Source organism: Phoca vitulina, unplaced genomic scaffold (assembly GCF_004348235.1).
Source record: "Phoca vitulina isolate PV1807 unplaced genomic scaffold, GSC_HSeal_1.0 scaffold20, whole genome shotgun sequence".
Taxonomy (NCBI): Eukaryota; Metazoa; Chordata; class Mammalia; order Carnivora; family Phocidae; genus Phoca; species Phoca vitulina.
Genome location: NW_022589723.1, coordinates 726,253 through 798,341, shown reverse-complemented (window position 1 = coordinate 798,341; position 72,089 = coordinate 726,253). Strand labels below are relative to the sequence as shown.

At 42.9% G+C, this 72,089-nt stretch overlaps 1 protein-coding gene and 1 long non-coding RNA gene across 9 annotated transcripts; one reads left to right on the top strand and one right to left on the bottom strand.

The window, feature by feature from the left end:
- The first annotated feature begins 21,543 nt into the window (after positions 1-21,543).
- Positions 21,544-27,112, top strand: LOC116640781. 2 transcript variants are annotated; one of them, XR_004301071.1, is made up of 4 exons: positions 21,544-21,611; positions 21,696-21,825; positions 25,951-26,081; positions 26,460-27,112. It is a non-coding gene; the product is annotated as an uncharacterized LOC116640781 (long non-coding RNA). The 2 variants fall into 2 exon arrangements; XR_004301070.1 differs by lacking the exon at positions 21,544-21,611 and having other exon boundaries at positions 21,618-21,825.
- Positions 27,113-41,438: 14,326 nt separating this feature from the next.
- RNASE1 (ribonuclease A family member 1, pancreatic) lies at positions 41,439-48,785 on the bottom strand. 7 transcript variants are annotated; one of them, XM_032417604.1, is made up of 2 exons: positions 48,552-48,785; positions 41,439-42,155 (listed from the first exon to the last, which is right to left on the bottom strand). In XM_032417604.1, the coding sequence occupies exon 2, from the start codon at positions 42,128-42,130 to the stop codon at positions 41,675-41,677; it is 456 nt and encodes a 151-aa protein (XP_032273495.1). In that variant the 5' UTR covers positions 42,131-42,155; positions 48,552-48,785; the 3' UTR covers positions 41,439-41,674. The 7 variants fall into 7 exon arrangements, 6 of the variants coding, with proteins under 6 accessions (XP_032273495.1, XP_032273497.1, XP_032273496.1 ...); XM_032417606.1 differs by having other exon boundaries at positions 48,677-48,785; XM_032417605.1 differs by lacking the exon at positions 48,552-48,785 and adding an exon at positions 43,033-43,097.
- Positions 48,786-72,089: the final 23,304 nt, after the last annotated feature.

Sequence of the window (72,089 nt, the reverse complement as noted above, 5' to 3'; positions counted from 1 at the left end):
ACTGATAAGGACCATAACCAGAGGAGGTCTACAGGGGCCGGAGACTGATTCAACGCTGAGAGCTGACCCGGACCTTATCTCAACTGTACGGCCACAGACTGAGTTCATGTTTGATTCGTTAATTTACCACACCCTTCTGTTATCTGCTTTGTTCCGTGGCTTGTCTTCTGTCCTGCTCTGTGTGCTGTGTAAGAGGCCAACTGGAATCACATGGTGAAATGTTGTTGAGTTTGGAATCCTGAGCCTGCTTTATAATTATGATTTGACTTTGCTTTATGATTGAATAAAGCTGACATTGTGGAAAGACACAACTAATGTGAGTGCCTTCATAGACTGCTCAGGACACAATCCCTATTTGGTCTATCAGCATATGATTCCCTGTTATTCAAGAATTCTTGACTTGAGCTGGGTTTTGAGGTGCACCAGAGTTTTTGTAAATCCCAATGTGTTTCTATAAATGCCAGTATTTCTCTATTTAATCTTGATGACATATTTCCCATTCAAAGAGAGAATCAAGAGACTATATGCCAGGATGCATTGCTACTAATATGTCTTTGAAGAGAAGTTCTGGGTATAAACTGATCATTCTGACTATAAAACAGAAAAGAAAAATTTCACTCTGCCCTCTGTGAAAGGTGAAACAAAATAAAGGCACTTATGGGGTATCTGGCTGGTTCAGTTGGTAGAGCATGTGACTCTTGATCTTAGGGTCATGAGTTTGAGCCCCACATTGGGGGTAGAGTTTACTCCAAAATAAAAATAAATAAAGTCCTTATGTCAAGGGGGTTTAAGATGGAGCAGGGAGGTATTAAGGAGGTGGCCCTTATGCACACCCTCACTAGGTGGAGTCATGAATTTTGAACTGGACCCAACTAAAAGACTCTAAGGACTCTATGGAACATCTGCAACTTGCTACAGTATCTATTGGACTTTTGCATAGTGATTGCCTTATCAAGCAATTATGTTTAGCCAAGATTAGTTTTCTGGCACCAACACCAATCAAAATTCTTTGTAAACAATATATAAAAGCATTCCCTTTAGGGCGCCTGGGTGGTTTATTCAGTTAAGAGTCTGCTTTTGGATCCTGGGATGGAGCCCCAAGTCGGGCTCCCTGCTCCATGGTTTGTCTGCTTCTCCCTCTGCCCCTCTCCCCTTACTTGTGCTTGCCCACTCTTTCTCTCTCTCTGTTAAATAAATAAATAAAAGCTTAAAAAAAATTTCCCCTTTTGGGTCAGAAAACCCCTGATTTTTGCTCTCTAGTGGGACATTATTTGGCTTGTTTAATCAATTTACACCAAATTACAATTCGTGATCTCAAATAAATGCTTCTGCTTAATTATTGCCTCCTTACAATTTTTGGTGGGCACTTTCTAGGTTCTTTTATTACCTCTGTAATAAAAAGAGATTGACAAAGGAAAAACAAAAAGAAGTTCAACAGCATGTATATCTCCTATATATATGGGAAATATCCAGAAAAACTCAGTAAAACACCCCAAAATGGCTCAAGTCACCACCTTGAATACCATCTTTAGCTAAAGACAGAAGAAAGACATTGGAATGGGGCTGGGGAGGCCAATTATAGCAGGTTACCAGGAAAAGCCCAGCAAACAATGGTAGGGTTTGGGGTGCCTCGGTGGCTCAGTTAGGTGTCAGCCTAAGTCTCAGGTCATGAACCCAGAGTCCCAGGATAGAGCTCTGCATCAGGATCCCAGCTCAGAGGGGAGTCTGCTTCTCCCTCTGACCCTCCCAGCTCTCATGCTCTCATGCTCTCACTCTCTCTCTCAAACAAATAAATAACATCTTTAAAAAAAAAAAGGTAAGGTTTGTTATGCATATTTAAGTCTGTGTCTTCATTGATAAGAGGTTGTTTTTTTTTCCTTCACTGATAAGAGTTTATTGTGGACATTTCTCCAAAGAAGGCATACAAATGGCCAACAGACACATGAAAAAATGCTCCACATCACTTGGCATCAGGGAAATACAAATCTTTTTTTTTTTTTTTGAAATACAAATCAAAACCACAATGAGGTACCACCTCACACCAGTCAGAATGGCTAAAATTAACAAGTCAGGAAACAACATTGGCGAGGATGTGGAGAAAGGGGAACACTCTTACACTGTTGGTGGGAATGCAAGCTGGTGCAGCCACTCTGGAAAACAGTATGAAGGTTCCTCAAGAAGTTAAAAATAGAGCTACCCTGTGACCCAACAATTGCAGTACTGGGTATTTACCCCAAAGACACAAATGTAGTGATCTGAAGGGGCACCTGCACTCCAATGTGTATGCCAGCAATGTCCGCAATAGCCAAACTATGGAAAGAGCCCAGATGTCCATCGACAGATGAATGGGTAAAGAAGATATTATATATATATTACAGAATACTACTCAGCCTTCAGAAAGGATGAAATCTTACCATTTATGTGGACGTTGATGGAACTGGAGGGTATTGTGCTGAGCAAAATAAGTCAATCAGAGGAAGACAATTATCAAACTGTTTCACTCATATGTGGAATATAAGATATAACACAGAGGATCTTAGGGGAAGGGACGGAAAACTGAATGGGAAGAAATCAGAGAGGGACACAATGAGAGACTCTTAACTATAGGAAACAAACTGGGGGTTGCTGGAAGGAAGGTGGGGGCGGATGGGGTAACAGGGTGTCAGGCATTAAGGAGGGCACGTGATGTGATGAGTCCTGGGTGTTATTTGCAACTGATGAATTACCGAACTCTACATCTGAAACTAATGATGTGCTATATGTTGGTTAATTGAATTTAATATTAAAAAAAGAGTTTCTTGTGCTTTATAGTGTCATCTCTCTTTCTGGTACTAAGAGGGAGATACACTTAAAATAAATTACCTCTTCCTAACAATAGCTAGCCCTCTGAAAGTCCTGGAATCCCTGCCTCCAAATTCCCTAGAGACTAACAGTATTTCTAACCTCCTTCCAACTTGAAAGTATATAATAGGCCACACCTCATGACCCCAGTGTAGCTCTTTCTGCCCAAAGGTCCTGTCCCAATACTTTAATAAAACCACCTTTTTACACCAAAGACGTCTCAAGAATTCTTTCTTGGTTATTGGCTCCAAACCCCAACCAATTGCTACATCTCAAGGATTTTAAGGGAAAAAAAAGTTAAAGTGGATTCATGCCCATTAGGCCCTGGTCTCCTGAATCACCTAAAGATTCAGCTATTTTCAAAGACTGATCATTCTGTATTTTTTCATAATGTAATTATTCCAAGATTCCTTCAAAATATCTCTACTCCATTCCTACCACCGTTTAAAAAATATTCCCCCTAAGGTACCTCAAATAGTGGTATCTCAATTTGTGGTGCTTGCAACGAAAAAAAATCTTTTTTTTTTTTTTAAGATTTTTATTTACTTATCAGAGATAGAGCGAGTGAGAGAGAGAGAGAGCACAAGCAGGGGGAGGAGCAGAGGGAGAGGAAGAAGCAAACTCCCCACTGAGCAGGGAGCCCGATGTAGGACTCCATCCCAGGACCCTGGGATCATGATGTGAGCTGAAGGTGGACACTTAACCGACTGAGCCACCCAGGCACCCTCCCATCAGATTCTTATAATCAGTGCCCAAACAAGGGGTAGAGTGAACAAGGCAAAGTTAATGATTAATCATGCACAGGGCTAGAGAGGTGCATAAAACATAATTAAGCAGGGACCAAAACAGAATGTGAAGGTAAGTTCATAATATAACTAATTTAAGTACAGTGCTGCTTATGCTTTCAAAACAGGTCCAGGAACCAAGTGTCCTGCCTCATCATCAAAATTCAAAATTAAACAACAAAATTCAACTGAGCAAATTGCAAGATCTAATTCATTTTATTCAATGATTCATGAATGGGGCAGCATCCCACCTAACAGGTAGGAAGGAGCTCAGAGGAGCTGTAGAAGAGGGAAGGCTTTTATAGGCAGGGCTGTGGGGCAAGGAAATTTTAGCAAAAGAAAAAGGATTGTTTGAGGCAAGGTCACTTTCTTTTAGGGGAAAGAACAGGGGTGCTTATCACGCCATTGACCTCCTCTTCCTTTGGGTAATGGAAAGAGCCCATGTGGCAGATTATCTCCTTGGTGCTGACCAGAAATTTCCTGACTGATGAGTTGAGATGACATTTCCTGGAAGGTTGAAAGTGCAGTTTGGTTAGGTATGAAGCCCCAGCTTGGTGACTTGTCCTAGCAAAAATGACTGTATCTTGAGCTTGTGGTGCTCTTTGTCACATTCCTAAATTTCCATTCCAGACACAGGAGGCACACATTCTTATTTCCCCCAGTAGTCTGATTATAGGAAAGCTGTAAGTCCAAGGCTGGAGGTCAATTTGCCTAATGGAGGAATTCTAACCCAATTAGAAGGAAGGAGGGAATGCCACTGTGTGAATGTGTGGTTAGTAACATCCATGCTGCCTCAAGGAGATGCAGTAAAGAGCAGAGCAGCGAGACAGCAGATCTGCAGTTTTTGGATTTGTATTTTTTTTTTAAGATTTATTTTATTTATTTTAGAGAGAGAGGATGAGCCGGAGATGCAGAAGGAGAGGGAGGGAGAATTCCAAGCAGACTCCACACTGAGCCCAGAGCCCCACTCAGGACTCCATCTCACAACCCTGAGATCAAGGCCTGAGCTGAACTCAAGAGTTAGTTGGTCACTTAAGTGACTGTGCCACCCAGGCGTTCCAGATCTGAAGTTTTCTAACTGAATTTACCCTTCAATTATATTTCAGTATAATGATCATTTAAGAATTATAATAGAATGCAGTGGGTGCTAGTAAGTTCTAGAAAAATGAAGGCTGAAACAGTAGTTCTGTGCCTTAGAGGGGAAAGCTCAGAGGAGTGGATATCTGAGCACAGCCTGGAAAGATGGCTAAGTAACCAAGCAGACGAGGTTAGAAAGACTATTCCAGGCAAAGGAACCAACACCCGTGAAAGTGTGAAGTGTTAAACTATATTTTTTTCTAAAAGGAAAAAACATGGCTATCATGAAAGTTTATATAATAAACCCATGTAAATGAATAAACTCATGAATAAATCCCTTTTATTCAGCTCATTAACTAGTAAGGAATTTGGGAACATGGTAAAAACAATTCAAATGTGATCTTGGTTTATAGAAATTTCAATTCTCTGCTGGACAAAATTCATTTGCATTGTAGTGAAGAGGAAACATCGGCGTTATCAGCAGTTTTGGACAATTTCATTTGTATCCTGCAAGTCAAACCAAGGTATACATGTGTGTCTGTTCATCCTCCGTGGATCTGCTGAATAACCCCTGGCAACCCAATGAAAGGACACACTGTAATCTCTTTGGTCCATTTCGGAGTCTTGGACAGTTTTCCCCTCAGCAGATATGGAAAACTTACTACTTATACAGAAAAATATGTAGAGTTCCTTATGACTGGTGTGGAAAAAAGAAGGAAGTCATAAGATATAGTCTGACCTAGAAACTGGACAAAAAGAAAAAGGCATTACATGCCTGAATTAAGCAATGGGCTAAGGATTGGGGGCCATTTTGACAGCCAGGCCTGTAGCTCTGCAGAAACGATAAAACTAAACCTCCCATAGGAACGTGGAGCTCATCAGGTAGTGTCAGTCTCTGACTCACTGTTCTGACCACTCACATGTCAGATGCCTGACACAGAAAGACTTCAGCAACCATGGAAGAGAGAGTGCTCTAAGGGGTCTGAATATGGTTGATAGTTGTTGTCATAACTCTTGTTTGGGTAAAGATACTAATGTTCTGTTATTTCGGTGACAACATTTGGTACTATTCCTTTTGCGATCAGCAAGCATATAAAAGTCTAGGGAAAGGAACAGCCCAAAAAGCAGGTCTTTGACCTAATCCCCTTCCAGCCAGGCAGGAGTGTGCAGAAGACACAGGTGTTTTTAAACAGAGACCCCACAATGGACACATCAAATGGCCTGAACTTGCTTTAGGATTGTGGGGCTGGAACAAGGGCCAAGCCAACCACCAGCGTCCATTCCCAGCACCGGGAGCTTCTGACAGAGTTCAGGACATGCTACTCCAGAATATAGCAACTTGGCAAATTGAAACTTTTAAGTTGAAGAAATTTGAGAAAGGACAGGTTCAGGAAGGCCTTTCTAACCTTCTCCAGAAACAGGTCATAAGACCGTCCTGGGAGAGGGTTTCCTATACCCAGAGGAAAGGAGCAGCCTTATCTCCAAAGATGGAGAGACATCGGACAAAAGTCTTGCTAAGTTTCCCCCCATTTATTACAGTTAGCTCATACCCTTTGTTCTATCACAACTTTCCACCACTTCCCACCCTTCATCAAACCTAGCATACAAACACTCAAGTTTAACCACTTCTTTTGGGCTTCATTTCCTAGGGAAGACTCCCATGTCACCTTAAACCTATGTAAAATAAATGTGAATGCTTTTCTCCTGTTAATCTATTCTTTTGTTATGGGGGCCCAGCTGAGAACTTAGAAGGGTAGAAGGAATGGATACTTTTCCTCCCCTACACTTGTAAGATTTGGGATAATTTAAGAGAGATAGGGAGGAGAGGTAGACTCTCCCAACTGTGTCCTCCCAGATCTGTCTTGCACTTTCCTTGGGGTAGCAAGACAGTCATTCACCTGCCTGAATTAAGACAAAGTGGAAACTTTGTTTCAGAAATAGATAGAAGGCCAGTCTTGAGCACTTGGGCACTGGGTGAAAATCAGTGTCAGCTAAGAAAAATGGTTCTCCACTAGGAATGGGTGTGAAATTCACGGTGGAGCTCATCAAACACAGACAAGAAAAAGACCTGGTTCCCAAAGATTCTTTTTCAGGAGGCCTGGGATCTTAGGATTCTTAAAAGTTTCTTAGGCACGGGGCCCCTGGGTGGCTCAGTCATTAAGTGTCTGCCTTCGGCTCAGGTCATGATCCCAGGGTCCTGGGATGGAGCCCTGCATCGCATCAGGTTCCCTGCTCCGCAGGAATCCTGCTTCTCCCTCTCTCACTCCCCCTGCTTGTGTTCCCTCTCTCACTATATTTCTCTCTGTCAAATAAATAAATAAAATCTTTTAAAAAAAAAAGTTTCGGGGGCAGAGCAAGATGGCGGAGGAGTAGGAGACCTGGATTTCGTCTCCTCTCAGGAATTCAGCTGGATAGGGATCAAACCATTCTGAACACCTACAAACTCAACAGGAGATCGAAGAAAAGAATAGCAACAACTCTCTGAACAGAAAAGTGACCACTTTCTGGAAGGTAGGACGTGCGGAGAAGTGAATCCGAGGCGATATTTGGGAGGATAGACGGCGGGGAGGGGCCTCCGTCTGCCGCTTCTGGCAAGTGATAGAGCCACGGAGCACAAAATCGGAACTTTTAGAAGTCGGCTCTGCTGAGGGACGTCACTCTGGTGGCTAAGTGGGGGGTGGAACCCTCGCGGGACAGTGTGGCCTCAGGACCCTCGGGGTCACAGAAAGACCGGGGGTGCCTGAGTGCGGCAGAGCTCCCAGGTATCGGAGCGGGGAAGCCGGCTGCAGAGACGGAGCCCAGGCGCGGGCTCTCAGCTCGGGGTTGCCATAAACCGTGATCCGCGGCACAGTCGGGCCACTGCTCCTCCAGCAGAGACCCAACAAGCGGCAGATCTGGGGAGACTCACCTTCTTCCCCTGGGAGGAGAGGTGCGGGAGCGCACTGCAGGGATCTGCTGGGTTTGGGGACTCCACCCAGGGTCGGGTGCCAGAGATAGAAACGCTCGGTCACAGGCCGGGTGAGCGCGGAGTGCGGCCGGAGACTGGGGACATGGGAGTGACTGACGGCTTTTCTCTGGGGGCTCGCTGAGGAGCGGGGCCGAGTTATCGGCTCCTCCGGGGCGGAGACTGGGAGGCCGCCATTTTCACTCTCTGCCTCCAAAGCTGTACGGAAAGCTTGCAGGGAACAAAAGCTCCGGAGAGCAAACCCGAGCAGATTACTTAGCCCGGACCGGCAGGGGCGGGGCAATTCCGCCTCCGGCAAAGACATTTGGGAACCACGGCAACAGGCCCCTCCCCCAGAAGATCAGCGAGAACAGCCAGCCAAGACCAAGTTTACTGATCAATGAGAACGGCAGAACTCCAGTGCTAGGGGAACACTGCACATAGAATTCATGGCTTTTTTACCATGATTCTTTAGTCTTTCAAAGTAAATTATTTTTTTTAACTTTTTTTCTTTTTTCTTTTTTTGAATTTTTCTTTTTCCCTTTTTCAACCAACATCTTATCAATCCCTTTTTTAAAAAAACATTTTTATTTTTCATTTTTAGAGTCATATTCTATCCCTTCATAGTAGTTACCTGTATTTTTGGCATATATATATAAGTTGTTCTCTCTTTAAAATTTTGAGATAGTTTCTTCTAACAGATCAAAATATACTCTAAATTTCTAGTGTATGGTTTTTTTCTACTCCCCTGCCTGATCACATTCTCTCCCTTTTTTCTTTTTTTTTTTAAATTCTCTTTCTTTTTTCAAACAACTTATCAATTCCTTTTATAAAATTTTTTATAATTTCCATCTTTACAGTCATATTCCATCCCTTCATCATATCAACCCTTATTTTTGTACATATGTAAGTTTTTCTTTCTTTAAAATTTTGGGAGGCACTTTCTTTTAACAGACCAAAATACACCCAAAATCTAGTGTGTGGCACTGATCTATAAACCAGCCTGATCATATTTGATCACATTCTGTTTTTGTTTTGTTTTGTTTTGTTCTGTTTTTGTTTGTTTTTATCTTTATCTTTATCTTTTTCTTTTTTCTTTTTTTCTTTCTTTTTCTTTTTTCTCTCTTTCCCTTTCTTTTCCCACTGCTTCAGGTCTTTTCTGATTTGTTTAGAGTATATTTTCTGGGGACGTTGTTATCCTGCTAGCATTTTGTTCTCTCATTAATCTATTCTCCTCTGCACAAAATGACAAGACGGAAAAAATCACCTCAACAAAAAGAACAAGAGGTAGTACCGACTGCCAGGGACCTACTCAATATGGACATTAGTACGATGTCAGATCTAGAGTTCAGAATCATCACTTTAAAGATACTAGCTGGGCTTTAAAAAACATGGAAGTTATTAGAGAAACCCTTTCTGGAGAAGTAAAAGAACTAAAATCTAACCAAGTAGAAATCAAAAAGGCTATTAATGAGGTGCAATCAAATATGGGGGTGCTAACTGCTAGGATAAATGAGGCAGAAGAGAGAATCAGTGAGATAGAAGATCAAATGATGGAAAATAAAGAAGCTGAGAAAAAGAGAGATAAACAACTACTGGATCACGAGGGCAGAATTCGAGAGATAAACGATACCATAAGACGAAACAACATTAGAATAATTGGGATCCCAGAAGAAGAAGAAAGAGAGAGAGGGGCAGAAGGTATAATGGAGCAAATTATAGCAGAGAACTTCCCTAATTTGGGGAAGGAAACAGGCATCAAAATCCAGGAAGCACAGAGAACCCCTCTCAAAATCAATAAGAATAGGTCAACACCCCGACATCTAATAGTAAAACTTACGAGTCTCAGAGACAAAGAGAAAATCCTGAAAGCAGCTCAGGAGAAGAGATATGTAACCTACAATGGTAGAAACATTAGATTGGCAACAGACTTATCCACAGAGACCTGGCAGGCCAGAAAGGACTGGCAGGACATATTCAGAGCACTAAATGAGAAAAATATGCAGCCAAGAATACTATATCCAGCTAGGCTGTCATTGAAAATTGAAGGAGAGATAAAAAGCTTCCAGGACAAACAAAAACTAAAGTAATTTGCAAACACGAAACCAGCCATACAAGAAATCTTGAAAGGGGTCCTCTAAGCAAAGAGAGAGCCTAAAAGCAACATAGACCAGAAAGGAACACAAACAATATACAGTAACAGTCACTTTACAGGCAATACAATGGCACTAAATTCCTATCTTTCAATAGTTACCCTGAATGTAAATGGGCTAAATGCCCCAATCAAAAGACACAGGCTATCAGATTGGATTAAAAAACAAGACCCATCGATTTGCTGTCTGCAAGAGACTCATTTTAGAACCAAAGACACCCCAAGATTTAAAGTGAGGGGGTGGAAAACCATTTACCATGCTAATGGACACCAAAAGAAAGCTGGGGTGGCAATCCTTATATCAGACAAATTAGATTTTAAACCAAAGACTGTAATAAGAGATGAGGAAGGACACTATATCCTACTTAAAGGGTCTATCCAACAAGAAGATCTAACAATTGTAAATATCTATGCCCCTAACATGGGAGCAGCCAATTATATAAGGCAATTAATAACAAAAGCAAAGAAACACATCAACAACAATACAATAATAGTGGGGGACTTTAACACCCCCCCTCACTGAAATGGACAGATCATCTAAGCAAAAGATCAACAAGGAAATAAAGACTTTAAATGACACACTGGACCAAATGGACTTCACAGACATATTCAGAACATTCCATCCCAAAGCAACGGAATACACATTCTTCTCTAGTGCCCATGGAACATTCTCCAGAATAGATCACATCCTAGGTCATAAATCAGGTCTCAGCCGGTACCAAAAGATTGGGATCATTCCCTGCATATTTTCAGACCACAAGGCTTTGAAACTAGAACTCAATCACAAGAGGAAAGTCGGAAAGAACTCAAATACATGGAGGCTAAAGAGCATCCTACTGAAGAATGAATGGGTCAACCAGGAAATTAAAGAAGAATTAAAAAAATTCATGGAAACCAATGAAAATGAAAACACAACTATTCAAAATCTTTGGGATACAGCAAAGGCAGTCCTAAGAGGAAAGTATATAGCAATACAAGCCTTTCTCAAGAAACAAGAAAGGTCTCAAGTACACAACCTAACCCTACACCTAAAGGAGCTGGAGAAAGAACAGCAAATAAAGCCTAAACCCAGCAGGAGAAGAGAAATAATAAAGATCAGAGCAGAAATCAATGAAATAGAAACCAAAAGAACAGTAGAACAGATCAACAAAACTAGGAGCTGGTTCTTTGAAAGAATTAACAAGATTGATAAACCCCTGGCCAGACTTATCAAAAAGAAAAGAGAAATGACCCAAATCAACAAAATCATGAATGAAAGAGGAGAAATCACAACCAACACCAAAGAAATACAAACAATTATAAGAACATATTATGAGCAACTATATGCCAGCAAATTAGATAACCTGGAAGAAATGGATGCATTCCTAGAGATGTATCAACTACCAAAACTGAACCAGGAAGAAATAGAAAACCTGAACAGACCTATAACCACTAAGGAAATTGAAGCAGTCATCAAAAATCTCCCAAAACACAAAAGCCCAGGGCCAGATGGCTTCCCAGGGGAATTCTACCAAACATTTCAAGAAGAATTAATACCTATTCTTCTGAAACTGTTCCAAAAAATAGAAATGGAAGGAAAACTTCCAAACTCATTTTATGAGGCCAGCATTACCTTGATCCCAAAACCAGACAAAGACCCCATCAAAACGGAGAATTATAGACCAATATCCCTGATGAACATGGATGCAAAAATTCTCACCAAAATACTAGCCAATAGGATCCAACAGTACATTAAAAGGATTATTCACCACGACCAAGTGGGATTTATCCCTGGGCTGCAAGGTTGGTTCAACATCCGCAAATCAATCAACGTGATACAATACATTAACAAAGGAAAGAACAAGAATCATATGATCCTCTCAATAGATGCAGAAAAAGCATTTGACAAAGTACAGCATCCTTTCTTGATCAAAACTCTTCAGAGTATAGGCATAGAGGGTACATACCTCAATATCATAAAAGCCATCTATGAAAAACCTACAGCGAATATCATTCTCAATGGGGAAAAACTGAGAGCTTTCCCCCTAAGGTCAGGAATGCGGCAGGGATGTCCACTATCACCACTGCTATTCAACATAGTATTGGAAGTCCTAGCCACAGCAATCAGACAACAAAAAGAAATCAAAGGCATCCAAATCGGCAAAGAAGAAGTCAAACTCTCACTCTTTGCAGATGATATGATACTTTATGTGGAAAATCCCAAAGACTCCACCCCAAAACTGCTAGAACTCATACAGGAATTCAGTCAAGTGGCAGGATATAAAATCAATGCACAGAAGTCAGTGGCATTCCTATACACCAACAACAAGTCAGAAGAAAGAGAAATTAAGGAGTCGATCCCATTTACAATTGCACCCAAAACCATAAGATACCTAGGAATAAATCTAACCAAAGAGGCAAAGGATCTGTACTCAGAAAACTATAAAATACTCATGAAAGAAATTGAGGAAGACACAAAGAAATGGAAAAACGTTCCATGCTCATGGATTGGAAGAACAAATATTGTGAAGATGTCAATGCTACCTAGAGCAATCTACACATTCAATGCAATCCCCATCAAAATACCATCCACTTTTTTCAAAGAAATGGAACAAATAATCCTAAAATTTGTATGGAACCAGAAAAGACCCCGCATAGCCGGAGGAATGTTGAAAAAGAAAAGCAAAGCTGGCGGCATCACAATTCCGGATTTCCAGCTCTACTACAAAGCTGTCATCATCAAGACAGTATGGTACTGGCACAAAAACAGGCACATAGATCAATGGAACAGAATAGAGAGCCCAGAAATGGACCCTCAACTATATGGTCAACTAATCTTTGACAAAGCAGGAAAGAATGTCCAATGGAAAAAAGACAGTCTCTTCAACAAATGGTGTAAGGAAATGGTCCAGTTTCATTCTTCTGCATGTGGCTGTCCAATTTTCCCAACACCACACACAAAAATAGACTCCAAATGGTTGAAAGACCTCAATGTGAGACAGGAGTCCATCAAAATCCTAAAGGAGAACACAGGCAGCAACCTCTTCGACCTCAGCCGCAGCAACTTCTTCCTAGAAACATCGCCAAAGGCAAGGGAAGCAAGGGCAAAAATGAACTATTGGGACTTCATCAAGATAAAAAGCTTTTGCAAAGCAAAGGAAACAGTCAATAAAACCAAAAGACAACTGACAGAATGGGAGAAGATATTTGCAAATGACATATCAGATAAAGGGCTAGTATCCAAAATCTATAAAGAACTCATCAAACTCAACACCAAAAGAACAAAGAATCCAATCAAGAAATGGGCAGAAGACATGAACAGACATTTTTCCAAAGAAGACATCCAAATGGCCAACAGACACATGAAAAAGTGTTCAATATCACTCGGCATCAGGGAAATCCAAATCAAAACCTCAATGAGATACCACCTCACACCAGTCAGAATGGCTAAAATTAACAAGTCAGGAAATGACAGATGTTGGCGGGGATGCGGAGAAAGGGGAACCCTCCTACACTGTTGGTGGGAATGCAAGCTGGTGCAGCCACTCTGGAAAACAGTATGGAGGTTCCTCAAAAAGTTGAAAATAGAGCTACCATACGATCCAGCAATTGCACTACTGGGTATTTACCCCAAAGATACAAAAGTAGGGATCTGAAAGGGTACGTGCATCCCGATGTTTATAGCAGCAATGTCCACAATAGCCAAACTGTGGAAAGAGCCAAGATGTCCATCAACAGATGAATGGATAAAGAAGAAGTGGTATATATATACGATGGAATATTATGCGGCCATCAAAAGGAATGAGATCTTGCCATTTGCAACGACGTGGATGGAACTGGAGGGTATTATGCTGAGCGAAATAAGTCAAACAGAGAAAGACATGTATCATATGACCTCACTGATATGAGGAATTCTTAATCTCAGGAAACAAACTGAGGGTTGCTGGAGTGGGGCGTGGGGTGGGAGGGATGGGGTGACTGGGTGATGGTCACTGGGGAGGGTATGTGCTCTGGTAAGCACTGTGAACTGTGCAAGACTGTTGAATCTCAGATCTGTACCTCTGAAACAAATAATGCAATATATGTTAAGAAAGAAAAAAAGAAGAAGAAGAATGTAGCAGGAGGGGAAGAATGAAGGGGGGGAAATCGGAGGGGGAGAAGAACCATGAGAGACGATGGACTCTGAAAAACAAACTGAGGGTTCTAGAGGGGAGGGGGGTGGGAGGATGGGTTAGCCTGGTGATGGGTATTGGGGAGGGCACGTTCTGCATGGAGCACTGGGTGTTATGCACAAACAATGAATCATGGAACACTATATCTAAAACTAATGATGTAATGTATGGGGATTAACATAACAATAAAAAAATAATTAAAAAAAAAGTTTCTTAGGCACTTCTGATGTGAGGCCAGGGTTGGGAACTCCAGATAGGCACGGGGTAATCTGACACTGTTTTCCTCTGGTAGTGGGCTTGGGGTGCTATCAAGTTGTGGACTGCAGAGGGAAGGGGGAGTGTGGTTATAGAATAGGATAGATGAGTGCTAGGCAAACAGATAGCTTGTTTTTTGTTTTTGTTTTCTGCCTGTTTTTTTTTTTTTTTATATCAATTGGATTATTTGTTCAGAGAAGTTTTAGATTTACAGAAAAATTCAATAGAAAGTATAGAAAATTCTCATATGCTTCTCCCTTCCCTGCTCTCCTACCCACACAGCCCAAAGTTTTCCTGTTATTAACATCTTGCATTAGTGTGGTACTTTTCCTGTAATTGATGAGCTAATATTGATTATTATTAAGTCCATAATTTAATTAGGATTAATTCTTTGCATTACATAGTTCTAGGGGTTTAGACATTACATAATGTCATTATAGGAGAGGAAACCGTTTTCCTCAGCTCTCTTATGATCTCTGGCTGGGTCTGAAAATTGAACTGACAGAGATAAGTAGGAGAAAAGCATACAAATTTGATTAAATTTTTACATGTACGTGGAAGCCTTTCACAAGGGAATGAAGACCTGAAGAAGTGACGATAGCAGGATGCTTTTATACCTTTTAGACAAAGAAACAGTACATTTGTGAAGAATTGACAAGATAAAGGGATTTGGTCTATGGGTTGTAGTGGTGAAGAAGTAACTAGAGAGAAAAAGGTTAGTTTTTTTTTTTTTTAATTAAAATGCAATTAACATATAGTGTATTATGAATTTCAGAGGTAGAGTTTAGTGATTCATCAGTTGCATATAACACCCACACTCATTACATCATGTGCCCTCCTTAATGCCCATCACCCAGTTACCTCATCCCCCATCCCCCTCCCTTCCAGCAACCCTCATTTTTTTTTTCCCATATTAAGAATCTCTTATGGTTTGTCTCCCTCTAATTTTGTCTTATTCTATTTTTCTTCTCTTCCCCTATGATCCTCTATATTTTTCCTTAAATTCCACATATGAGTGAAATCATATAATTGTCTTTCGATGACCTATTTCATTTAGCACACTACCCTCCAGTTCCATCCACATTGTTGCAAATAACATGATTTCATTCTTTTTAATGACTGAGTAATATACCATTATGTATATATATCACCTCTTCTTTATCCATTCATCTGTCAATGGACATTGGGCTCTTTCCATATTTTGGCTATTGTGGACATTGCTGCTATAAATATTGGGGTGCAGGTGTCCCTTTGAATCACTATGTTTGTATTCTTTGGGTAAATACCTCATAGTGCAATTGTTGGGTCATAGGTAGCTCTATTTTTAACTTTTTGAGGAACCTCCATACTGTTTTCCACAGTGGCTGCACTAGTTTGCATTCCCACCAACAGTATAGGCAGTTTCCCCTTTCTCTGCATCCTTGCCAACATCTGTTATTTCTTGACTTGTTAATTTTACCCATTCTGACCAGTGTGAGGTGGAATTTCACTGGTTTTGATATTTATTTCTCTGATGTCAAGGAATGTAGAGCAGTTTTTCATGTGTCTGTTGCCGTTTGTATATCTTCTTTGGAGAAATGTCTGTTCATGTCTTCTGCTCATTTCTTGACTGGATTATTTGTTTTTTTGGGTGTTGAGTTTGATAAGTTCTTTAAAGATTTTACATGCTAGCCCGTTAGCTGATAAGACATTTGCAAATATCTTCTCGCATTCTGTCAGTTGTCTTTTAGTTTTGTTGACTGTTTCCTTTGCTGTGCAAAAGCTTTTTATCTTGATGAAGTCTCAAAAGTTCATTTTTGCCTTTGTTTCCCTCGCCTTTGGAGAAGTGTCTAGCAAGAAGTTTCTGCGGCTGAGGTCGAAGAGGTTGCTGGCTGTGTTCTTCTCTAGGATTTTGAAGGACTCCTGTCTCACACTTAAGTCTTTTTTTTTTTTTTTAAAGATTTTATTTATTTATTTGAGAGAGAGAGAATGAGAGAGAGCACATGAGAGGGGATAGGGTCAGAGGGCAAAGCAGACTCCCTGCCGAGCAGGGAGCCCGATGCGGGACTCGATCCAGGGACTCCAGGATCATGACCTGAGCCGAAGGCAGTCGCTTAACCAACTGAGCCACCCAGGCGCCCTCACACTTAAGTCTTTCATGCATTTTGTATTTATTTTTGTGAATAGTGTAAGAATATAGTCCAGTTCCATTCTTCTACACGTGGCTATCCAATTCTCCCAACACCAATTGTTGAAAAGACTGTCTTTTTTCCATTGGATATTCTTTTCTGCTTTGCTGAAGATTAGTTGACCACAGAGTTGAGGATCCATCTCTGGGTTTTCTCTTCTGTTCCATTGATCTGTGGGTTCTTTTTTTTTTCCTTTTTTTTTTTGCCAGTACCATACTGTCTTGATGATTACAACTTTGTAATATAGCTTGAAGTCCGGTATTGTGATTACCACCAGGTTTGATTTTTTTTTTAATATTTTATTTATTTATTTGAGAGAGAGAGAGAGAATGGGAGGGAAGAGAAGGAGAGGGAGAAGCAGACTCCCTGCTGAGCAGGGAGACTGATGCAGGGCTCTATTCCAGAACTCTGGGATCATGACCTGAGCCAAAGGCAGATGCTTAACCAACTGACTCACCCATGCACCCCTGGTTTTCTTTTTCAACATTCCGTTGGCTATTCAGGGTCTTTTCTTGTTCCATACTAATTTTAGGTATTATTTGTTCCAGCTTTGTGAAAAATTTTGATGGTATTTTGATAGAGATTACATAGAATATGTAGATTGCTTTGGGTAGCATAGATATTTTAACAATATTTGTTCTTCCAATCCATGAACATGGAATGTTTTTCCATTTCTTTATGTCTTCCTCAATTTCTTTCATAAGTGTTCTATAGTTTTCAGAGTACAGATCATTTACCTCTTTGGTTCAGTTTATTCCTAGGTATCTTATGGTTTTCTTGTGTAATTGTAAATGAGATCAATTCCTTAATTTTTCTTTCTTCTGTCTCATTGCTAGTAAATAGAAATGCAACTGACTTTTGTGCATTGATTTTATATCCTACCACTTTGCTGAATTCCTGTATGAGTTCTAGCAAATTTTGGTGCAGTTTCTTCGGGGTTTTCCACATAGAGTATCATGTCATCTGTGAAGAGTGACAATTTGACTTCTTCTTTGTTGATTTGGATGCCTTTTATTTTTTTGTTGTTGTTTTATGATTGCTGTGGCTAGGACTTCTAGTACTATGTTGAACAACAGTGGTGATAGTGGACATCCCTGCCATGTTCCTGACCTTAGTGGAAAAGCTCTCAATTTTTCTCCATTGAGAATTATATTTGCTGTGGGCTTTTCATATATGGCTTTTATGATATTGAGGTACGTTCCCTCTATCCCTACACTGTGGAGAGTTTTAATCAAGAAAGGATACTGTATTTTGTCAAATGCTTTTTCTGCATCCATTGAGAGGATCATATGGTTCTTGTCTTTTCTTTTATTAATGTGGTGTATGACATTGATTGATTTGCAGATGTTGAACCACGCTTGCAGCCAGGAATAAATCCCACTTGGTCATGGTGAATAATCCTTTTAATGTACTGTTGAGTCCTATTTGGCTTGTATTTTGGTGAGAATTTTTGTATCCGTGTTCATCAGGGATATTGGTCTGTTATTCTCCTTTAGGGTGGGGTCTTTATCTGGTTTGGGATCAAGGTAATGCTGGCCTCATAGAAGGAGTTTGGAAGTTTTCCTTCCATTTCTATTTTTTGAAACAGCTTCAGAAGAATAGGTATTAATTCTTCTTTATTTTTTAAAGATTTTTTTTATTTATTTGAGAGAGTGAGTAAATGAGACACACACAGAGAGAGAGAGAGCACAGGAGCATGAGCTGGGGGACGAGCAGAGTGAGAGGGAGAAGCAGGCTCCCCACCGAGCAGGGAGCCCAACATGGGGATGGTTCCCAGGACTCTGGGATCATTACCTGAGCCAAAGCCTGATGCTTAACTGACTGAGCTACCCAGGCACCCCAGTATTAATTCTTTAAATTTTTGGTAGAATTCCACTGGGAAGCCATCTGGTCCTGGACTCTTGTTTGTTGGGAGAATTTTGATTACTGCTTCAATTTCTTTGCTGGTTATGGGTTGGTCCAGGGTTTCTATTTCTTCCTGTTTCAGTTTTGGTAGTTTATATGTTTCTAGGAATGCATCCATTTCTTCCAGATTGCCTAATTTGTTGGCATATAGTTGTTCATAAAATGTTCTTAAAGTTGTTTGTATTTCTTTGATGATGGTTATGGTCGCTCCTCTTTCATTGATGATTTTATTAATTTGGGTCCTTTCTCTTTTCTTTTTGATAAGTCTGGCTAGGGGTTTATCAATCTTATTAATTCTTTCAAAGAACCAGCTCTTAGTTTCGTTGGTCTGTTCTACTATTCTTTTGATTTCTATTTCATTGATTTCTGCTCTACTCTTTATTATTTCCTCTTCTCCTGATGGATTTATGCTTTATTTGCTGTTCTTTCTCCAGCTCCTTTAGGTGTAACATTAGATTGTGTATTTGAGACTTTTTTTGTTTCTGGAGAAAGACTTGTATTGCTGTATACTTCCCTCGTAGGACTGCCTTTCCTGCATCTCAAAGATTCTGAACAGTTGTGCTTTCATATTAACTGGTTTCTATGAATTTTTTTAATTTTCACTGGTTTCTATGAATTTTTAAAATTTTTCTTCATTAATTTCTTTGTTGACCCATTCATTCTTTTGTAGGATGCTCCTTAACCTCCATGTGTTTGTGTTCCTTCCTAATTTTCTCTTGTGATTGAGTTCAAGATTGAAAGCATTGTGGTCTGAAAAAATGAAAGGAACAACCTTAATCTTTTGGTGCCAGTTGAGACCTGATTAGTGAAGCAGTATGTGATCTATTCTGGAGAAGATTCCATTGTACTCAAGAAGAATGTGTATTCTGTGATTTTAAAGTGAAATGCTCTGAATATATCTGTGAAGTCCATCTGGTCCTGTGTGTCATTCAAAGCCATTGTTTCCTTGTTGATCTTCTACATAGATAATCTGTCCATTGCTGTGCCTAGGTTGTAAATTCCAATAATTATAAGATTATCGTATTATTATCAGTATGTTCTTTACATTTGTTATTAATTGGTTTATATAATTGGCTGTTCCCAAGTTAGGGGCATAAATATTTACAATTGTCAGAACTTCTTGTTGGATAGATGAAAAGGGTTAGTTTAACAAGGTTTGTTTCCAGATTCCTCTGGTACTACCTCTGGCTGGTAAGAGTTTGTCTCCAGGAAAAGAATTTATTCCCTGCCTTTAGGCAAAAAAGGGAGAGCCTTTTCAGCATTTACTGATTCTTAACTACCTTTGGTGTGAAAAAAATTTTTTATGTCAAAGAGCCAAACCAGACTATGTCAGGTTTCCTTCAGCCTGAACAAGGAATATCTCCTCATTTATTTAGACTTTCTTTGATTTCTTTCATGAGAGATTTATAGTTTTCCTCATATTGATCTTGCCTATTCTTGAGTAGATTCATATGTAGATATTTCATTTTTCTTTGGTGCTAATATAAGTTTTTTTTTTCAGATTTAAATTGTTTATTGCTGGTATATAAGAAAGCAATTGATTTTTGTATATTAACCTTGTATCTTGCAATTTTGCTCTAAAGAGACATATTTTTATCCTATAGATAATTGAAGACACTAAAAGCAAGAGTCTTCCACTATTCTATTTATGCTCAAGGAGTATTAATCTGGAAGTGATATGTAGAACAGATTGGAAGGAAAAGAGGCTAGAGGCAGGGACCCTGTCCGTGTAAGAGGCTTTTCTGTGAGCCCTCCAAGAGACAGTAAGATTCTGAATAAGTATATTACAGCACTAATGGAAAAGTTAGAAAAGATTGAAGAAGGAAATACCCTAAATTGGCCCATGTCCTTCATGCCTATGGATCTCTTTGTTACCAGACTCCAACTTGTCCATGCACCCAATGTGCAGTAAGCCAAATTCTGAGACACAGGATTTAAAGCAAGGAAAGCTTTATAGTCAAGGGGGCAACCCAAGGGGGATCATTCCCAAAGCCGCCTTGCCCTGTTGATCTTAGGACAACTTATACACATGAAAGGAAGGTAAGGGCTTACTTGAACCTTGTTGGGAGATCCCTGAAGCAATGTGGAGGTAAGCATTCTTGTGAACAATGAGGCACTATTTGGGACCTGGGATCAGATACATCAAGACAAATGTTACTGTCTGATCCCCGTTATGTTTCTACAATCAGTGGGTAAACAGGGAGTAGTAGTAAAAGCAAAATTAGTGTTTGATCATGCATGAAGTTAAGAGGTATGCAAAACAGCGATGCCTAGGTGACTCAGTCAGTTGAGCTTCTGACTCTTGGTTTCAGTTCAGGTCCTGATTTCATGGGTGGTAAGATTGAGCCCTAATCAGACTACACACTTGGTGGGGAGTCTATCTGGGGATTCTCTCCCTTTGCCCCTCCATCCACTTGTGATCTCTCTTTCTCTTTCTCTCTCTCAATTAAAAAAATAAATATTACAAAGAAAAATTAGTATATAAAACATAATTAAGTAGGGAACAACACAACTTAGACCTAAGTGTATAAGGCAACTAATACAACTATAGTTTTGCTTATGCTTTCAAAATGGGTCCAGGAACCAAGTGCCTGGCTTCCTCTTCACACACAGTTCCCTCTTTCAGATGACTTTACCATCCTCTTCACCTAACTTCTTTTTTTCTTTTTTTAAAGATTTTATTTATTTATTTGACAGAGAGAGACAGCGAGAGCAGGAACACAAGCAGGGGGAGCGGGAGAGGGAGAAGCAGGCTTCCCACCGAGCAGGGAGCCCAATGTGGGACTCGATCCCAGGACCCTGGGATCATGACCTGAGCCGAAGGCAGACACTTAACGACTGAGCCACCCAGGCGCCCCTCTTCACCTAACTTCTAATTAATCCTCAAAACTCAGTTCAGGTGTTGTGGCCTTCTCTCTACCAGCTCCTCACAGCCCCTGGGGTCTCCACCACAGCCGAAAGAGCTATTTACATTTGTAAATACAATGTATTTGTCTATTTATCTGACCATCTCTTTCATTAGATCATGAGCTCCTGAATCTGAGTAGCCTGGTATCTGGCCTAATTAACATAAACATAAATGAATAATTCATTCAAGTCCGCTGTTGGAACTCACAACACTACCAGGTACATGACAACTATTATATCAAACTTCCATCATGTGTTTTCTCCTAAAGAATTGAAATCATAGAGCTTCAAAACACTGAAGTTTCAGATCAGGAAGGAAGCTCTCCACCCATATCAGGAAGTCATCACTTCCTCAAAACTTCTTTGAGTCACATACTATAAGTAGGCTTGCTCTTCCTGTACCTGCAGTGATACTGGCTTTAAACGGTGAGTTGGAGAGTGTGGGTCTCATCCACACTGTGCACAAGAAGTGCATCTTCCAAGCCCTAGGTTCCCTTTCCTCTTTCCTAGGGCTCGGAGCCCTTCCCTGCTGCACGCAGGCTGCGCTGGCATACCTGGCAGAGGAACAGCAGACAAAAGCCTCTGAGCGTGGGACTAACCACTGCCTCTGACCTCAGCAGGAGCCCAGCACGGAGACCTGGTAAGAGGAGAACCCCGGGGGCTGGGGAGAGTAGAGCCGTGAAGATGGCCAGAAGGTCTAGGTCACATAGGTGAAGGAGAAATATTCCAGGAGGGAGGAGGTAAGTGACAAGGTTCTGGACCCATAAGTACAGGACAAAGAAAAGAATGGGATCTGCCAGTCAGAGGAAAAGTCATCTTACCTCACATTCCTCCTCTCTGGGCTTCAGGTCCTTCATAGAATGTGAGACTCAAGTCAGAAAGAAGATGGTTTAAAAAAAAATTCGACGAATGAAATCTTGAAAGGAGCAATAAAGATCTAAATAGTTGTGAATAATAATTTTGCTCTTATGGCTTCTACTACTGTCATTCTCTCACTTTCTTTCCTCTTCCTACACGGAAGAGATGATGCTGGATCTTCTGGGACTCTTTCCTCTCATCCTGTTGTTGCTGGGATCATGGGGGCCAGTGCATCCACTTGGTGCTTGGGCTCAATGCCCCACCAGGGCTCAATGGTTTGCAATTCAGCATATAAATGCGGGTCCTGTCCAGTGCAACAATGCAATGTCTGCTGTCAATATTTATAATCAGCGCTGTAAGCCTCAGAACACATTTCTGCAGGACTCCTTCCACAACGTGGCTGCTACCTGTCTTTTGCCCAACAGGATCTGCAGGAATGTGCAGAATAACTGCCACCAGAGTGCAAATACTATTAGAATGACTTACTGCTATCACAGTGGAGGGACATATCCCAACTGCAGCTACAGTACTACTCTCCAGAACCAGCTCTACACTGTTGCTTGTAACCCTCCTCAGCCAGGTGACCCTCCCTGTCCTCTGGTTCCTGTACACTTAGATTAAGACTAAGGTTTCCATTACTTTCCCTCTCACTTGGTGTAGGTTCTCTTATGATCTCTTCTGGGTTTTGTTTTTTTTTTTCCTTTGTTAAATTTCCGTGGTTCCCGTCGAAGAAAGAAGGAGGGGAGTGGGAGAATTAGAGGGCCAAGATGCAAGACCAGAGTTGGGGACAAAAACAAACAGGATTCTTTTCTGCTTTGGAGCTTTGTGTTTTGATGGAAGACAACAGGGAAGAGGGAAAAGAAAGACCCGGCCCCCTATTTTTAATCTTGGAACTTCTGCCAAGCTTTGTTGCATTGTGTTCACAGCAATAAAATCACTTTCTGTTGCATTGTAGTGACCGTGAGTGTGTGTCTTAGGGATGCCTCTCACATCATTGCCAGCCTGGGGCCATCTTGATTGCATTTGTCAACATTCTCAGGAGAACTATGTGGGCCCTAAGCGACTTTTGAAGTTATTCAGCAACCCAAGGCTTCTTCTGCCACTTCCGCCACCCCTGTGTCCCTGGGACTTGGAGCAAGAGTGTTCTCCATCCCTTCAAACTCTGCTCATGGCTTTTACATATTTCCCTTGAAATCACAGTCTATGTTTATTTGGAGGTGGCACAGATACCTCAAAGAGTGTCTGGAGTACTTTCACACACAGGTTCTAACCCTGACACTGGTGCATCCTACATCTTTACTATGGTTTCTGCATTTTATCAGATAATGGTTTTATTTTTGTTTTTTTGAAGATTCCACTTATTTATTTGACAGAGAGAGAGAGAACAAGATCATAAGCAGGCAGAGCAGAGGGAGAAGGAGTAGCAGGCTCCCCGCTGATGAGAGAGCCCAAAGTTGGTCTAGATTCCAGGACCCTAAGATCATGACCTGAGCAGAAAGTAGATGCTTAACCGACTGATACACCCAGGTGTCCCAGATAATGTTCTAAATATAAGTAGGAGTAGAGATAATTAACCACTCTAACCTTAGAGTCAATTGTCCCATTATCTGTAGGAATGAATGAAGAGAAAGCATAGATCAGAAAAAAAAAAATCACTAGGGAATTAAAACATTCCTGCCTTACCTAATACTGAAATATCACAGAAGTAATGGTGTTTTGGCACAGGTAGTTGATTTAGACATTGAAGGACAGGGATTAAGAATTTGGCTGGCAGGCACCTGGATGTCTCAGTGGGTTAAGCTATTAAGCCTCTGCCTTAAGCTTAGAAAATGAATTTGGGGTCCTGTGTTCCAGACCAATGGAGATTCCCTGCTCAGAGGAGAACCAGCTTTTTCCTCTCCCCCTGCCCCTCTCCACCTATCCACTCCTGCATGTACTCTATCTCTGTCTCTCTCAAATAAATAAAATCTTAAAAAAATAAAAATAATAATTTGTCTGGGATTAAGAATTTAGGTACTAGGTGTAGGAGAGGAAAAATAATTTTCCCTCTACCATTTTAGGTTCTTGGCTGAGAACCCCTCCCCCATTACAAAAAGGCAACTTCATAGGACAAAAACTATTTTATTTATTTATTTATTTTTAAAGATTTTACTTATTTATGTGACAGAGAGAGACAGCGAGAGAGGGAACACAAGCAGGGGGAGAGGGAGAGGGAGAAGCAGGCCCCCCGCCAAGCAGGGAGCTAGATGAAAAATCATTTATGAAATGATTTTTATCCTATAGATAATTGAAGACACTAAAAGCAAGCGTATTCTATTTATGCTCAAGGAGTATTAATCTGGAAGTGATATATAGAACAGATTGAAGGAAAAGAGGCTAGAGGCAGGGACCCTGTTCCTGTAGGAGACTTTTCTGTGAGCCCTCCAGGAGGCAATAAGAGTCCAAATAAGTGTATGATAGCACCAATGGAAAAGTAAGAACAGATTCAAGAGGCAAATACCCTAAATTGGCCCATCTCCTTCATGCCTATGGATCTCTTTGTTACCAGACTCCAACTTGTCCATGCACCCAATGTGAAGTAAGCGGAATTCTGAGACACAGGATTTAAAGCAAGGAAAGCTTTATAGTCTAGGGGGCAACCCAAGGAGAAAGCAGGGGATCATTCCCAAAGCTGCTATGCCCTGTTGATCTTAGGGACAAGTTATATACATGAAAGGAAGGTAAGGGGTTTCTTGAAACCTTGTTGGGGAGTCCTTGAAAGAATCTAGAGGTAAGCATTCTTGTGGACAATGAGGCATTATGTGAGCAATGGGATCAGATACATCAGGACAGTTGTCGCTGTTTGGTCCCCATGGGTTTCTACAATCAGTGGGTAAACAGGAAGTAGGAGTAAAAAAGCAAAGTTAATGACTGGTCATGCATGAGGTTAGTAAGTAAATATATCAGGGACACCTGGGTGGGTCATTCTGTTGCACTTTGGACTCTTGGTTTCAGCTCAGGTCATAATCTCAGGGATGGTGGGACTGAGACTTAATCAGGCTACATGCAGGGTGGGGACTCTACCAGGGGATTCTCTCCCTTTGCCCCAACACCCACTCCTGCTCTCTCTCTCTCTCTGTCTCTGTCAAATAAATAAATAAATCTTTCAAAGTATAAAAGAGGTACATAAAAAATAATTAAGTAGCAAACATAATAACATAGACCAAAGTTAGTAATGCAACTAATACCACTCTAGTGTGCTTATGCTTTCAAAATGGATCCAGGAACCAATCGTCTGACTTTCTCTTCACACACATTTCCCTCTTTGGGATGACCTTACCATTCTCTTCATCTAACTTCCAATTAATCCTCAAAACTCAGTTCAGGTGTTGTGTCCTTCTCTCTACCAGCTCCTCACAGCCCCCTGGGGTCTCCTCCACCACAGCCAAAAAAGCTATTTACAGTTCTTAATATACAATGTATTTGTCTACTTATCTGACCGTCTCTTTCATTAGATCATGAGCTTCTGGATCTGAGTAGCCCAGTATCTGGCCCAAGGAACATACACATAAATGAGTAATTCATTCAAGTCCGCTGTTGCAACTCACAACACTATCAGGTACATGGTCAACTATTATATCAAATTTCCGTGGTGTGTTTTCTCCTAAAGAACTGAAATCTTAGAGCTTCAAAACACTAAAGCTTAAGATCAGGAAGGAAGCTCTCCACCCATATCAGGAAGTCGTCTCTTCCTCACAACTTCTTTGAGGAAGTTATCACTTCTTTATTGTTGCTTTAAGTAGGTTTGCTCTTCCTGTACCTGCAGTGATACTGGCTTTAAACGGTGAGTTGGAGAGTGTGGGTCTCATCCACACTGTGCACAAGAAGTGCATCTTCCAAGCCCTAGGTTCCCTTTCCTCTTTCCTAGGGCTCGGAGCCTTTCCCTGCTGCACGCAGGCTGCGCTGGCATACCTGGCAGAGGAACAGCAGACAAAAGCCTCTGAGCGTGGGACTAACCACTGCCTCTGATCTCAGCGGGAGCTCCAGCACAGAGACCTGGTAAGAGGAGAACCCCGGGGGCTGGGGAGAGTAGAGCCGTGAAGATGGCCAGAAGGTCTAGGTCACATAGGTGGATGAGAAATATTCCAGGAGGGAGGAGGGAAGAGACGAGGTTCTGGACCCATAAGTACAGGACAAAGAAAAGAATGGGATCTGCCAGTCAGAGGAAAAGTCATCTTACCTCACAATCCTCCTCTCTGGGCTTCCGGTCCTTCATAGAATGTGAGACTCAAGTCAGAAAGAAGATGGTTTAAAAAAAAATTCGACGAATGAAATCTTGAAAGGAGCAATAAAGATCTATATGGATGTGAATAATAATTTTGCTCTTATGGCTTCTACTACTGTCATTCTCTCACTTTCTTTCCTCTTCCTATACAGAAGAGATGATGCTGGATCTTCTGGGACTCTTTCCTCTCATCCTGTTGCTGCTGGGATCATGCGGACCAGTGCAACCACTTGGTGCTTGGGCTCAACACCTCACCGAGGCTCAAAAGTTTGAAATATCACATATAAGATCAGGTCCTGTCCAATGCCACAATGAAATGCCTCGTGTCAATAGTCTTAAAGGCAAATGTAAGGGTGAAAACACCTTTCTACACGACTCCTTCCGCAACGTGGCTGCTACCTGTCTTTTGCCCAACAGGATCTGCAGGAATGGTCAGAATAACTGCCATCAGAGTACAAATCCTATTAGGATGACTTACTGCTATCACACTGGAGGGACATATCCCGACTGCCGCTACAGTACCACTCCCAAGTACCAGTTCTACACTGTTGCCTGTAACCGCCCTCAGCCAGGCGACCCTCCCTATCGTCTGGTTCCTGTACACTTAGATCGAGACTAAGGTTTCCGTGACTTTCCCTATCACTTGGTGCAGGTTCTCTTATTCTTTTTCTTTCCTTTTGTTGATTTCCATGTTTCCCTTAGAGAAAGAAGGAGTGGGTGCCTGGGTTCCTCAGTGGGTTAAGTGTCTGCCTTCGACTGGGGTCATGGTCCCAGCGTTCTGGAATCCAGTCCCATGTCAGGTTCCCTTCTCCGTGGGGAGTTGTCTTCTTCCTCTGCTCCACACCCTGCTTGTGCTCTCTCTCATATAAATAAATAAATCTTTAAAAAAAGAAGAAAAAAGGGGGGGAGTTGGAGAATTACAGGGCCACGATGCAATACCACAGTTGGGGACAAAAACAAACAGGATTCTTTTCTGCTTTGGAGCTTTGTGTGTTTCAAAGGAAGGCAAAGGAAGAGGGCAAAGGAAGACCCAGGCCTCATATTTTTAATCTTGGAACTTCTGCCAAGCTTTGTTGCATTGTGTTCACAGCAATAAAATCACTTTCTGTTGCATTGTAATGACTGTGAGTGTGTGTCTTTGGGATGCTTTTCACATCATTGCCAGCCTGGGGCCATCTTGATTGCATTTATCAACATTCTCAGGAGAACTATGTGGGCCCTAAGCGACTTTTGAGGTTATTCACCAACCCAAGGCTTCTTCTGCCACTTCCGCCACCCCTGTGTCCCTCGGACTTGGAGCAAGAGTGTTCTCCATCCCTTCAAACTCTGCTCATGGCTTTTACATATTTCCCTTGAAACCACAGTCTGTGTTTATTTGGAGGTGGCACAGATACCTCAAAGAGTGTCTGGAGTACTTTCACACACAGGTTCTAACCCTGACACTGGTGCATCCTACATCTTTACTATGGTTTCTGTATTTCATCAGATAATATTTTAAATATAAGTAGTAGTAGTAGCGATAATAATCCACTGTAGCCTTAGAGTTACTTCTCCCATGGTTTATTGGAATGCATGAAGACAAAGCATAGATCAAGAAAAAAAAAAAAAGCACTGGGGATATTGTAAATTTCTCCCTTTATGTCTGTTAATATTTACCTTATGTATTTAGATGCTCCAATGTTGAATGTATAGATATTTACAATTGTTTAAAAAAAAAAAAAAAAGCACTGAGGTACTAAAAACATTCCTGCCTTACCTAACTACTGAAATATCACAGAAGTAATGGTTTTTTGGAAGAGGTAGAAGATTTAGAAATTGAAAGACTAGGATTAAGAATTTGGCTGGGATTAAGAATTTAGGTCCTAATTGTAGGGGAGGAAAAATAATTTTCCCTCTACCATTTTAGGTTCTTGGCTGAGAGCCCCTCAACTTCATTGTATTCCTGCTCTCTCTTCCTCTCTCTCTATCAAACAAATAAATAAAATCTTTTTAAAAAAGGCAACTTCATAGGACAAAAACTATTTTAATTATGTACATACATACGGGAGCCCCACAAAAATATTAGACTTAAAAGCAACTAGCCAATTGAGTCTTATGGACCATCCTGACTATGGAAAGGATAGGGGTCTAGGTCTTTAAAAGGGGGGAAGACAATTCAGAGGAAGGTGAGAGGAGGCAATGTTTGGGAAAGGAAATTTGCCCTCCCATGCAGATGACTCTCTCAGATGAAAGTGATCCCTGTAATGGCTCACTTCCTGTTACAGGCTCCTTTCTAATGTAAATTTCCCCTACAAAAGGGTAACCTCCACTCTGCTTTCAGAATTTCTTCTGGTCAGCACTTTCTCAAAATAAACAGCTTAACATTATTCTTATGCCAAAAAGGCATATTTTAGGGTGGCATATTTTGCTAATCCTGCATACCTTTCCCTTTCCTTGTCAACTACTAGATTCATAGGGCTAGCAGGCCAGTGTAAGTCAAAGTGCTTTGTAGACTGATCTGTCTTTGAGTAGCAGCCAAACATAATGCCTCTCAGAAAGGCCACCTACTGAAGTAGTTACTAGTGTGTCAATTATCTGCACTGCAGAATGGTTCTTTCCAAACCGAGCGAGTCCTTTAACAGGTGTGCTACTTGGACTCATCTTCCTTCATGCCACATATTTATGTCATGTCCTAGAAACAAAGACAGAAATATGAAGTTTCAGGTTTCAGGAGCCTGGATTCCAAGTGTGCTAAATACTGAAGGCCCCTCTCAGTAGGAAGACATAAGAAGGCCAGGACAACTTGGCACTTGAGAAAGTTGGTACCCAGTAGGGGAACTTATCTGGTGGGACTTGAGTCCTCCAATTTAGAGCAGCTTTCAATAGTATTCATCTTTGGGGCACCTGGATGGCTCAGTCATTAAGCATCTGCCTTTGGCTCAGGTCATGATCCCAGGGTCCTGGGATTGAGTTCCACATCAGGCTTCCTGCTCAGCAGGGAGCCTGCTTCTCCCTCTACCTGCTGCTCCCCCTGCTTGTGTTCCTTCTCTCGCTGTCTATTTCTCTGTCAAATAAATAAATAAATAAATAATCTTTTTTAAAAAATAGTATTCATCTTTAAGCAGTGTGGCATTTACATCCTATAGTTTCAAAGTCTTCAAGCCAAGTCTGGAGGGAGTGGACACAAGGATCTGTGTTCACGTTTAGTGTGAACCAGTGTAGGAAAGTAGCAACATCCTCAGGGAAAGGGGTCTTCAGATGGCATGCGTCAACCTGATCAGTAATCACAATGGACTTATGTACTCTATAAACATTACTTGGACATTTCAGGAGATTCTAGGACAAAGTAACCTAGTAAAAGGCTGAATTTCCTTTCATTAAACCACTCAATTACTCACTCTTTCTCAAGCACTACTCAATTATGGTTATTTATACATTAGGGAACTCATAAAGTAATTGTGGGAGGGAGTAAGAATGAGGATAACTTGGGGAAAATCTTTTATGCTCAGAGGTGTTTGTTCTAAATTAATGGACCAGACCAAGATGGCCTCTCTCTCAGATTTGTGTTACTTCTGCGTGCAATCATGTATTGTGGGAGAGTCAAGATATTCATTCACTAAATCAGATATTCATTTAGGTATATCCCTAAATCAGCTTCAATGACCTGACATTCTTTATAGAATGATCCAAAGTGGCAAAGCTTAGAAAGAAATTTAGCAAATGTTCCAGCAGCTCTCAACTCTGGTTTCATATGAAATTCACCTGGGAGCTTAAAAAAAAAAAAAAATCAATGACAGGACCCCTGTGAGATAGGAGAAAATATATATTGATTTCAGCCTCTGATTCTTAGCACAGAGCTCCTGAAACCCTTGTAAATTCCTAAGTGATAAGAGCACTGGGAACATCTTTGTTCTTTGCAGCCACCTGGGTGGTCCCTGGATAGGGCTGATCACCAAAAGATGGAGCCATGATTAAAAGCTTCGCAATTTCAGCCTAACCCCCATCCTTGAGGGAGGGGAGAGGGACTGGATATGGAAGTAATAATTGATCCTGCCTGTATGAGGTAGCCTCACAAACACATTTAGGATGGGGGAAACAAATACAAAAGAAAACTAAATTTCCTTACTACCTACAGCCCACTGACAAGTCCTTGACAGAGGAAGAGTGACATTCTTCTAGGAATACAGCTGCCTCGATGTTACTACTTTGCCAAGGGCAGAGGGCAATCTTAGCCTGAAACCCAGGATCCTGTGAGTCTACTATAACATACAAAAAGTCATTTGGAGGGGCGCCTGGGTGGCTCAGTCTTTAAGCGTCTGCCTTCGGCTCAGGTCATGATCCCAGGGTCCTGGGATCAAGCCCTGCGTCGGGCTCCCTGCTCAGGGGGAAGCCTGCTTCTCTCCCTCCCACTCCCCCTGCTTGTGTTCCCTCTCTCCCTGTGTCTCTCTCTGTCAAATAAATAAATAAAATCTTTAAAAAAAAAAAAAAAAAGTCATTTGGAAACCCCTTTATCTTTCCCCAACAGGATACGTGTTGGCAAACATTCCCCATACTTATGGTCCACTGATATAAATCTGAAAGGTCTCATGATTAAAGTTTTCCTAGAGAGTAATAAATGACCTTTTCCCAAAAATAGCTGGTCCCCTCAAGGTCCTGGAAACCTTCCTTCCCAATTCTGTAGAGACTTATCCTATTCCTAACCCCCTCCCAACTTGAAAGGATATAATGGGCCCTCTTCATGACCCCAGTGTATCTCTATCTGCCCTCAGGTCCTGTCCCCCTGCTTTAATAAAACCACCTTTTTGCACCAAAGACATCTCAAGAATTCTTTCTTGGCTGTTGGCTTCAAACCCTAAAATCTTTCCAGCATCATCTACACTGGGAGGGTGATGCACTCCAACTCTACAGGTACAGAAGCTCCTTCATTAGGGACCCTCTCAGACCTTACTCTAGCTATCTTTTTATCTGGCTGTTCATCTTTCTCCTTATCATATCCTTCCATAAACTCATAAAGCATAAGTGTTTCCTTGAGTTCTGTGAGCGGCTCTAGCAAATCATCGAATAAACAAGGGGGTGGTGGGAAGCTCAGATTTATAGCCAGGCAGTCAGAAGCACAGGAGACAAGTTGGACTTGGGATTGGCATCTGGACTGGGGGAGTCTTGTGGGACTGAGCCCTTATCCTGTGGGGGGAAGCTGACATTATCTCCAGGGAGGTAGTGTCAGAATTGAGTTAAATTGTAGAATATCTAGCCGGTGTGGCAGAGTAGTCTGCTGTAGGGAACCTCCCCCACATACACATGTGGTGTCGGAAGTGTTGTGAGTGTGTTATCAGTATGACAGTAAAGGAGAGACACAGAAGTTGTCCCAACTCAATCCCATTAAATGAATTTTATGAACACTTAATAAACAACTAAATGAATTTATGAGGACGGGGCCTGGGCTTTATGGAATTTTTTTTTTAAAGGTCCCTGCCTGACTGTAATGGGCAGTCTGATTTAGGAACCACTGTCCATCCAGAGGTAGGACCACTGGGCAAGGAGGGATGGGAAGAGGAGGAGGGGAGGGGAAGAGAGAGACCACATATAGCTCACAAAGGTGAAATAGTTACCACAATAGCCAAACTATGCAAAGAGCCCAGATGTCCATGGACAGGTGAATGTATAAAGAAGATGTGATATATATATACAATGGAATATTAGCCATCAAAAAAAGAAATCTTAGCATTTGCAACGATGTGGATGGAACTAGAGGGTATTATGCTAAGTGAAATAAGTCAATCAGAGAAAGACAATTATTATATGATTTCACTCATATGTGGAATTTAAGAAACAAAACAGAGGAGCATAGGGGAAAGGGGGGAAAAGAAAACAAGATGTACTCAGAGAGGGAAATAAACCATAAGAGACTCTTAACCATAGGAAACAAACTGAGGGTTGCTGGAGGAGTGGGGGGTGGGGTGATGGGATAACTAGATGATGGGCATTAAGGAGGGCAGGTGATGTGATGAGCACTTGGTGTTATATACAACTGAACCCTACCTCTGAAACTAATAATACACTATATGTTAATTAATTGAATTTAAATTAAATAAATTTAAATTAAAAGAAATAAAATAAAATTTTGAGTTTTGAGATTTCTTTATGTGTTCTGGATACATATTTAAAAATCAGACATCTGATTTGCAAATATTCTCCTAGTTAGTAGCTTGTCTACTCATTCTCCTGACACGTCTTTTAACAAGTTCCCAATGGTGTTTATAGCTTTATTGACATAGAGCTGAAACACAATACACTACGTATATGTAAAGAATACAATCTGGTAAGTTTTGACATATGTGTATACTCATGAAACCACCACCATAATCAAGATCATAAAGGTATCCATCCTTCCCCCAAATTTTCTTCATACTACTTTAGAATCCCTCCTTCCCGATTTACTGCCCCCAACCCACCCCAACTTCATAATAAGTTTCAAAACCAAGTGAGGTAAGCCTTTCAACTTTGCTCTTTTTAAAGTTGGTTTGGGTTTTGTTTTTGTTTTTTTGTGGGGTTTTTTTTTGCTATTCTAGGGGTGCTAGACTTGCTCAGTGGGTTGAATATGCAACTCTTGATCTCGGGGTTGTTAGTTTAACCCCTGCCTTAGGTGTAGAGATTACTTAAAAATATTATCTTAAAAAAAGTCTTTTGGCAGTTCTAGGTTGTTTGCATTTCCATATGATTTTAGAATCAGCTTATCCTCCAGGGATTTTGATTAGAATTGAGTTGAATCTATAGATCAATTTGGGGAGAATCCACATCTTAATAATACTGAGTCTTTAGACCCATGAATATAGGATGGCTCTCTTCTTTAAATTCTCTTGGCACATTTGTTGATTTTTAGTATAGAGGGGGTTCAGGATGTGCTATCCTAAACTATGGCACTTTGGCAGAATAAAAGTGAGCCTCATCAATCTGTTCCCATTCCTGGGATAAAGAGGGAAAACTTGGAGCCTTCCCTTCTGACCTCACTGACACCAAGCTCCAGGGCTCCAGTCCGGGATATAGGATGGGATGAGCTGTGTCAGGGATGAGGGGCTGTCATGGTGGCACACTAAGCACTGATCCAAGAAATAAAAGATGTAATTCAAGAGGACTGGGAAAATTGGTGACAGGGTGTATCAGTTTGCTAAGGCTGCTATAACAACTACCACAGACCAAGTGGCTTAAACAACAGAAATATGGGACACCTTGGTGGCTCAGTCAGTTAAGCATCTGCCTTCGGCTCAGGTCATGATCCCAGGGTGCTGGGATCAAGTCCTGCATTGGGATCCTTGCTCAACGGGGATCCTGCTTCTCCCTCTGCTTGTGCTCTCTCTCTCTCAAATAAATAAATAAAATCCTAAAAAAAAAAAAAAAACAACAGAAATGTATTTTCTCACAATTCTGGAGGCCAGAAGTCCAAAATCATGGCTTTGGCAGGTTTGGTTTCTTCTGAGACTCTTTCTATGGCTTGAAGAAGGTTGCCCTCCTGCAGTGTCCTTACAGGGTCTTTTCTCTGTGCATGTGCACCCCTGACACATGTCCATGTGTTCCCACTTCCTCTCTTATAAACACACCAGTCACATTGGATTAGAGTCCACCCTAAGGGCCTCATTTTAACTTAATCACTTCTTTAAAAGCCATAGAGTGGACCCGCCATTCCTCAAAGCCCAAGAGAGGAAGGTAGAATTCTGGAAAAGTGAAGCTATATTTCCTCTAAGAAAAAAATAGATTTTCCTCCTACTCCTGAGTGTTTTGATCAGTGAACTTTCCAGAACAGGAAATCAACAGAACCAAGGGAACTATGCACCCAACTATGCCATCCTTTCTAATCTTGTTTTCTCATCCATTTTTTCCTCCAAGTCTCTCCAGACCTACTTCCTTCATGCCATATCTATAATTCCCTCTACCTTACTTTTTTTTAAAGATTTGTTTATTTATTTTAGAGAGAGAAAAAGAGCACATGCAAGTAGGGGGAGGGGCAGAGGGGGAAAGAGCGAGATTCCCAAGCAGGCTTTGTGCTGAGCACAGAGCCAACACAGGGCTGGATCCCAGGACCCTGAGATCGTGACCTGCGCTAAAATCAAGGGTAGGCCGCTTAACCGACTGAGTCACCCAGGCACCCCCCTCTACCTTCCTTCTTCTAACTTCCTCTGCTTTCACTGCCTACCCTGTCTCAACCTCAAGGCTCCCACTTAATCACTCTCTGGATGAGAGCAGATCCAGCTGGTGGGTCCAGGACTAAGAAGCATATCATAGGTCTCTCCAGTGGTACAGAACTGTCTCTGTGGAAAGAGTGGTCAGGGGATCAAAAAGAATGAAATCTTGCCATTTGCATCGACATGGATGGAACTAGAGGGTATTATACGAAATGAAATAAGTCAGAGAAAGACAAATACCATATGATTTCACTCATATGTGGAATTTAAGGAACAAAACAGATGAACATAGGGGAAGGGAAGGAAATAAGATAAAAACAGAGAGGGAGGCAACCATAAGAGACTTAAATATAGGGAACAAACTGAGGGTTGATGGAAGGAGGTGGGTGGGGGGATGGGGTAACTGGGTGACTGGCATTAAGGAGGGCACTTGTTGTAATGAACACTGGACGTTATATGCAACTGACAATCACTAAATTCTACCCCTGAAACTAATAATACACTATATGTTAACTAAATTGAATTTAAAGAAATTTTTTAAAAAGTGGGCAAGGGAAGGAATATTTAGGGTTTGAAAGTTTGGGGAAGGGAGTTGCATGGGTTTTTTTTGATGTTCAATCACCAAAAAATTATCTTTTCTGCCTAGAATTGCTTTACACCTTTGTCAAAAAACTTTTGATCAGGGACTCCTGGGTGACTCAGTCAGTTAAATGTCTGCCTTCGGCTCAGGTGATGATCCCCAGGACCTGGGATCGAGTCCCACATCGGGCTCCTTGCTCAGCAGGGAGTCTGCTTCTCCCTCTGCCTGCCACTCCCCCTGGTTGTGCTGGCTTGCTCTCTGTCTGACAAATAAATAAATAAATATTTGTGTGGGCCTGTTTCTGGGTTCCCGATGTTGTTCTATTGATCTGTGTGTCTATTCTTCCACCAATTCACACAAAAATATGTACACAGCTGTTTAAAGCAGCTGTCTTCATAATCACCCAAAATGGAAACAACTCAAGTGTCTTCCAGTGGGTGAATGGACAGACAAGCTATGGAACATCCATGCAATAGAACACTACTGAGCAATAAAAAGGAATAAACTATGGATCACACAACAACTTGGATGACTTTCAAAGGCATTACGTTGAGTAAAGAAGCCAGTCTTGGAAAGTTTCATACTGTGCAATTCTATTTGTACGATAGTTTGAAAAGACAGAACAATAGTGACAGAGAATAGATCAGTGGTTCCCAGGTGTCAGGAGGTGGGTAGTGTGTGACTATAAAAGATTAGTACAAGGGGAAATGGGAGTGATAGAACTGTTGTGTGTCCTGGTTGTGATAATGGTTGTACGATTCTGTCAGTGAGCCTCTTGCTCAAGTATAGAACCCAACAGTCATTTCTTATTGCACTTTCTTGAGGCATTGACGATGACCAGAACATTTCAACTTCCAGACCAGAAAAGCCCTGAAAGCAACAGAATGCCTGGAAAACCATCCCACACATCCCCTTCCCTACTCCAGATCATGGGCTGAACACATCCCCACCCCACCTGTGATCCTTGTCCGCTCTCTTGCAGGTACCACCCCCCCTCCCCCTGAACTTCTCCTAGAAAACTCTAGGTGTCCATCTTGCAGGAAGAGAGATCAGTTGTTAAGGCTTGAGCTTGCCACCTCCCCCAGCTGCTGGCACTGGAAACAAATCTCTCCCTTTCTCTTTTCCAAACTCTTATCTCTTGTCTTATTAGCTTCTCTTGTGATGAGTTTATCTGAGTTTGTTTGGCAACACTGTGGGCAGATCCAGCCAGGAGCTATGCTATGGATTTGTCCAGCCCCCTCGGGGTTCCTGGGATGGAGCAGTTGACCCCCGCAGGCCAAGGCTCCCTGTTCATTTCCCGAGGTAACAGCTGTGATAAATCATCTGGTAACAATTCTTTTTTTTTTTAATTTATTTTTAATTTGTTTTTTTATTAACATATAATGTATTATTTGTTTCAGGGGTACAGGTCTGTGATTCATCAGTCTTACACAATTCACATTGCTCACCATAGCACATGCCCTCCCCAATGTCCATCACCCAGCCACCCCATCCTTCCCACACCCCTCCACTCCAGCAACCCTCAGTTTGTTTCCCAAGATTAAGAGTCTCTTATGGTTTGTCTCCCTCTCTGGTTTCATCTTGTTTCATTTTTCCCTCCCTTCCCCTATGATCCCCTGCCTTGTTTCTCAAATTCCTCATATCAGTGAGATCATATGATACTTGTCTTTCTCTGATTGACTTATTTCACTTAGCATAATACCCTCTGGTTCCATCCATGTCATTGCAAATGGCAAGATTTCATTTTTTGATAGCTGCATAATATTCCATTGTATATATATATACCACATCTTCTTTATCCATTCATCTGTTGATGGACATCTAGGCTCTTTCCATAGTTTGGCTATATCTGGTAACAATTCTATATGTGTGTTAAAATTCAGAGAATCATAGATAGAAAAGATATATTTTCCTATTCTGATCATTTTTAGAAATTAAAAAAAAAAAGAATGAAAATTTGCAGGCAAAGCATAAAAGCACACACTCAAGGAATCCACAGACTTGGTTTTCTTCATTCCATACTTGGTTTCATGCCTCAGTTTCTCCATCTTTAAGATGAAGGTCTTGGAGCCAGATCACAAATGGCCCTCCTTGCCCTGACGCTCCTTAATTTCACAGGTCTATATACATGATCACATGTGTATCTAGCCATATACACATACAGATTTTGTCTCTATGTTACAATATACAACATTATCGGACAGCCCTTCCCTTAAATAATTGTTCAGTGGTGTTTATGGGAGGGAAGGAGGAGTTTGAGGGAGGTGGGGAAGAGAGGCTGCCAAACATGCTGGCCTGAAGCAGGGCCCAGCTCTCAACCTCTATTTTTTTTTTAAAGGTTTTATTTTTAAGTAATCTCTACACCCAATGTGGGGCTTGAATTTACAACTCCCAAGATCAAGAGTCTCATGCTCTATGGACTGAGCCAGCCAAGCACCCCCCAACCTCTATTAGGCATGTTTCTAATGACACTCAGAAAATTCCAGGTCCCACTCTTGCGTTCTCTTGTTTGCTGCCCTAATCTTGCCTCAGCATTCGTCTCTCCCCTCTGCGGCATCGGAGCCAAACGAAAATCTCATGGGCTGTCAGGGTCCAGGAAGCCTAACAAGCCCTGGCGGAAGCGAGCTGCAGCTTTGACTCTCAGAGGCTGTCTGAAGTTGCCTGAGAATCTTCCCTAGAAGGGTGCTCCAAGTTGCCTGGATGACCCAGGGCTCAGAGGGAAGAAGTCTGAACTAAACCAGATCTCAATGAGGTGACTATTCTAGAGATGCCTACTCACATGTAGCCAAAAACCACATGCCCCTGGCCAGCACTGCTAGAAAGAGAACGGATGCTCCTCTAGATAGTCATCAGTGGAAGGAGACTTGGAAATTACCAAACACATCCCTCTCATTTTACAGATTGAAAAACTGTGCTCCAATGGGGGCTGTAGGCTTGCCTTGGGACAGACGGAGCTGATAGTGGGGCTGGGGTTAAATCAGGTGCCCTGGCCCCATTATCCACCCAGCTGAAGACTCACGGAGGGTGGAAAAGGAAGGAAAGTGATCCCGGGTGTAGGCCCTGCCCAGACTTGTCTCTAGAAGAAACTAGAAAATGGCAGATAGCAGTTATGACCTTTAAAGTACAGTCACCCTACTCTTTAGTAGAACATGCTCAGTGATACTCTGTGCTTCAGATGAACAACTCCTTCTTTATTGTTAATTAAGAAGACAGTAAGAGAGTGAGAAGGGAGATAAGCTTGGAGGCAGAAGGCCAAGAAGACCTCTTCTTACCCACACTTATGTAAGCCCTGAAGCAACTCAACGTATCCATGGATTTGCTGAAGGATTTGCAAAGGTATTATGCGACTTGTCCCCTAGGAAGTGACTCCTGGCAATGTTTTGAGGTGCTTCCAAGTGTGCCCCTGTCTCGTCCTCAGGAGGTAGGTTTTAACTCTGTGCCTTCTTTGTAGGACCCTCCAACATGAACCATGAATCATGCAGGTGGAGGGCCGTCCCACATTTATGATTGAGTTCCAAAAGCAATAGGGAAGTGTTTTCCGTGATGGTGGATAGATTCAGCACCCTCTTAGTGTTCCCACTTGCTCTGTGAGGGCTGAATCAGTCTAAGAAGACAAGAGCGGGGATTGGGAGTGGCCTTTCCTTTCAGTTAGAAAGCTCGAAGTGCAAACGCTGATGAGGTAGCACTTGGAAAGAAAGAACCGGGATGATTCTCAGGTACTCTGTTCAGTGAAGGACTCCTTTAGGTGTGGAGGACTGATCTGTTTTGACGTGGGGTAGTACTGGGCTGGGGGTGCTATCGGCTTCAAGATTGAAGGAAGAATTTACCCCTGAGAGAGGCAGGAGAGGATCAGCAAGGCAGAAGACACTATGATTTTGAGGGGACACTTGCAGCTGTAGGAGTAAGGAGAAGCTGGGACATGGAGATGGGCTTACCTGTCCACTGAGAATGCAGAATTCCTGAAGCTTGTTTTGAAGAATTTTCTGGAAATTAGCATTATCCTCCTTGAAAGAATCACTGGATATGGCCATTTCTGCCTTCAAGCAGATATTCACCTTAATATGTTAGCACCTCAAATTCAAAATTAATCTGCCCGGATTAGTTTCCTGGAAGGGGTTAGTACTCCTTTCTTTGTGGGGTAGAAATAGTCTCCCCACTGAACAGACGTCTCCAATTTGTTGCCAGATTATTTGAGGTGTTTCTCTCCTTGATTGTACCTGAGCCTCTCCAGGACAGGACTCTGTCTTTCCTCTCTCAGTGTCCTCCTATTCAGAGCACTTTCCCTCCCCACCTGCTCCCCGGCTGTGCTGGTCTGGACCATTGTCACCACCTATCGCTTTCTTCCCCAGACGGAAGCCCCCAGCAGTCCTAGGCCCAGAATGTGCAGGGAGTCAGAAGCCAGAGCTGGTGAATGTGCAGATATAAGGGCAGCAAAACCCAAGTGAGTGTTCTTAAAAGCTCCAGGAAAGTGTTCTCTTAGCACCAGCAGGAGGGAAATGAGGAGCTTTGGGTTTGGGAATAAGGGTGAGATGAACTTAAGACAAATTCTGGCTCAAGGAACCTATCGAGAAACTCCAACTTTCCTTCTCCATCCTCACTGCTAGTAAGGAGTGAGACTCCTTCCCATCACCACAGAAATGCAGGGATGTCTGGCCCCTGTCACCCGCAGCCTTTCTCCCCTCTACAGAAGTGAAAGGTTCACTTTACTTAAGAGAAACACAGTCTCTTCCAACATTTATGAATGTTGTACATAAGGACAATGACAGAACTGGTCAGACTGGTTGGAAGTAGGGCCTTTCTCTAGTTCTAGGAACCAGATGCAACTGTAAACAGGGAGTCAAAAGAGATGATGAAGTGATGACAGAAGCTGAGTCTCAGCATTTTCAAGGGCTGTATAGAAGCGGTGCCAGACACAGAGCGCTCACAGACCCAGGGCCCTGGAAACCCGAGTGAGAGCCACCAGTGAGCTCAGGGAGAGAGCCATAGCTCCATCCACAGCTCTTAGGGGTGTTTTGTTTGTCTGTTAATTGTTGTTTTTTTTTTTTAAAGTAGGCTCCATGCCTCCAGTGGAGCCTAACTAGGGGCTGGAACTCATGACCCTGAGATCCTGAGATGGAGACCTAAGCTGAAATCAAGAGTAGGCCCCTTAACCAACTGAGCCACCCAGGTGCCCTCCTTCACCGCACTTAGGAAAAGGGAGACTGCAGGATTTTCTTCCTGAGTCTACTCTGGTAGCAGAAAGAACAAGGACTGGAAGCCAGGAGACCTGGGGGTCTAGTCCCAGCTGTGCCACTAACGAGCAGCAGCCATGAGCAAGTCACTTACCCTTTCTGAGTTTAAGGCTGTTCCTCTATAAAAATGGGAATTACATTAGGTCAGGGATGGCAAGTGGCACACACACCTTTACCTCCATCCTGCCTTCAACCACATCGCTTATTAGACGTTTTTCTACAGCATTCTAAGCAGATCCTTCCCATTAAAGTGGATACACAAGTCAAAATCTACTTATTCTCCTTCAATTTAATAATCTCTACAGTCCCCTCTAGCTCCTAAATTGAAGGTTCTGACTTTCCAACTAAGAGATGGCCATTTTTCTGATCTGGTAATCAGCATCAGCTCACTCAATAAAAGGAAATGATGGGACGCCTGGGTGGCTTAGTCGTTAAGCATCTGCCTTCGGCTCAGGTCATGATCCCAGGGTCCTGGGATCGAGTCCTGCATCCGGCTTCTTGCTCAGTGAGGAGCCTGCTTCTCCCTCTCCCTCTGCTTCTCCCCCTGCTTGTGCTCTCTCTTTCTCTCTGACAAATAAATAAATAAAAATCTTTAAAAAAAATAAAAGGAAAATGAAAATTTAGGATCATAATTTCATCCACTCCTCCTCCCCAGCCAGGCGCTGAGCAGGGTCTTCTTGAGGTTACCCTGTCCCTCCTTCTGTGCCAGAGATTTTGGTATTTGAGCTTCACCCTTTATCAGCTCACCCAGCAGGACAGTCCCAAACTGGAGCTCCCTTTTATCTCAAATAGCCCATACTTTTTTTAAAGATTTTATTTATTTATTTGGCAGAGAGAGGGAACACAAGCAGGGGGAGTGGGAGAGGGAGAAGCAGGCTTCCCGCAGAGCAGGGAGCCCGATGCAGGGCTCGATCCCAGGACCCTGAGATCATGACCTGAGCCGAAGGCAGATGCTTAACGACTGAGCCACCCAGGCGCCCCTCAAATAGCCCATACTTAACACCTTAACATTTGGCAGCACGGAATCTCCAAGGAAAGGAATGATCTCAGGTCACTGAAAACCGAGTCAGAAGCAGAGGCATGTAATGATTCTGTTCCATGCTTACCCAAGCTAACCAGATTTGCAGTTCTCACTCCCAGCAGGAAAGCAATCACACAGACAGTATCAGAAATCCAGGTGGTTGCAACTGTGTTTTATTGAAAGAAGCAGTGAAGTGGTTCACACGGGGCCCACCTCATCCCCCCAACCACGAAGGGGCAAGCTCTGGGCAGGGAAGCATGTGTTTTGGATAGGAGCTCTGACTGGAGTTCTTTCCCTCAGAGCAAGGAAGGGAGAGGAGAGAAGCAGGTGCTACCATAGGGAGGTGGGGCATCTCGCTGCTCTGGCCTCAGGTGGAGACCTACACAGAAGCGTCAAAGTGGACTGGCACGTACGGGTTCCCCTCACAGGCCACGATGATGAATTTCTCTTCCTGCGTGGTCTGATATTCGCATCTGGGGTATTTGGAGCCATTCCTCAGGCGGCAGTCAGTGATGTGCATCCTGGAGCTGCTTCGGTGGCAGTTGGGCTGCCCATTCTTGCAGACAACATTTCCCTGGAGGCAGACGGCCTGGACATCTGGCAGAGGCTCGTGGACAAAGGTGTTCACCGGCTTGCACCGTCCATCTGTCATTCTCCGGCGCTCCATCATTTGGTTGCAGTAGCCAGAGCTGATGTTGGAGGTGTCCGGGTCCATGTGCTGCCGCTGGAACTTTTCGGCCCTTGATTCTCTGCCCAGAGAAGGCTGGACACAGCCCAGCACCAGCAGCACCAGGACCAGGAGTGGGAACAGGCTGAAGAACTTCTCCTGAGCCATGGTGGTCTCACTCCTCTGGAAGAGCCTAGCCAGGAAAGGGAGAGAAGAGAAAAAGCATTGCCTTAGAAAGAACCCCAGCTCCTACCTGTGGCCTCCCTGGCTCACAGTCTCCCTTTGGGTCAGCCAGAAAGATACCCTCCTCCTGCGCAATTTTCCAAGTAATGATATACTCACATACACTCTTCTCCAAGAGCATTTAGCTCCCGCTAGCTAGAGAGAGGTGATCTTTGCCTCTGGGTGGTTACCTTGACAGTGAACTAAAATCTTGCAGTCCTGTGTCTGAATACTAGAGATTTTTTTAATTTAAAGTACATTTGAGGGGGTATCTGGGTGGCTCAGTCTGTCAAGTGTCTGGCTTGGGCTCAGGTCATGATCCCAGGGTCCTGGGATAGAGCCCCGCATCGGGCTCCCTGCTCCGCGGGGAGCCTGCTTCTCCCTCTCCCACTGCTGCTCCCCCTGCTGTGCTCTCTCTCGCTCTCTGTCAAATGAATAAATAAATTCTTTAAAACAATAAATAAATAAAATACATTTGAAAAATAAATACATTTATACCCAGTGCTCAAGCCGCTCATTAGAAAATCCTTTTGAATAAACCATGAGCTGAACTGCATCCCTGAAATACCACCATGACCTCCAGGATCATGACGGACAGAGGCCTGTTGTCCTCCAACACAAGGGAAACAGCCCAGTGCCTAACACTAGCATCGTAAAGGGATGCCATTGTATTTCCAAGAGAGATGCTTCCCTCCCCCAGCACCACTGGTTCCCTGCAGCCCACATGCTCCATCCCCATATTGGCCCAGCCCCAGTTTTCTCAGGTGCTAACCTCACCCACCCTGGTCCCCCCAGTCCAATGCATACAAGGCTGAGGAGGTGGGGAGACCACCTCTTCAGCCACTGACCTGGGTCTCTAGCTTGGTCTCTAGGACAGAGCAGAAGGCCAGTCCCCGTGATCCCTGGATCCCTGGGGAGGGAGTCTTATACAGATGACAAAGGGGCTTGGCTTCCAAGGAAAGATAGGTGGGAGGAGGATCTTGGTTTCACTTTAGAGGGAGCCAAGGACCTTGTGAGGAAGGGACATTGTAGGGAATCATCCACACCACTCTTTTTTCAGGACTGCTGGGAAGGGTGAGTCTTGGCCTATAGGAACCGTACCAGGTGAATCTCATCTGTCTGGTGGTTCACAAGGAGCAGCAGAGAAAGCCACTACAGTGCTGATGCCTGAAGCCCAGCAAAGCCCTCATCATCTCGGGGGGCCATTTTCACCAAATATGCTTGGAGGTTTGCAAAGGACACATAAACGTGTGATCACCAGAGCAGCAGGGAAAGGGAGGTCTTCTCTCTCTCCCCAGGAGTCCTGGCGCGGCTGGAATTCCAACAGCACCTCTTCTGTGGGGAGGGGGGTGAGGCTGGAAGGCAGCGCGGATCTGGGGTCCGGTGGGACAGTGCCCAGGCAGGGAGGAGGAGGAGACATGCGACCTCACCCAGTGCTGACCACTTCAGCTCTCCTGGGTGTGGAAGGTGGGTGTGTAGCAGTTCTTGGCCACAGCAACTGCTCCTGGAAGGTGAGAGTTGAAGAGAGGAACTAAAGCCAAACCAAACTCCCAAGGGATGTCAGGATGGCTCAGTCACTAGAGCATGGGACTCTTGATCTCACGGTTGCAGGTTTGAGCCCCATGTTGGGATTGGAACCTACTTAAAAAAAAAAAAAAGACTCAAATCCCTTTTGGAGAAAAAATGGAGAACACCATATTTCTTAGCAGCAGAATTCCCTCTGTCTACCAAGAAACAGAGGCAAAACTGAAAGAGAACAAAAGCCTTTACTGGGGAGTCTCAGGATTGCATTTTTTTTGGAGCACAGATTCCAGAATGCCCAGAAAAGCGTCCTCCTACACAGGAAAAGCAGGGTGTTCGGGAAAAAGACGGACAGGGGGGCAAGTACCTGACCTGAATCAGGGAGGAGAAGGCACTGACAGATTAAGCCCTGCTGATTTACACTTGGATTGACTAACGTATTGGTGTTATCACACCACACGATTCCTGATCTGCATGAATTAATTATCTGTCATCAGAGGCCACACTGGCAGTTTTATGATCCAGATGCCAGGTGTTCCGTTGACTTTATATGCAACAGCTTGTAAAACAATTACTGTGTCTGGCCCAGTTCAAAAGGTCTTTTTGCCCAGTTCAAAAGTTCATTAGAAGGGGAAATGGAGCTTCAAGTGGAGCCTGTCATGTCCAGAAATTTTATACAATTTTACACCTCCTACAAAGAGACCTGTCTTTGCTGGGTGACAATTTCAATTCCTCTGGAGTGAGAATAATCACAATTCTCTCCATGCTCTGGATTTAGATGGTCTCAGTCCAAATTTTGATCTAGCATCTGAAGAGCTGGGCAAGTTATAGAACTGAATTTCTTTCCCTGTTCCTCAGTTTCCTCATCCCTGAAATGAAGGTGATGATATGTACGTCTTAGATTTATTATGAGGACAAAATAAGGTAAGATGTACAGAGGGCTTGGAGAGGTCCTTGGAAAGTATGATAAATGCTATCTCTAGTGATGGCTCACATAGGGTGGTGCTGAGATCCTCCATAAAGAATCTGTTTCATTGACACTGAGCCATTCTGACTTCCTAAAAAAGTAGGAGTGAAGTTAAAGGACTTCCCAGGCTTTTGTTTTGCGAAAAAGCTGAACTGAAAAAGTAGGCAGTTTTGAAACCCTGAGGAGGGGAAGAAAGGAGAAGAGGAGAGAAGAGAGGGACCTTAGTGGAAAGAACAGAATTCTTTAAAGGGAAGTGTTTTTATTATGTTGTCACATGATATCCAAGAAATCTTTAGTCAAGTCAGCATGATTTGCTAATGCATATGAATTGGAAAGTGCAAGTGGGGCTGAGGAAGATGTGGTATGGTGTGAGCTTTTACTTTCATGTTCCTGTAATTTGTCCAACACCCTACCCTCCACCCAGGTTTGGTCTCTCTTAGTCCTTACATAGTACTCATATCATCTGGAGTGGCGTTGGGAGGAAAACTTTTCCTAACCACTTAGGTTCATGTCAGACAGCCTGCAAAGTCACTGACCAAAAAAAGACAGATTAACAGGAAAATAGACAATGTTATTCCTATGCCTGTGTTGGAGCAAAAAAGAAGTGGCTCCCTGAACAGCAAGGGATAAGGGTTTCTATATTAACTTCACAGGGGAAGAAAGGGAGGGAAAGGGGCTCTGTAGGAAATAAATGGGGTCTTGTTTTTGTGTTTTTGGGAGAGATAAACAAGCTTTTAGGGAACAAGTGGGAAGTAAGACAGTTTGTGATAATGTTTGTTTATGCAGGTGTGAGTGGTCTGTCTTCTTCCAGGCTATAAAACTCCCCCAGTGGGGATTTAGGGCAGCTTCACTCTCAGAAGAATCTGCCTTTATTCAGGTAAGAGAATCTCTGAGAGACGCCTGGGTGGCTCAGTGGTTTAGGCATCCAGCTCTTGATTTCAGCTCAGGTCATGATCTCAGGGTCTTGGGATCCAGCCCAGCATCAGGCTCCTCGCTCAGCAGGGAGTCTGCTTAAGATTCTCTGTCTTCCTCCCTCTGCCCCTCCCCCTCACCTCTCAAAAATAAAATAGCCACTTAGAGCTGAGCCAGTGAAAAGTTAGTGACCTCCACACCAATCACCTTTTAAGGGATAGGTACTTGTTACCTTGCTCTCTATCTCCTGCCCACTCCTGAGGACTGCCCCTTCCCCTGGTTCATTGTACCATTGACCCATCCTCTCCCCGCAACTCTCCATCTCCCCATTTCTGGGAATGTAAGTAACAAATCTTATGACTTTGCTTCTATGTACATGTCCTGAAACTGCACCCTGGGCTTTTCATTTCTCCAGAGTGGCAGCTGGAATGTTGAGGGAGTAACCTGGCCATGTGGATGTCTTGTGTCTCCTCTTCAGCAGGTCATAATCTTAATTGAATACACTTGTTCTGATTTCTCAACACACCGACCTAGAATTATTTATCCTGTCACTTAAAAATGAAGGTAAAATAAAACATTTGCAGACAAAACAATAAAATAAAACAAAACCTAATGGAGTTTACAACCAGCAGTCCTTCATTAAAAAAATTTCTAGGCATGCATTTCAGGTGAGAGAGAAAAGCTACTCAATAGAAGTCTGAAATTCAGGAAAGAATTTTTAAAAAGGTGATGATAAATATGTGAGCAAATAAAAAAAGTGTTTTGACTCTATAAAGCAATAATGTCTTATTGCATTAAGAAGATAAAATTAAACTATACATCAGGAACATAATTTGGAAGTGATGTGAATTGCCAAGTGTTCAAGAGATGACTAAAAGGTATTGATTAGACTTTTCTACGTTTACTATGTATTTGAGAATTTCTAGGGTAAACAATGAAAAGAATGGAAACACAAGGTATGAATTCCAAACTAGCAGAGAGAATAAGTAGACTGTGGATCAGGTAGGATAGTCTAGGTTGTGCTGCAGTAACAAACAAACTCAAAATTTCAGCAGTTTAAAGTTTCTCATTTCTCCTACATGTCTATCCTGGTCCAGCCAAGGGGCTCTGCCCACTGTAGTCACTTGGGAAAACAGGCTGACACAGGCTTCATCTTGACCCACGCTGTCATAATCACAGAAGCAGAGGAAAAACAACAGGGCACTGGGATGCCCAGGTGGCTCAGTCAGTTAAGCATCCCACTCTTGATTTTGGCTCAGGTCATGATCTCTGGTCGTGAGTTCAAACCCCGAGTGGGGCTCTGGGAATGTCTGCATCATCTCTGTTGTCCTCTGTGTCATGGAGACAGTTACCCAGTGTAGAATGAGTCTGTGACCCATTACTGAGAGACCTCATTTCCTATACATTAAATCACAGTTGCAGCATTTATCTTCATTACACAGATTAAAATGTGATGTCAATCTCTCAAAATTTTTCTCAAGTAGTTTGACACACATCACAGCTATCGTTTCTTTATGCGCATACAATGTGATATTCATTTCCATAAACTGCTCTTGAGAATTTGAATAGAGCCAGTAGAGTGAAGAGACCATATGTATTAGTTGCAGCTTCAAGACCCGTATGCTATGTTCAGGAAAATTTTTTCACCTCTCTGGACCTCGGTTTCATCATCTATAAAACACACAGGCTGGATGATTGGCAAAGCACTAATAAAAGAGAATTTAAATGCATAGGTACTGGAGTGTATTTGGACGGGGCTGTGGAATCAGTTCACCTTTTTAATTAGTCCTGCAACACTGACTGGCATTTTTCTGGAGGAATGCAAATGAATACACAAAAGTCCTGCATTATGATTTTAAAGATCAGTAGTGTATCAATTTCTGTAATTTGTTTCTTTATCTGTAAATTAGGGATAATTAAATCCCTTACTCTAAGACACTATAGACTGAATGTTTGTTTCCCCACCCCCACCCCCAATTTGTATATTAAAACCTAATTCTCAATGGGATGGTATTTGGAGGTGAGGCCTTTGGGAGGTGATTAGGTCATGAAGGTGGAGCACTCGTGAATGGGATTAGTGCCCTTACAAGAGAGACCACAGAGAGCTCCCTTAGCCCTCTGTCATGTGAGGTAATAGTGAGAAATTGGTTCATAGCTATGAAACCATACGTTTGCCCAGGACCATCCCTATTTATGCCCGCTCTCTTGGCATAATAAATAATAATTTCACTCTCAAAAGTGTCACAATTCAAACAGTAAATTATATGGTTACCCTATTCAAAGCACATACTGAGCCCTAATAGAATTGTAATATTATTATTATTACCACTGTTGATACTGTTTCTTCAAGAGTCGAAAGTTCAGTTTTAATTCTGATTTAGTAGAAGTGACAGTGATTGAAGTTTCTGATTGGGAGGGAGGGATAGATGGACGATCTCTAAATTCTATCTTTATTTTTTTAAAGATTTTATTTATTTATTTGCCATAGAGAAAGAGAGTGAGCCCAAACAGGAGGAGTAGCAGGAAGAGGGAGAAGCAGTCTCCTCGCTGAGCAAGGAGACCGATGCAAGACTCAATCCCAGGACCCTGGGATCATTGACCTGAGCGGAAGGCAGGTGCTTAACAACTGAGCCACCCAGGCGCCCTACCTTCTATCTTTATAGAGAATTGGAGAGCAGCAAAAATGGAATGGGTGTATCAGGAAAATGCAGGCAGATCTGGGCTTGGGCATCATTGTAGACACACTGAGATTTACGTTGGGGTAACCTGCAGCAGGCACTGAGACATTCACAGCAGTGCTTCTGAGAGAGCCTTGGGATAACGATGTACAACTGAGCATAACTCCACAGGGGCGATCATGGGAGCCATGAGTCTCCCAGGGGAAAAATGGGACAGACAAGTTTGTAAATAGGAAGCAAAGGGAGTGAATGAAGGCTGAGGAAGAAGTGTCTAAACAATGCAGCTTACCTTGCACCTAAAGGTTGCCTTTGGCTACTACCTTTTGTGTGGTAGACAGTAGAGTCGCCAGAAAGAGGAAGGGAGCAGATCTAGAGCAGGAAGTGTCTTAGCTGCAGTCCCCCGTCTTGCCCTACCTCCGGAACTCCCTCTCAAGAGCTCTTGATTCCTGTTAGGCTCCTGCGGGAAGTTGCCTCAAGACAGCTTCAGATCGCCCAGATATATCTGCCTCAGAAAGACAGAGCATTGCATATAGCATTTCAGAGCTAGAACTTGGTCAGCCGGCTCAGATGACTGGAGTTACAGCTGAAGAATGAAATCATTATTGACTTAAGTTCTCAGTGAACAGTGTAGTTTTTGTTTAACAATTCTGAGCGCTTGCTGATTGTTCAAGTTTCAGAAAATACTCTCTTGCAGTGAAAAGTATTTAGACTGGACGTGGGGAGTAAGGCAGGGAGGTCTGGGGTTTGTCCTAAACTTTCACTGACCTTCCAGCCCCTTGAGTGGGTGCTCCTTGTAATCAGTTCATCATGTCCATGACTAGTATAAGGAAAGAAAAGAGGGCTCTCTCCAGGATGGCCAAATATATATGCCTGCTTATCTGCATGTTATCATCTCAGTCTTAAAAACACTTTCTGCTCCTGACTCTACGCCCACTTAACTTCGTTTATGACTTTGTGGAACACCATGTAGTGAAAAAAAGCATGGGCCTGAATTGGAGCCCCAATGCCACAGTATAACCTAAGGCTAACAACATGGTGTTGGTTATGCATTGCTGTACAGCATACTTATTAAACAGCAATACTTTCATTATCTCTGATTTTATGGTTTAGGTATAAAACATTAGTCTTCAGCAGGGTAGGGTAGAGATAAGGGAAAAACTGCAAACACATCCTAAACCTTTTGAGTAATCTTGTTCATTATAGTGGTATGGGCAAAGCAATTCTCAGACTGTTAGATGATTACAAGAGTGAGCAAATGAGCACAAAGGTTAATGTTGTGAAGAGCCGGGGTTCACTCTGGACACGTTATCATGGAATGGGTGGAGGAAACCGAGGGGAAGAAGAAACTTTTCCCTCTACCATCTTAGGTTCAGTGACTGGGGGTATACAAATTCAACTGATAAAAGATAGACTAACAAGAGAAAAAAAATGAGTTACATATATCTATACAGCACCAAGAGTGAACCCTAATGGATTCTATGGACTTTGGGTGATGTGTCAATGTAGGTCCATCAGTTGTAACAAATGTACTGCTCTAGTGTAGGATGTTGATAGTGGAGGAGGCTATGCATGGGGGTATGGGGGCAGAGGGTATATGAGAACTCTGTGCTTTCTGCTTATTTTTTCTATGAATCTAAAACTGTTCTTAAAAAAAAATGATGTCTATTTAGAAGGAAAAATTAAAAAGAGATGTTGATTTCTTCCAAAACCTCAAAGACCTAAGACACAGAGACTGTGGAAATGTTACAGATTAAAGGTGGCTAAAGAGACGTGGCAACTAACTGTGACACCTGACACTGGACTGGAACCCGAACTAGGGGGGAAGCACACAGCTGAGAGAGCATATGTGATGCAGGAACGGCTTCTGCATAACCTCCAAGTCTATACTTCCAGGCCCTCGGCGTGACAGCCACAAGCCCTGTCCTACACCATCCCTACTGCTCAAATGCACATGACAGGGAGGTGGAGATGAGTGACCTTGGAGATTAAAGCCATTGCTCTACACAGGAGGACCTAGAGTGGGGCAGGTGCAGTTTCAGGATTTGCCATAAGCAGAAAAACAAGAAGGAAGCCTTGATCTTAATCAAGAATGTGTGGACAGACCATGTGGTTGAGCAGATTCAATGAAACCCTCCTGAGAATAAGCTTTCAGGCACTTGGGCAGGCTGCACGCAGCAGCCTGTGCCCAGAAAGGATAGGCTGTGTGCACTCTGTGTGGACACACTGACCAGACCACGATAAATAATGCCAATAAAGGAGGAAACTAGGCCACTGAGAAAGGAGGGGACAATCAGAGAGAAGATCTTTATTCCATCAGTGGTCTTTCATGATCACTGATGTGTGGCAATGCTGATTCTTTCAAAGACCAGCCCAAGGATTCCACTTTTTTTGGCAGAAAGAAAACCATATAGAGAGAACCAATGGATGGAGAGTCCACATTTATTTTCTGTAATCCAGTGGGGCATCTCCCAGCCTTCTCTGCAGCTCTGTAATAATGGTTCTAAATCTCCGTGTTTGCATTTTGAATGCAATTAATTTTTCTCTTTCCTCAGTATTTACAGTAAGTCAACATCTGTACAGAATTTGTCATTACTTAACAGTTTGTTGTTGCCACCACCACTGTCATTTCAATGCCTACTTCTCCTACTTACTGCTGCCAATGGCCGGACGCTTAGCGTGGCTCCACCAGGGAAAGCATCACTCAGATCCTCTCTGTCTAGTACCGAGGCTCATTACATCCTTCTGTCCTCTGCAAGGGGAACTCAGAACCTCTCAGATGCACCACCTCCACTTTCAGGGTCACAGTGGAGAGAGATTGTTGACCTGGGATTTGACTGCTGGCCCTCAGGTTGGATCTCACATAAGTCCTTTTGGTGAGTTGATCCAAATTTCCTTTAAATGAAAGCCTACAGTCAATGTCATCTTTTCCTTTAAGCAATCTGGGCTTTCCTGGGGTACCTAGGTGGCTCAGTCGGTTAAGCCCTCGACTCTTGATTTCAGCTCATGTCACCATCTCAGGGTCATGGGATCGAGCTCCATGTTGGGCTCTGGGCTCAGTATGGAATCTGCCTGAGATTCTCTCTCCCTCTCCCTCTGCCTCTCCCCCTTCCCCTGCTCCCACTCACTCTCTTTCTCTCTAAAATAAATAAATAAAATCTTAAAAAAAAAAATCTTCACTTTCCTTTTCCCATTTTCCTGAGGCCATGCCATCTCTATGACAAGAAATCCAAGAGCTGCTGACTCTTCAACTGGATACCTTCTATTAGGTATTTTATTTCTTCTCCTTCTGCCTCTTCACCATCGCCTCGTATCCCCTTACCTCTCCCCAGCTACACCAGCCTCTTTAGGGACAGAGAAGATGCCAAGCTTTTGCCTGCCTCAGGGCTTTTGCCCTTGCTGTTTTTTCTGCCTGAAATGTTCTTTTATATGACTGTCTCCTCATTCAACAGGTTTCCATTTAAATATCCCCTCATCAGATTTCTTCCCTGACCACCCTGTCTGTGGTCCTTGTCTTAGTCTGTTCAGGATGCTACAGCAAGCTTCCATATACTGGATGGCTTATAAACAACAAACATCTATTTCTCACAGTTTAGGGGACTGGAAAGTCCACGATCAAGGTACCAGCAGATTTGGTGTCTGCTGATAATCCACCCCCTGGTTTATAGATGGCTATCTTTCTGCTGTGTCCTCATATGGTGACAGGGCAGGGAATTCTGGTCGATCTCTTTTATAAGGGCACTTTTCCCACTCCCGAGGGCTCCGCCCTCATGATCTAATCACCTCTCAAGGGCTTGACCTCCTAATACCATCATATTGGGGGTTAGGATTTCAACATTTCAAACATTCTGTCTATAGCAATTCTGTTCTTTTACTCAATTCTTCTATTAGATCACCTTATTTTTTCTTTCATAGCTCTTATTAAAATCTTCATTCTTTATTTTGTTATTTGTTTAATATTCTTTGCCTCCACTAGAATGTATGTGTCAAAAAGCAGGGGCTTTCATTTTTCATAGAACTAGAACAAACAACCCAAAATTTGTGTGAAACCACAAAAGAGCCCAAAGAGCCAAAATAATCTTGTAAAAGAAAAACAAAACTGAAAGTATACAATTTCCAGACTTCAAGTTATATTACAAAGCTGTAGAAATCAAAACAGTATGGTACTGGCACAAAAACAGATGCATAGATCCATGGAACAGAATAGAAAACCCAGAAATAACCCCACAATTATATGGTCAATTAATCTTCACCAAAGCAGAAAAGACTATCCAAAGACAAAAAGACAGTCCCTTCAACAAATGGTTGGGAAAACTGAACAGCTGCATGCCAAAGAAAGAAACTGGACCACTTTCTTTTACCAAACACAAAAACAAACCCAAAATGGATTAAGGACCTAAATGTGAGACCTGAAACCATAAAAATCCTAGAAGAGAGCACAGGCAGTAATTTCTCTGACATCAGCCATAGCAAAATATTTCTAGATACGTCTCCTGAGACAAGGGAGTAAAACCAAAAATAAACTATTGGGATTACATCAAAAGATAAAGCTTCTGCGCAGTGGGAATAAGCTTTCATGCTTATCCTGGAGAAGGAGGACTAGAGGAATTTCTTTATGTTACTTTTGTAGGCCCTTGTGCCGTCAAGGTAAATGGCATGACCTTTCCATCAGTAATTGAAAGCTTCTCTCTGACAAGGCTCCTGTAACTGACTGGCACCATAAATTCTGTTCAGAACTGTGTGCCCTTCCTGCTGTTCCAGTTCCCTGCCTAGTGTCACACCAAGATTACCTGATACTGAAGAGCAAACATGGGTTGATAAAGAATCCCAGTACCCAAAGGGAATCATGAAATAAGTCAAGAGCATTTCCCAAAGTTTATCAGGAATCATGGGGCAAAGGGATTCCAGGGCCTAAACGGCTGGGGACAAAGAACAAAATAAAGTTAGATCGAATTTATAACAGAGCTTTTCATGTTCTAACATGATAGTAAATATCTTACAACCAACTACAATAAGCAGATTTTTTTTAAACTTTCCTTCACACGTAGGAACTACTCTTTCTTCTCAACAGAGCACCCAGTTTTCCTAGTGTTCCTGCTCCTCTAAGATATAAGAGGATTAGTGATCCTTAAAAGTCATTATGAGGAAAACAAAAAGGAAAAGAAATGAAAGTCCAAGGGAGAAAGGCTTTATTCACTTTTACTTCATCTGAATGGCCTCAGTACTGGTTTTAATTATTCCTTTTAAAGCCTTAACCTGTAACTATCTGAATTAGCAAACTTACTTGACCCTTCGGTCTCCCTGGAGGGCACCTGGTTGAATCTTCTGTTCCCATAGCACTAATCTTCTAAGATAACAGGGCATTAGGACCTTTGAAACTCACTTTGCAGGGGAAGAAAAGAAACGCAAACCACATGGGTTGCTACGGTTCTGTTTTAACTCTCCTGGACGGTTTCACTGCCTGTTTAGAGGGCTTTTGTAAAGCCTTCTGAATCACAGTAGCTATGTATTAGTGTGCAGTAGAATCCAGTATTCCAGCATGCCACCAGTTTTCAGAGGACAAATTAGGAACCTCAGATACTCACAAATGCATTTTCCAACTTCCCCTTAATCATGCCCCCACTCTTGACTGCTGGTCACACAAAACCCCTAGGATGGGTCACTGAGTAATAGAAGAAGCCTCTTCTTATGAGGATATGCTGAACTGTCTAAAGAGCTGGCTCCCAAGGAGAGTGACCAGAGTCCAAAGTAAAATGCCCAGTGGATTCGGGCTGATGTCAGAATTCTAGAAGAGGCGGCCCAGTGGGAGGACAGGCACTCCTGGAGGTTTCAAGCACTGCCTGGCACTATCAGTCAGGTGGGAACTGTGGTGATGTTTGCTGTGAATAGTCCGTGGAAAGAAGGCTCCTGCCAATAGCTGGAGGGTCTGGAAAACAGGAAACAGCCCTCAACAGGAGAGCACTGGTGAGAGATTGGAATCGCTAGGATTCTGATCATGGCGCCAGTCCTCGGGGACAGCTAGCATTTAAAACAGGAAACCTAGAAAGATGGTCACTGAGATTCAGAAGAGAAAGTAGTCCCACATGTAATTAGTAGAATATTCTGATTTATGTACTTAATGATGTTTAGCAAACTTGGTGTACGGGGTCAGATGTAAACATGTCCCGCCATCCATCCGTCAAACATTTCTCACCATGGACTCTATACCAGGTAATAGGGACTCAAAGACACACCCCAGTCCCAGGGAACCTCCATTCCTGTGGACTCAGTAGATATGGCCTCCACACAAGGCCAGACCACAGGCATCAGGGGAAGAAGAGTGTCCATCACACTGGGAGGTTTCTCTTTTCATTCATACCCCCTTATATCCCCCCTCCCTCTTTCTTTCATTTACTTGACTCCTTCCCTTCCTTTCAGATGTTCCATATCCCTCGGGCCATTTCATTGCATGGCTCACTCATATTTTAGTACAGCACATGTGTGTCTCTACTCTCAACGATATGTGCTCACCTGGGACATCGTAGAGACAATTTTCTGGGCATAATCTGGCTTGGATATTATTAGTGGACCTTCACACATTTTCGTACTTTTACTTAAAAAACGTTCAGACTATTGGAGAATGTCCACGGAGGAGATCCTGAATGATGTTAGAGTCTCTAGATCTCTATCTCAGAGAAATCTGGGAGCATCTGAAGTCATGATCATGCACAAAGATTGAGAGCAGAAAGATGCATTCTAAGGGTGTTCGCTTTCAAAATGATTCCATATTTTCATTGAACTATCTTCCCAATTGTTAACAAAGATCTGTGTAGCACAATAACTTCTAATTTCAGGCAATAAAGTGGCTCTCAGGAATGTTGCCACTCAATAGAAACTTCCCCAACCCCACTTTTTTGAGACTAAGGAAGAGATGCTCAATCATCAAGCAAACCAGCTCCCTTTCCCGGCTCACCTCCCCTGTAAGACACACACACACACACACACACACACACACACACACCAAAAGGCCCTCTTTAAGTTTAAGTTAGGCCAGGAGAGAGCAGCTGAAGGGCACAATGCATGGACCCCTCTACCTTTGCAGAAACTGCTACAGGTCCGTTGCAGCTGGATCTCACATTGGGACTTGAGGAAAATTGGATATTACAGACTGAGGATACAATACCTTCCGGTGCTCCCTATTCTGAGTCCTGAGGTGGGAAGAGCACAGAGGCAGTGCTCAGAAATTTTTCAGTAAGAAAATGAAAGGATATATGTAAGGCAGGATATTTTGCGGAGAGCTTACTTTTTCTTTCTTCTCTTGTATTTTCCTCATTCCCCTCGTTCCAAGCAGGAAGCCAGATCTTTCCCATTTCCTTGGCTCAGGGATATGTGCAGTCTTCGAAGGCTGGATGTGTTTGAGGTCAAACTTAATGTTTTTTGAGAAGCCCGAATTCAGTGAAAAGAAATAGTCTCTTAGAAAGTGTGAGAATGTTGAGCTTGGAGAGAGACCTTAAGGGTAAAGTTGGAGGGGAAGAATGATCGCCAGGGGGAGGCTGCCTGGGTGAACCTAGGAAGGCTGACCCCAGGCACAGATAATCCTCACTGCCATGAAAACTCTTGTGTCCTCCAACTATTATGGGCCTCCTCCAGGCTGAGGAAGGGGAGCCAGGAACAGGTCCAGCTGGACAGCAGCATCATGGAGCCCCGGCCACCATCATGCTGGCCATTTCCTGCACAGACCTGGAGAAAAAGGCAAGAGCCTAGGGGCTGATCTCATTGTACTCTGCAGAGGGGTGCTCTCTTCTCTATTCTTGCATTTTCTTTCTTTTTCTTTTTTTTAAAGATTTTATTTATTTATTTGACAGAGAGAGAGGCACAGCAAGAGAGGGAACACAAGCAGGGGGAGTGGGAGAGGGAGAAGCAGGCTTCCTGCCGAGCAGGGAGCCCGATGTGGGGCTCGATGTGGGGCTCGATGTGGGGCTCGATCCCAGGACCCTGGGATCATGACCTGAGCCAAAGGCAGGCGCTTAACGACTGAGCCACCCAGGCGCCCCTATTCTTGCATTTTCTTTTCCGAGTTGAGATCAAGACTCAGTGTGCAAACTGTTCTCATCAAAGATACAAATTCAAGTGTGGTTGTTTGGTTTTTTGTGTTGGTTTTTTTTTTTTTTTTTTTAATGTTCATCTCCATAACCACAGACTACACTTGAACTCCTGCTTTCTCAGGGTTCTACTCCCCACATTTCTCTCCATGACGTCAGATCTCTTTGGTTTTCTCTTCCTTTAAGGGTCAAGTTCTCTCCAGCCCCAGCTCGTGACTGCACTTGGTCTGGCCATGTGAATCACCAGCCATCTCTGGAAGGCAAATTCTCCCTGTGACACTGACTTACACCTGTCTCTTCTTATCCAAAGTCCTTGGTACCAGGGCTTCCCTTAGGAAATAAGCACATCTTTTATTTCCTCCTTTTGGAGGCCTGATGCCAACACAATCAGCTTTTCCCCATTCCTACCCTATAAGAATTCTCACGAATTGTTTATGTACAAAGGTTTGAAATTAAGTATAGGTTATAGTTGTAGACATTCTCATTTTACTTGACATCAAATTATACTTCTCAAGATATCTTTTTGTTTGTGTTTGTTTTCCTTATCGGGATGTTAAATATGATCCAGAGGAGGCAAGAGGTAACCAGTGGTTCTGCCAACCTTCCAAGTCCAAGGGATATAAAAAATCAGAAGAATAAAGAGGGGGTGGTTTTCACAGCTTTAGAAATTGTCTGGAGAAAGTAAATTCTCTAGAAACTCCCTGGGTCTGTCCATTTTATGTTCAGTGCATCTCTTCTCCTTCTGTCTATCATGAAGATCTCTTAACCTAAATGCTATGCTCCAGACACTATCCCTCTCAGTCTTCATGATTTATTCCTGTTCATTCCATTGTATTCCACAATCGGAATTAGCAGCAGGATAAGTACAACTGATTTTTTTCCAGCTTGATTGAGGTATAATTGACATATAAAAACCTGCACATAATTAAAGCATATAATTTGGTAAGTTTGGACACACATATACACTCATGTTACCATCACCACAATCAAGGTAATAAACATATTTATCAGCCCTTGCAAATGTTTCTTTGTTCCCTCTGTTGTTGTTGTTTTGTGGTAAAAATTAACCTGAGATCTATCCTCCTAACAAAATGTTAAGTGCGCCATACCTTATTGTTGACTATATGCACTATGTTGTACAGCAAACTTCTGAATTTCCGCATCTTCTATAACTAACTTCATAGAGATTGAACAAATCTCCCCATTTCTTTCCCCCATCTACCACTCTGTTGTTTACTTCTATACATTTGACTATTTTAGATACTTCATATATGAGGAAACATGCAGGATTCTTCCTTCTGTGACTTACTTATTTCACTTATGATGTTTTAAATGTCCATCCACAGTGTCGTAAATGGTAGGATTTCCTTTCAAGGCTGAATAATATTCCCCCACATGTATATGCCGGGTTTTGTTTTGTTTTTAATCCATTCATCTGTTGATGGACATTTGGGTTGTTTCCATATCTTGGCTATTGTGAATAAATGCTGCAACGAACATGGGAGTGCAGATCTCTCTCCAGGATCTTGACTCCAATTCTTTTGGATATATATCTAGAAGTGGAATTGCTGGATCAGATGGTAATTCCATTTTTAATTTTTCGAAGAAGAACCTCAATAGTGTTTTTCACAGCGGCTGTAGCAATGTGCATTCCTACCGCCAGTGCAGAAGAGTGCTCTTTTCTTCACACCCTCACCACACTGGTTATCTCTTATCTTTTTGATAAGAGCCATTCTAAGAGGTGTGAAGTTATATCTCAATATCTGAAGTGGTTTTGTTTGCTTTTCCTGATGATTAATAATGTTGAGCATCTTTTCATATACTTGTTGGCCATCTGTCTGTCTTCTTTGGAGAGATGTCTATTCAAGTCTGTTGCCCATTTTAAAATTGGATTAGTTATTTTTTTGTTATTGAGTTCTAGTTCCTTATATATTTTGGAAATTACCCTCTTATTAGACATATGAAAAGGAAAAGTGAAATTACCTCTGTTTGCAGATGACATGATCTTTTATGCAGAAAATCCTAAAGAACACACACACACAACTGATACGACTAATAAGCAAATTCATTAGAATGCAGGATATGGGGCGCCTGGGTGGCTCAGTCAGTTAAGCGTCTGCCTTCTGCTCAGGTCATGATCCCAGAGTCCTGGGACCAAGCCCCACATCACACCCTGCATCGCATCATGCTCCCCGCTCAGTGGGGAGTCTACTTCTCCCTCTACCCTGCAGCTCAGAACTGTCATTCAATTGAACAAGAGAAAAGATCAGCTCAAAAGACTAGAGGATGATCTCAAACCTCTAAGACCCTCTAGCTTAGAGGACCAGTGAGTACACTGGAGATGCCTCTCAGCAGACATGAGTGCCGGAGTTGCTGTCCTCAGCTGTCTCTGATAAAGTTTCTTCCCTTCATCTACCTTTGGTCTAATGGGCAATCAAGAGGCCCGGAACATAACACCCAGGAGGAAACTTTGACGGGTGCTGGATATTCTAACATATCTTGGCTTCACTCATCATATATATACATCATAATTCTCCACTGAGCATTGGAAATGAAGGAGCCTGACACTGCGTGGATGTACCGATCGTGTTCTAGACATTTGTATTAAGCCTCATAACAATGCCGTCCCTATCAGTAACTCCCTCTTCCACTTCCCTAGAGAAGATATTGACTCTTACCTGTGCTCAGAATCCAGGGTGACCTACCATCAAACTGATTATGTCCATATCATAGAGAATTTTACCATTTTCCTGGTAGATAAGAAAGAGTGAGCTCCTTGTCTGAGGCTCAGTGGGGATGGCTTGTGTGGCCTCCATCTCGTACCAGCTGGGCTTGCTACTGCAACTCTAACTCAGGCTACAGAATTCCGGGCGACATCACTCTCCTGTCTAGTCCATCGTCTGGGTCAGCGGGGACACAGGGCTTCTCTCTCCTCATGGCCAACCACCTTCCAGGGCTTCTCCCCCACAACCTCCACCATGAACTCGACAGCAGGGGAGCTGCTCTTTCCAGGATGCTCAGGTTTCCAACACGGTGAAAACAGAGGCAGCAAGGCCTCGACACAGCACCTCATGCAGTGATTCCTGCCACACTCTGTCTGTCCAAGTCAGGCACAAACCCAGCCCAGAGTCAGCATTGGGGGAGGGGGGAAGACACTGCACAAGGGGGTGAATGCAGGGAAGGGTTATAGATTGGTGCCATTCTATCATGATCTCTTAGAGAGGGAACGGGCAATGCCCTAGCCAGGCCCCATTGCGTGATTCACCTTTATAGTCTGAAAAATTAGTGAGGATTCCAAAAAGGGGTTTTGGGTTTATCTATTCATATATACCACATTATAAATTTAACATGGAGAAAATTTCCTAAGATTTACTCATTAACTCATTTTAAAATAACGATAGTGAATCCATCATATGACATTGATATATTTTTATGAAAAATAATTCCATTTTCCAAAACAAAAAATTAATACGAACAATGGCATTGCTTCACATTTCTGAATATTCCTTTAAGGCCTGGCTTAAAAGTAGACAGCTGGATTGTCATATCTGCTTTTCCATTCAATCTATGGCACAGTGTTGTTTTGTTGGAATTATACAAAGAAAATCCAGCCTCCCACAGATAGATAGTTATATGGGTTAGGACTTCACAGACACCTCAACAGAGTTTGGGGGACCATCAAGGTCCTTGGACCACACTTTGACAACTGCTTTACCAGAGTACCAGCAGCTTCCTACATAATATTGCAAACACCCAAAGGGAAACACATATTTATCTGTATTAATGATCAATGCAGGAGGGCTAACAAAAGAGCTGAATACCAAATGTCTCTGCTGTGGTGAAACCATTTAACTCAGGGACCGAAAAGCATCACATAACATTTATATAAATAATATATACTATATACATGCATGTACGATCAATTAAAAGAGCAAACATAATTGTGTTACTTGTGTTCACAAACACAGCTTGCGGGACGCCTGGGTGGCTCAGTTGGTTAAGCGTCTGCCTTTGGCTCAGGTCATGATCCCAGGGTTCTGAGATCGAGCCCCTCATTGTGGTCCCTGCTCAGCGGGGAGTCTGCTTCTCCCTCTCCCTCTGCCTGCCGCTCCCCCTGCTTTGTGCTCGCTCTCTCTCTCTCTCTCTGACAAATAAATAAAATCTTAAAAAATAAAATATGGAAAGAAAAATAAACACAGCTTGTACTTGGAGAACGACAGGGGTGTGAAAGGTGAGAAAACCATTGAAACGGAGACTAGTTCCATCTGTCACATTCTACAAATACATTTTATTAAGGAAACATGACTACCTCGGAAACAAAACCCTGACAAGGCAGGTGTTTCAGTCTGGATGATAGGCCCTTCTTAGAGATGAGAATCAGAGGCAGCCTGAATGGGCAGAACTGACCTTAACCCTACCGCGCACCCTGCCTCCCTCTGAGAAGCAGCGCACAAGGAAGAACACTCAAGCTTGGGGGTAGACGCTCAGGATTCTGCTGCTCCCTGCTATTACCTTCCTGTCTGGGCCTCAGGACAATCTCTAACATGAGGACAATCAGACCTACCTTGTAGTCTATTGTGAGGGTTCAATGAGGCAATTTAGATAAATTGTCTTACAAATGGGAACTCTCAATTTGCTCCAGAATATGCTCCAAGTGAATGTAAAAATAAGTTAGTTGTCCATCCTAGTATCTTAGTTCATCCGCCCTATATTAAAATGGCTATTATTTTAACTCTCTCCAGCATTAAAAGACCAAAGTTTAATCCAATTGATACTGACTTCTCAGATACCCATTACAAAAAATAAATAAATAAATAATAGTCATAATAAAACTAATAACTCAGTTGTGCCCAGAATGTTCACTTTTCCTAGGCTTCATTAGGTCCGGTAACAGCAAGTGCATCTGGAAGGGTTTTCTGTTGTCAACCCACAGCTCCCAGACCCCACACCCATGCAGGCACTTCAGAAACTTATCTCCAGGGAAGACCGGTAGTACACGGAGGGACTTGTGGACCGCACCTGCGCTACAGATAAATACATGGGGCTTCATGTTGCTGTTTTGTTCCAGTATACTCGTCCTAAGTGGTTTATACTAGTAAAAGTTGGGAAACAAACAGAATGTCCTGAACACGGGATTGGTTAAAATATGTATATCCTTACAACAGAATACTATGCAGCGCCTGCCCCCTGCTGGCGGAAAGGCGCATTTACACCTGCGGTCATTGAGGGTTGGCGAGGGCGACCAGCGCCTTTGTGGTCAAGGGCCTCAGCCTCTGGAGAGGCTATGAGAAAGGCGGCGGGCGGGGGGTCAGTGAGGGGTGCGGATTTCGGAGAGGAGACATTAGAAAGAAGGACTGAGGTTCCCACAGATAAAGAGGGGTTGGATCACGTGAACTCGCCACATAGGGAAAGGGGGTGTCTACGCCAGGCGCCCCCCACCTCGTTAGGCCTCATGGATGGAGTGGAGATTCAGTTGAGCTAGCAAATAAGTCCGTGACCTTGACATCTCAGGAATATTGTGTAATGGCAGTTGGGCCTTTCGTTTGGGGAGCCTTATTCAGCAATCATTTCTTGAGTACTTATGTGCTAGACACTCTTAGAGGAATGTGGGACTCATCAGAGAATACAGCAGACCAAAAAAAAAAGGTAAGAAAGAAAAAGAGAGACTAAAAGTGTAATAGGGCGCCTGGGTGGCTCAGTCGGTTAAGCGACTGCCTTCGGCTCAGGTCATGATCCCAGGGTCCTGGGATCGAGCCCCACATCAGGCTCCCTGCTCTGCGGGGAGCCTGCTTCTCCCTCTTCCACTCCCCCTGCTTGTGTTCCCTCTCTCGCTGTGTCTCTCTCTGTCAAATAAATAAATAAAATCTTTAAAAATAAATAAAAATAAAAAATAAAAGTATAATAAATGTGTAAATTATATAGACAGTTAAGGTGATAAGGTCTGTGGGAAAAATATAACAGGAAGGAGAATGGGGGGAAGCTAAGAATAGCATTTTTAAATGGGGTAGTTAAGCATCCTTGATAAGGTGATATTTAAGCAAAGGCTTAAAGGTGGTATGGTCGGTCGTTAGCCTTGCAGAATATCTGGGGGAGGGGAGGTGATTTCTTAAAGCGAGTATGCCTGTCTTTTAGGAACAGCAAAGAGACCAGGCATTAGGAAGAGTGAGTAAGAGGGAAGATAAACAGTAGGGGATTTGTTCTATAAGGGTGTGGGAGGACAGATTACTTCAGAGCATAAGGACTTTTGTAAGGATTTTAATTTTTACTCAGAGTAAAATGAGGCATTAGAGGATTCTGAACAGAGTTGTATGATCCGAGTTATATTTTGAAAGGATTTACTCGAGCTGCTCTGTGAAGTTAAGGGTAGAAGCAGGGAGTCCAGGTCCCAGACTTTTATAATGATCCTGGTGGGAGTAATGGTCTCTCAGACTAGGTGGTAGCAGTGGAGGCAGTGAGAGATGGTTGGATGTTCGATGCTGGATGAGTTTTGAAGGTGAAAACAACGGACTTTACTGACAGGTTGGAAGGGGGACAAAAGAAAAAGAAAGGAATCAAGAACAACACCAAAGTTGTTGGCCTCAAAATGGAAAGGGTGACATTACCTTCGACTGAGGAGGGGAATATAAATGGAGGAGCAGTTTTAGGGGAGGAGGAGAAGAGAGGATCAGTCTTTCCACTTGGGACATGGTAAGTTTGATATGTCTATTAAACATCCACTGAAGATGTCAAGTGGACACTTGGATATATGAGTCTGAAGTTCAGGAGAGAGAGCTGGACTAGAGGTATAAATCTGGGAATTGTTGGAATATCAATAGCACTTAAAAGCCTTGAGACTGGGTAAGATCACCAAGAGTGTGTGTAGATAGAGAAAAGGACACACTGACCCTGGGGCTCTCCCCAATCCAAGTACCAGGGAGAAGAAGAGGAACTTGCAGAGGGGGCAAGAGAACAAATGCTCTGTGAGGTCACAGAAGAGCCAGGAGACAGTGGCGTCCTAGAGACCAGTCTGCAGCTTGACTATCTGCCTTGAGGGCAGCAGGACTGATCTCACGATGCTTTTCATCCTTGCTTCTCTCATAAGAAGCCGCATTCCTAGGTCAGTCTCACCAAGGAGGAGGAGTGGTCAACTGTGCCAAACGCTGCTGAGCACCGAGAATCAACTCTATTGGAGAGGGAAGGTCTTGTTTCACATTCATACCCACGGAGGTAGAGCTGAGGAGTCTGAGGAATTGATTACCAAGTTCTTAGCCTTGGGACGTCTGGGTGGCTCAGTTGGTTAAGCGTCTGCCTTTGGCTCAGGCCATGATCCCAGTGTCCTGGGATCGAGCCCTGCATCAGGCTCCCTGCTCAACGGGGAGTCTGCTTCTGCCTCAGCCTGCCTCTCCCCCTGCTTGTGCGCTCTCTCACACACATACATACATACATACATACATACATAAAATCTTTAAAAAAATATATTTATACAAAGTTCTTGGCCTAGAAGAAGATAGTCTTTTCCAGGAGTGAGTAGGGAGAGGATCCACATCTGAGTCGTGCTTTCTGTCTCAGAAGAGGGAACGAAGAGGCAGAGTAGGGCACCTCTGTCTCACTTCCCCTGGTTTACCAGACCTCAGACCCTCAGCCCTTCACGTTCTCTCCCTTTCTCCTCTCTCCTCACTCTACGAACTCTGCTGAGGAGCTCACTTAGTTATATCCTCCTTCTTCTTGCACACCCAGCCCTTGCTCCCGCCCCCTTCCTTCCCTTCATCCCACTACCTGGAGACCTCTACAGGTTGCACATAGACCCACCTCATTTGTTAAATTGCCACATAGTCCTAATGGAATCCTCATATCAAGGAGCCATATATTTAATTCCCAGTTCTATCAGCTAGACAAATTTTCTGTGTCAGCTAGACAAATCACCCCACCATTCTGCTCCTCAGCTGCTAAATGAAAGACTTGTAACGAAAGACCTGACAAATTTCTTCCAGATCAGACTCTAGTTCTCTGAATCCCTGATAAAATAAAGGAGGAGGTACGTATGTGTGTGAAGAATGTCTACAGAAAATGCAATTCACATTTCTGAATTTTTTTTACTAATATATGATTTTCTTAAAAGATTATACCTAAATCCAGAAGAAATAGCCTGACTACTTGAAATAAAACTTATTGTATTATACATATGCGATGGTTAATTTTATGTGTCAACTTTTTTTGAAAAGATTTTATTCATTTGACAGAGAGAGAGAGCACAAGCAGGGGGAGTGGCAGGCAGAGGGAGAAGCAGGCTCCCCAGTGAGCAGGGAGCCTGATGTGGGGCTCAATTCCAGGACCCGTGGGGCTCTTGCGCTCATGGGACTAGATCCCAGGACCACAGGATCATGACCTGAGCCAAAGGCAGACGCCCAATCACTGAGCCACCCAGTCACCCTTTATGTGTTAACTTGACTGGGCCACGGGGTGCCTGGATATTCGATCAAACGTTATTCTGCATATTTCTGTGAGGATGGTTTGGGGTGAGATTAATATATTTTTTAAAAGTTTATTTATTTAAGCAATCCCTACACCCAAGTGGGGCTCAAACTCACAACCCCGAGATCAAGAGCCGCATGTTCCCCTGACTGAGCCAGCCAGATGCCCTCTTTTCTTTTTTTTAACTTTGGGTGAGATTAATATTTAAGTTGGTAAACTGAGTAAAGCAGAGCGCTCTCCCTAATTTGGGTGGACCTCATCCAATCACTTGAAAGTCTGAAAAGAACAAAATGATAGACCCTTCCCCAAATGAAAGAGAATTCTCCTGCTTGATGGCCTTCAACTGGGACATCGGCTTTTTTCTGCCTTCTGACTTGCACCGAAACATCAGCTTTTCCTGGGTCTCAAGCCTGCCTGCCTTCAGACTGGAACTACGCCATCCGTTCTCCTGTGTTTCCAGCTTGCCGCATCACCTTAAAGATCCTGGAAATTGCCAGCCTTCATAACTGCATGAACCAATTCCTTATAATAAACCTCTTATGTATATCCTCTCGGCTCTGTTTCTCTGGAGAAACCTGATTAATGCAACATGTATATTTATTATTGTTACTTTGTTATTGTTGCTTTAAGATTACCAAGAAAAACATCTAAGTATTACATGGAAGGCAACATGCAAATCCCTATCCCTCAGAGCTGTTTTTCAATTGAGCAAGAGAAAAGTTCAACACAGAAGACTACAGGGTGGGGGCGCCTGGGTGGCTCAGTCGTTAAGCGTCTGCCTTCAGCTCAGGTCATGATCCCGGAGTCCTGGGATGGAGCCTCACATCGGGCTCCCTGCTCAGCGGGAAGCCTGCTTCTCCCTCTCCCACCCCCCTTGCTTGTGTTTGCTCTCTCGCTGTGTCTCTCTCTTCAAATAAATAAATAAAATCTTCATAAAAAAAAAAAAGAAGAAGACTACAGGGTGATCTTGCACCACTGGGACTATCCAGGTGTGAAGAGTGCTAATTGGCTAATGCCCTGGAGGATACCGGTCAGACGGTCCACAAACATCAGTGGAATAGCTCCTGTCCTTGGCTAACTCCAGGAGGGTTCGACCTCTGGTCTAGTAGGAGAACAAGAGGCCTAGAACTCATTAAACCTGAGAGGGCGCTATACAGCCTAAATGTCTCAGCATCATTCACGATTTGTATGCCTTGTGGAGTATTGAAAATAAACCAGGAAACCACCACCTCTTTAGCACACCTGTTTCATACCGGGCAATTGGGATTAAGCCTTACAATAATGCTGTCCAGGAGGTAACACTCTCTACACCTCCTAGTGTTTTCACCTGTGCTCAGGATCTAGAGTAACCCACCATCAGACTTAGTATATCTGTGTATCTGGAAAGAATTTTACTGTTTCCCTAGCAGAAAGGGGAGGACAAGCACTTTGAGGTCAGGATGTGGTAGGTGAATAGCAGAGCTGTGAGTCAAACTCTGAGCTGTCTTTTTATTTTTTTATTTTTTATTTTTTTTAAAAGATTTTATTTATTTGACAGAGGGAGACACAGCGAGAGAGGGAACACAAGCAGGGGGAGCAGGAGAGGGAGAAGCAGGCTTCCCGCGGAGCAGGGAGCCCAATGCGGGGCTCGATCCCACGACCTGAGCCAAGGCAGACGCTTAACGACTGAGCCACCCAGGCGCCCTGAGCTGTCTTTTTAAAGAGCCCACACACTTTAGCAGAGAACCAAGCTTGTCCCTCTTAAGGGAAGATATGAGGCAAGTAGGAGAAAGTAGGGCATGACGCTCCATGCAGGAAAATACCCTGGCTCTGAAGGAAGAACATATCTTAACAGTTAAGGGGCCAACAATTCCCCAGAAAAGGCATCAAAGGGAAAGACCCAACCACTAAATATATGAGCAGTAATGACTATTCCTGGAAAACAACATTGTTGGGAAACAAGTTCAAATTGAGAAGCCAGACAATTAGGGCGTAGACCCAGGTTAGCTTGTTTATCTCAGAGTTTCCCAGACGTCAGGCAACCTACACCATGGCTCCGTCCCTTCTGTATTATTAATTAACATTTCCTTTTTTATCAATTCACGTTTTCACACAGTTTGATTCTAAGCAATGATACATATGAAGCCAGAGATTTCGTGTATTGATTATTCATTCGCATTGAAATAAACACATGACAATTCATGCTTTAAATATTTATGTGTCCTGCCTTATATCAATCATCTCACTTCCTACCAGTCAGTCACCATTTCATCCTTCTACAAACAGTTTTTTGTTTTGTTTTAAAGATTTTATTTATTTATTTATTTATTTGACAGAGAGAGACACAGCGAGAGAAGGAACACAAGCAGGGGGAGTGGGAGAGGGAGAAGCAGGCTTCCCGCGGAGCGGGGAGCTCCATGCGGGGCTCGATCCCAGGACCCTGGGATCATGACCTGAGCCGAAGGCAGACGTTTAACGACTGAGCCACCCAGGTGCCCCTTCTATAAACAGTTTTATCTCAAGCTTTAACTCAAAAAATTTTACCTGGAAAACATTTTCACAGAAGAATAAAAGACCCAAGGACAATACAGAAAAAAATGAAGCCCAAGGTCAAAGATTTGGTCATGTTTATCCAATTCTGTTCAAAACCAAGTGGGCTTTATATTCTCATTATTATGGAAATGTTTCTAATTGCTCATTAGAGCTGTTCCTCATATTTTTCATGGAGTTAATAAAAGAACTAATTCTTGTGACCATTTATTTCTGTTTGCTCTGATTCCAAGAGTAAAGTAGCATTTTAAAGGCTGATTCTTTCTGTCTGTCTCACTTTTAGAAAGGGTCTCTAGCTGATAGTTACATTGAGGTGATGGTGGCCATACATTTGGCTACTTTAAGGCAAACCAGAATCCAAATTTTCTATGTGAAAATTTCCATTTGGTTAAGTTACCACTAACTTCAAAACTCCTATTCTAAAAATAACAAGCAACAACAAAAAACCCACTGAATAAGCAAATCAGAGCGGCTCTTGAGCCGGCTATCCGCCCTATGGCTGCAGTGTGTGAGTTCTGCCTCATATTATAAACACTCGAGTGCAGCTCTTTACCTGTTGAGACTAGAAGCATTGCTATAAGCATTACAGAGACTATAAGCATGACAGCATTACACTATACCTAATGCATTTTTACATCCTCATCACCTATAGAAATGCTTCACACACCATGTGTATGAATAAACTTGCTTAATAATCAGAGGAATCAAGGAATTTGACAAAACAAGATGACAAAGCAGAGTGCTACTAGCTGTGCGTTCTGTCCCGTCCAGGTCAAAATTTGTGTTCATACTTATAAAAGGACATCAACGGTAACATGATTGCATTTTCAGGTAAGAATATAGAAAGAGGGCGCCTGGGTGGCTCAGTCGTTAAGTGTCTGCCTTCAGCTCAGGTCATGATCCCGGTGTCCTGGGATCGAGCCCCGCGTCGGGCTCCCTGCTCCGTGGGAAGCCTGCTTCTCCCTCTCCCGCTCCCCCTGCTTGTGTTCCCTTTCTCGCTGTCTCTCTCTGTCAAATAAATAAATAAAATCTTTAAAAATAAATAAATAAAAATGGCCCAGAATAAACATACCAGTTTAGAACATAGTATGTTCTAAAAACATGTGTTTGGGGCACCTGGGTGGCTCAGTCAGTTAAGCGTCTGCCTTCGGCTCAGATCATGATCCCGGGGCCCTGGGATCAAGTCCCACATCGGGCTCCCTGTTCAGCAGGGAGTCTGCTTCTCCCTCTCCCCCTACCCCTCCCCAGCTTGTGTTTTCTCTCTCTCTCTCTCTCTCTCTCAGATAAATAAAATATTAAAAATAAATAAATAAAAACATGTGTTTCACAGGCAGGAATAATGACAGAGGTCCTTAGGGATGTAAAGGGTGAGAACCACCAGAATGGAGACCCCCTCTATCTCTCACATTTAGAATGCATATTTTGTTATGGAAACATTATTACCTAGAAAATAAACCAGATAATACAGATAAGTTATCCTGGATGATTGTCCCTATTTTAGAGATGAAGAAACAGAGGCAAGAAGAAAGAAATGATTTACCCTAAAGATACTATGCACCCCAGATCCCTCCAAGAGACAACCCAGAATAAATAGGAACACTCTGGCTTTTGAGGGAGATACTCTTGGTTCTGTCACTACTATTAACTATGTGGGTCTCTGCTTGCTCATCTTTAAAATGAGGATAATAGGGGCGCCTGGGTGGTGCAGTTGGTTAGGCGACCAACTCTTGGTTTCAGCTCAGGTCATGATCTCAAAGTCATGAAATCGAGCCCTGCCTCGGGCTCCAAACTCAGCTGGGAGTCTGCTTCATATTCTCCCCCCCCTCCCACCCACCCCCACTCCCCCTTGTGGGCGCACTCTCACTCTCTCTCTAAAATAAATGAACAAGGGCGCCTGGGTGGCTCAGTTGGTTAAGCAACTGCCTTCGGCTCAGGTCATGATCCTGGAGTCCTGGGATCGAGTCCCGCATCGGGCTCTCTGCTTGCCAGGGAGTCTGCTTCTCCCTCTGACCCTCCTCCCTCTCATGCTCTCTGTCTCTCATTCTCTCTCTCTCAAATAAATAAATAAAATCTTTTAAAAAAATAAAATAAAATAAATGAACAAAATCTTAAAATGAGGAGAGTAGTATCTATCTTGTGGGCTGTTTTGAGAGTGAAATGAGTCAATTTAAATAAAGTACTCACCTCATAGAAGTTGCTTGAAAATGAGAGCTTGCAATTTGGCCTAAAATTTTCCATATGTGATTAGAAACTAAATTAGTTGCCTTTACTTGTGTCCAAGTTTATCTAACACATATCAACAGGTATTACTTTCACTCTCTCCACTATTAAAAGACCAGAAGGTTAAAACAGTAACGCTGACTTCATGTGCTGAGATGTTACTGGGCTCTCATTTCAAGGAAAACAGTTCTCTGGTCATGTTGTTATATTCTGAAAAATAATACTTTGCTAGGATTCCTTGGGGCCAGTGACCCACACATGCATCTGGACGATTTTGTGTTGCCAACCCACAGCTCCTTCTGCCCCGCACTGTGCAGGAACCTAGGCCAGGTCCTAGGAACACTGATAGTGCATACGAGTGAGCTTGTCAGTAGCTAAATACACAGGGCTTTTTTTTTTTTTTTTTTTTTAATTTTTTTATTGTTATGTTAATCCCCATACATTACATCATTAGTTTTAGATATAGTGTTCCATGATTCATTGTTTGTGCATAACACCCAGTGCTCCATGCAGAACGTGCCCTCCTCAATACCCATCACCAGGCTAACCCATCCTCCCAACCCCCTCCCCTCTAGAACCCTCAGTTTGTTTTTCAGAGTCCATTGTCTCTCATGGTTCTTCTCCCCCTCCGATTTCCCCCCCTTCATTCTTCCCCTCCTGCTACATTCTTCTTCTTCTTTTTTTCTTTCTTAACATATATTGCATTATTTGTTTCAGAGGTGCAGATCTGAGATTCAACAGTCTTGCACAATTCACAGCGCTTACCAGAACACATACCCTCCCCAGTGTCCATCACCCAGTCACCCCATCCCTCCCATCCCACCCCCCACTCCAGCAACCCTCAGTTTGTTTCCTGAGATTAAGAATTCCTCATATCAGTGAGGTCATATGATACATGTCTTTCTCTGTTTGACTTATTTTGCTCAGCATAATACCCTCCAGTTCCATCCACGTCGTTGCAAATGGCAAGATCTTATTCCTTTTGATGGCTGCATAATATTCCATTGTATATATATACCACATCTTCTTTATCCATTCATCTACACAGGGCTTTTTGTTGCTATTTTGTTCCAGGATATATATTCCAGCTTGTTCATAGTAGTAAAAGGTTAGAACAAAGTGTACACCCTGAATAACAGATTGATTAAAGAAATGATTAAATAGCTATAGAACAGAATAGAATATCATGCAGTCATTAACTAGAGTGAGGTACATCCTTTACCAAAATATATTGTTAGTGACCAAAAAAATCAGATGCAGAACACTGTGTATAGGATGCTACTGTACCTGGAGTAGAACGGAGGAGATACACACAAACACACAAACCGGAATACACACCAATAAGTTCAGATATGTGTATAGGCTTATATATAATGTACAGACCGTGAAAAGATACAAGGAAACTGAATGCTTGCTGCTTTTAGAAAAGAACCTTGGGCCTGGAACAGAAAAGCCAAGAGGTCTGCTGATACTCTCTCTCCAACCCTGGTCCTCCTCCATCCTCACTCTACTTAGAGCCTCATGGCACACAATGATGCTCATTAGATGTGTCAGTTGCTGCCCTTCTCTCTTTGGGAAAGTGTGACAGAGACTGAGCTTGGGGGCCAGTTCACAGCAGAAAGGTTGAAACCTGTGCTTTGGAAGCCGATTTGCTTTGGGATATTTAAATATCCTGTGTGTGTATTTCTCCATTGTTCTCTGCAGGGCTCAAAACGCCTTTTAAAAGATAAAGCTGGTGTCAGCCTTTGCTAAGCAGAACCAAGAGGAAAAGAAGTTGCTCTCTTGGCTCTCGGGAAGCAGGCGCAGAGCGCCCCCTGCGGGCCAGTGCGGACAGAAGAGGGAGAGAGGATGCCCCGGCTGCGGAAGAAAGAAGCTGCCAGCCAGGGTCAGAGTCCTTGCCTGCGGGCGTTTTATTAGAGCAGCTTGGGAACAAAGTGGACCCAAGACTCAGAGAACATCACCTTAGGGTGGGATCAAGGCTTCCCGCAGCAGATGCTTCCCCCACTCCCACCCCTCACACTATGCATCTAGCAAAGATTCCCTGGGGTGAAAGGAGGACTAAGGAAACTTGGAGCAAAAGCAAGTGTCAGCCTAGGATATCGTGCCCAGAAGGGCAATTACCCACAGAGGAAACAAAGTGGCCCTTCTCCCGTTGTCCACCCATGTCTCCTCACCCCGCCCCCTGCACATGAGGAGCCCGCGAGAGCTGGCTGGCTGGGGCCAGTAAAGGGTGCAGCTTCTGGGGAAGGAAGGAGGGAGAGGACCATAGAAGGCAATCCAACCAGGGCTCGGCGGTGCTGAGACCCCCAAACTACCCACGCACGGTTGTCCTGGAGGCCAGCCCTCCAGATGAACCGGCTAGTTCTGCACACAGGCCATGAGGAATGCAGGGACCAGATCCTAGATCTGGAAGGACAGTCGTGGGACTGGGACTCCTGGGAGGCCACACACTTGGTGATCTTGAGTTTTCAGAGGCTGAGGTAACAGTTGTCCATTGCAGGATTCTGTCACCTTCTAGGTATGGCACTGCATATGTCATTTATCCTTCA

What these genes read in the sequence shown, in the direction of transcription:
- RNASE1 (XM_032417602.1), bottom strand. Translation starts at nt 42,741, where the DNA reads ATGCAGTTCAGCTCATGGTTTATTCAAAAGGATTTTCTAATGAGCGGC. An exon ending in ATGAGCGGCTTGAGCACTGG is followed by an intron (nt 42,156 to 42,682) that starts GTATAAATGTAT and finishes TTTCCTGGCTAG; the next exon opens with GCTCTTCCAGAGGAGTGAGA.